This window comes from Nicotiana sylvestris, chromosome 3 (genome assembly GCF_000393655.2).
Source record: "Nicotiana sylvestris chromosome 3, ASM39365v2, whole genome shotgun sequence".
Taxonomy (NCBI): Eukaryota; Viridiplantae; Streptophyta; class Magnoliopsida; order Solanales; family Solanaceae; genus Nicotiana; species Nicotiana sylvestris.
Window position 1 is genome coordinate 17,247,699 of NC_091059.1, and position 72,089 is coordinate 17,319,787.

General features: G+C 39.1%; 1 long non-coding RNA gene across 2 annotated transcripts; it reads left to right on the forward strand.

Moving 5' to 3' along the window:
- The first annotated feature begins 31,585 nt into the window (after positions 1-31,585).
- On the forward strand, positions 31,586-38,824 carry LOC138886845 (uncharacterized). Of its 2 annotated transcripts, XR_011405766.1 has the most exons (4): positions 31,602-32,003; positions 33,741-33,811; positions 37,497-37,564; positions 38,531-38,824. It is a non-coding gene; the product is annotated as an uncharacterized lncRNA (long non-coding RNA). The 2 variants fall into 2 exon arrangements; XR_011405765.1 differs by lacking the exon at positions 37,497-37,564 and having other exon boundaries at positions 31,586-32,003.
- Positions 38,825-72,089: the final 33,265 nt, after the last annotated feature.

Sequence of the window (72,089 nt, forward strand, 5' to 3'; positions counted from 1 at the left end):
AGTGCATACCTCAATTTGGTCTATCGACGAACAGAGGAGGGTGACTACGTTTTCTTTTCCACTTACGTTCTTGGTGGCTGCTGCTAATTTGGCAAGGTCGTCTGCTTCGATGTTTTGTGCTCAAGGTATCTGCTCGAGTTGGCACTCGTCGAACTCGTGCAGTAGCTTATCAATTTCTGCCTGATATTTTTGGAGCCTTTGTTCTTTTATTTGGAAAGTCCTTGTGACTTGGTTCACGATGAGTTGTGAGTCACATCGTAGGATAACTCGTCGTGATCTATACTTGAGAGCTAGTTTTAGTCCTATAATTACAACCTCGTACTCGGCCTCATTGTTAGTCATGTCGGGACACCGTATGGACTGGCGAATGACTTCGCCGGTTGGGACCTCGAGCACGAGTCCCAGTCCGGACCCTGCCGCGTTGGAGGCACCATCGGTGTATAGGAACCATAGGTCGGGTAACTTGGGAAATGTACGGGCGGCTGCTCGGCCTTAGGTGACATTTTGGTTCTGAAGTCGGCGACGAAGTCGGCAAGTACTTGTGGCTTTATCGTTGTTCGCGACTGATATGTTATATCGTGCTCGCTTAATTCAATGGCCCACTTGGCCAATCTACCCGATAGATCGGGTTTATGTAAGATGCTTCTTGGGGTAAGGTCATGACCACCAAGATGGGGTGGCATTGGAAATCGGGTCTCAGCTTTTGTGAAGCTATGACTAATGCCAGGGCCAGTTTTTTGAGATGGGGGTACCTTGTTTCGGCATCGACCAAGGTTTTGCTAATGTAATAGATTGGAGATTGCGTAACTTTGTTTTTACAGATCAAGACTGCGCTTACTGCAACTTCAGACACGACCAGGTAGATTAAGAGACGTTCGTCTGGTTCTTCCTTGGCGAGTAATGGGGGTGAGGACATGTATGCATTTAGTTCTCTTAGGGCGTTGACGCATTCGTAATTCCACTGGAGTCCATTGTCCTTTTTGAGAATGTTGAAGAATTTGTGGCATATGTCAGAGGATCGTAAAATGAACCTCGACAAGGCGGCTATACGGCCGCTCAACTTCTGCACTTGTTTCTTGTTGGTCTAAATTTCAGGTATTCCCTCTATAGCCTTGATTTGGTCGGGATTGACCTCGATGCCTCTTTACGACACCAAAAAGCCGAGGAACTTTCCCGAGGTCACACTGAAAGCACACTTTTTGGGGTTCAACTTCATGTTGTATCGTCTAAGATTGTCAAAGGCTTCCCTCAGGTGGTCGATGTAGTCCTCTTTTCTTTTGGATTTGACTAACATGTCATCTATATAGACTTCCATCATTTTGCCGAGTTGCTCTTTGAAAATCTTAGTGACCAGTCTTTGATAGGTCGCCCCTGTATTTTTCAGCCCGAACGACATGACTCTGTAGCAGTACGTCCCATGGTGGGTGATGAAGGTGGTTTTTTCTTGGTCTTCCTCCTCCATGAGGATTTGGTTGTAGCCTGAATAGGCGTCCAAGAAGCTTAATAGCTTGTGTCTTGCTGTTGCGTCGATGAGTTGATTGATGTGAGGCAACGAGAAAGAGTCTTTTGGGTAGGCCTTGTTTAGGTCCGTAAAGTCTATGCACACGCGCCATTTCCCGTTTTTCTTTTTTACTTTGACCACGTTAGCAACCCATTGGGAGTATTTTGACTCTCGAATGGAACCGTTGGCAAGCAATTTTTCTACTTCTTCGTAGATGGCCTCGTTGATTGTAGCGCTGAACTTTCTTCTGATTTGTCATACTGGAGGGTAGAGTGGAACGACATTGAGCTTGTGTGTTGCAATATCTTTTGGGATACCTGGCATATCTGCATAGGAGAAGCAAACAGATCGGAGTTATCACTTAAAAATTTATGGAATTTACTTAGTTCTGTGAGTCTGTGGCCGATGTATGCTTTTTTGCTGTGGCCTCTTTCGTTTAGCTAGACAAGATCGAGATCTTCTAATGTTGACCATGTGGCTTCAATGACGTCGGGGTCTTTGACGATGTCTGTTTGTTCATCGAACTCGACCCCCGACTTCGGTAACTGCTATGCTCTTAAGCCCTCCTCTCTTAATTGTTGAGTGTATGTACAATCTTGGGCGATGCGGTAGCATTCTTCAGCTGTGCGCTATTCACCATGGATGCTAAATATTCCCCAAAGGTTGGGAACTTGATGAACTGATATAAACTGGATGGGATGACCCTCATAGCGTGTATCCAGGGTTGTCATATAATGGCGTTGTAGGCTGTGTCTTGGTTCATGACATGGAATGTTGTTTCTAGGGTAACGCCCCCGGCTAGAACGGGCAATATTATATCTCTGGATATTTGTTTAACTGCATTGTTAAAACTTGTTAGTGTTATGCAGCGTGGCACTACCTTATCCTCGAGTCTTAATTTTGTAAGAACTCGGGGGTGGATAATACACGCGCCGCTCCCGTCGTCTACCATGATTCTTTTTATGTCGATATCAGAAATTCGTAAAGTAATGATAAGAACATCGAAATGAGGATGTCAAACCGTTGGTATCTGACTTATCGAAGATGATACTGTCTTCGAGGTCATCATACCGTTCATGAGTGATCGACCGCTTTAATTTGTATGTGGTGGTGAACTTTATATGGTTGATTGTTGCTTCATCGCCTCCGTCAATGATCATTTGGATGGTGCGGGTGGGGGAGGGTGGCTTTGGGGGGCTTGATTTGGTTCTCGTCCACGGGCAAAATTGGCTCTCCCTCGGTCGCTCATCAACTCCTTTAAATGTCATTGGTGGAGCATGTTCACTACTTCTTATCGTAGGGATATTCAATCTTCAGTCATGTGGCCCTATTCCTAATGGAACTCGCAGAGGGCATTCGACTTTCTAGAATTTGGGTCCGACTTCATCTTTTGAGGCCATTTTACCTTGGGACCAAGCTTCTCCATGGCGTAAACTATTTTTGAATGAGACACACAAAAATTGTGAGTAGATAATAGTGGAGGCATACCTCTTTCGTTTCAGTGAGTTCCCGTTTGTGGCTGGCAAACCCCTTCGGCTTGGCGGGGAGAAAACAGGATGGCCGCTTTGTTATACGTTTGGTGCCTTTCACGATTGAGGCATGGGCTTATGCTTTCTTGGCCCCAGCATGGTCGGTGACGAACTTGTCATCCATTTCTTCGAACGTCATTATGGAACGTGCTAGTAATTATGAGTACCATGTTAAGGCTTTCCCTATTACGGTTTCGCCAAAATTCTTCAGCAGTATCTATGGCACCTGCTCTTTCGAGAGGTCGTTGCCTTTTACCGCCATGACGTAATGAATGATATGGTTTTCAGGGTCCGTTGTGCCGTCGTATATTTTCAGATATGGTGGCATTTTGAAAGTTTTGGGTATGGCATGTGGGCTGCCTCCTCGTTGTATGGTTGTTCCACGAACCGGCCAACATCTCGTTTTGGCAGGAGTTTCGGGGCATCTGGCATATTATCAACTCATTCTTGGTGCTCCCTCATCTGGTCGCGGAGCGCTTTATTCTTATTCTCCATTTTTTCTATTTTCTTTAGAATGGCTACGAAGGCGTCGTTACTTGCATCAACAACGGTGTGAAGGTTACCTGTTGGGGAGGAGCGTGTTGCTCGTTAATGGTTATTGGGGTGTCAACTCGCACTGTGTTACTTTTCGAGCGGTTTATCGAATATACTGCTTAGGGTACTTGTCATCCACACCTCCAATAACTTTCTCACTGCGGGCGACGCCTCTTCCATCGTAGACGTGGAGGCCCCCTTCTAATGTAAAGCGGTTACACTCCCATGAGGAGGGGGTGAATCACTTTGCCTGGGCGAGGTGCTCGGTGTCGCATTCTCTTCGCCTTCCCTGTCTATCTCGTTGATGGTGCCTAGGAGATTGGTAGTGACATCCATCATCGCTTTCAGTCTTTCCTCTCCTTTTCATGCCATTGTTAGTTTGTGCAAACAAGAAAAAAGAAAGGAGATTTTGTTTTTTTTTTATCTAGAAGAAACTAAACTTTTTAACTAGGACCTCCTCACAGACGGCGCCAAATTGTTTGACTAAAAAAAGTTTTGAACCTTCTTAGTTAAACCAATTTAATAAAGAAATAATGGTTGAATCCAAGTTAAAAGTAATAAATTCTAGATCCGAAATTAATTAACCTAGGCGGTATGAATCCGTGTTCAAGTTAACAAATGCTGAGTTAGGGCTCAGTAACTAGCAATCAATACAACGATGGAAACATGCAATAAATGTGATAAATGGCATTAAATGTATGAGGCTGAGTGTTGGCCAGTCAAAAACTCTTACGTGCAGAAGATGAAAGTAGTAGAGATGAGGATGTTGAGATGGATATGTGGGTATACCAGGAGAGATTGGATTAAGAATGAAGCTATCCGGGACAGAGTGGGAGTAGCCTCCGTGGAGGACAAGATGCGGGAGTCGAGGCTGAGATGGTTCGGACATGTTAAGAGAAGAAGCATTAATTTTGTAAGAACTCGGGGGTGGATAATACACGCGCCGCTCCCGTCGTCTACCATGATTCTTTTTATGTCGATATCAGAAATTCGTAAAGTAATGATAAGAACATCGAAATGAGGATGTCAAACCGTTGGTATCTGACTTATCGAAGATGATACTGTCTTCGAGGTCATCATACCGTTCATGAGTGATCGACCGCTTTAATTTGTATGTGGTGGTGAACTTTATATGGTTGATTGTTGCTTCATCGCCTCCGTCAATGATCATTTGGATGGTGCGGGTGGGGGAGGGTGGCTTTGGGGGGCTTGATTTGGTTCTCGTCCACGGGCAAAATTGGCTCTCCCTCGGTCGCTCATCAACTCCTTTAAATGTCATTGGTGGAGCATGTTCACTACTTCTTATCGTAGGGATATTCAATCTTCAGTCATGTGGCCCTATTCCTAATGGAACTCGCAGAGGGCATTCGACTTTCTAGAATTTGGGTCCGACTTCATCTTTTGAGGCCATTTTACCTTGGGACCAAGCTTCTCCATGGCGTAAACTATTTTTGAAGGAGACACACAAAAATTGTGAGTAGATAATAGTGGAGGCATACCTCTTTCGTTTCAGTGAGTTCTCGTTTGTGGCTGGCAAACCCCTTCGGCTTGGCAGGGAGAAAACAGGATGGCCGCTTTGTTATACGTTTGGTGCCTTTCACGATTGAGGCATGGGCTTATGCTTTCTTGGCCCCAGCATGGTCGGTGACGAACTTGTCATCCATTTCTTCGAACGTCATTATGGAACGTGCTAGTAATTATGAGTACCATGTTAAGGCTTTCCCTATTACGGTTTCGCCAAAATTCTTCAGCAGTATCTATGGCACCTGCTCTTTCGAGAGGTCGTTGCCTTTTACCGCCATGACGTAATGAATGATATGGTTTTCAGGGTCCGTTGTGCCGTCGTATATTTTCAGATATGGTGGCATTTTGAAAGTTTTGGGTATGGCATGTGGGCTGCCTCCTCGTTGTATGGTTGTTCCACGAACCGGCCAACATCTCGTTTTGGCAGGAGTTTCGGGGCATCTGGCATATTATCAACTCATTCTTGGTGCTCCCTCATCTGGTCGCGGAGCGCTTTATTCTTCTTCTCCATTTTTTCTATTTTCTTTAGAATGGCTACGAAGGCGTCGTTACTTGCATCAACAACGGTGTGAAGGTTACCTATTGGGGAGGAGCGTGTTGCTCGTTAATGGTTATTGGGGTGTCAACTCGCACTGTGTTACTTTTCGAGCGGTTTATCGAATATACTGCTTAGGGTACTTGTCATCCACACCTCCAATAACTTTCTCACTGCGGGCGACGCCTCTTCCATCGTAGACGTGGAGGCCCCCTTCTAATGTAAAGCGGTTACACTCCCATGAGGAGGGGGTGAATCACTTTGCCTGGGCGAGGTGCTCGGTGTCGCATTCTCTTCGCCTTCCCTGTCTATCTCGTTGATGGTGCCTAGGAGATTGGTAGTGACATCCATCATCGCTTTCAGTCTTTCCTCTCCTTTTCATGCCATTGTTAGTTTGTGCAAACAAGAAAAAAGAAAGGAGATTTTGTTTTTTTTTTATCTAGAAGAAACTAAACTTTTTAACTAGGACCTCCTCACAGACGACGCCAAATTGTTTGACTAAAAAAAGTTTTGAACCTTTTTAGTTAAACCAATTTAATAAAGAAATAATGGTTGAATCCAAGTTAAAAGTAATAAATTCTAGATCCGAAATTAATTAACCTAGGCGGTATGAATCCGTGTTCAAGTTAACAAATGCTGAGTTAGGGCTCAGTAACTAGCAATCAATACAACGATGGAAACATGCAATAAATGTGATAAATGGCATTAAATGTATGAGGCTGAGTGTTGGCCAGTCAAAAACTCTTACGTGCAGAAGATGAAAGTAGTAGAGATGAGGATGTTGAGATGGATATGTGGGTATACCAGGAGAGATTGGATTAAGAATGAAGCTATCCGGGACAGAGTGGGAGTAGCCTCCGTGGAGGACAAGATGCGGGAGTCGAGGCTGAGATGGTTCGGACATGTTAAGAGAAGAAGCATTAATGCTCTTGTCAGGAGGTGTGAGAGGTTGGCCATGGAAAGTTTGAGAAGAGGTCGAGGTAGGCCTAAGAAGTACTGGGGAGAGGTGATTAGACAGGACATGGCACTGCTTCAGCTCTCAGGACATGACCCTTGATAAGAGGGTGTGGAGGTCGAGGATTAAGGTAGAAGGTTAGTGGGTAGTTTTTAGTTGTTCACCGATAGTCTTAGTAGCATTCATGTCCCTTCATATTCTGAGATTTTTATTACGTTAAGTAGTTTTGTTCGCCTCAGGTATTGTATTCCGTGCTGCTATTATTTGGTACTACTTATCCTTTATCTCTTCATTTTTCTTTTCTCTTCCTTCTTTCTTCATTCCTTGCTTTCTTCTTCTTCTTCTTCTTGCCCTTCCTGAGCCGAGAGTCTATTAGAAACAGCCTCTCTACCTGCATTAGGTAGGGGTAAGGTCTACGTACAGACTACCCTCCCCAGACCCCACCTGTTGGGATCATACTGAGTTTTTTATTGTTGTTGTTGTTGTTATTGAAATGTAATAAGAAGAAATTTGTCACCCAAATGTTGGATGAGATGAATGATTCCTTCCTCTGACTACAACGTGTGACAATAGACAAATGAAGTGGACTAGGTGTTCTTGGATCTTCTGAGCTAAAGAGGAATGTTATGTTATGGAACCAAACAAGAGAGACAAAGAAAGCTTTTTGTATATTCCTGATAGTCAACTCTTTACAAGATATTTTTTTATAATGGTTCTGAATTCCCTTTTTCTTTCCTCTCTTCCTATTTATAAGGGATATCCCTAGAAAACCCTAAAAACGTACAATATGGGGAATATTCAACAGAATATTCGCAGTCACAGGAACATTCTAACAATTGCAATCGTTGCTCTCTACTCGACCTCGACACTAGTCTCCCCTTTTGAGTGACTCCTCGCCACTAGACCGTACTTGATTTCGATCTCGGCCTCAGCTCGTCCGTTTGCATTCGCTAAGCTAGAACTAATTTTGACTCATACAAGTGTTATGATAATGTAGTCTTATGACGCGGTTGCTTTCAGCTCGTACATTATGTTTGTGCTAAAATTCCGTTATAAGTACAAATAATAAATTTTGAACTCAATAAATGAAATGAACTATGGTAGAATTTTTAAGTCGAACCATAATGGTAAAATTCTGGATCCGCAATTTGAGACCATATGGTCAAGGTTAGACATTTGGAGCGCCATCAATTCAACTAAGGACTCAACATCTGATAAACCAAAATAAAATTCTGTTAAATAAATATAAACAAATTTTGAACTCAGCAAATCGAACGAACTTTGTAGACTCCCTCCCCGGTAAATACTTACCCACACCAGATATTTACACCAAACTATATTAATTCACTATGGTTAACTAATTTAATTAGATGAGAATACATATAATTTACCATGGTTAAATGGTTGAAGTCCATATGCAAGACACATGTCATGTATCTATTGATTTGGTGTAAACACATGATGTGGGTAAGTTTTTACCCTCCCTCCCGAAATCGAACAATAATGTAAAAATTCTGGATCCACAATTTGAGACGCTTAACAACACCCTTATATGTTCAACGCTAGATATTTGGAACATGATCATTTTAATTGAGGACTCAACATATAATAAACAAAAAATTTGGATGAATCTGGATTTGATACTATGTTGCGAAATGAAATTTATTATATATTAGTATATTACAAAACAAATGATATTTCTTTGACAGTTTTAATAGTCTGTAACTGCTAACGTTCAGGTTAAAGTGGTAGTAATACTGAAATAGGACAAGCATTTAACTATAACCAAGCTTGTTTAACCTAGATTTTTAATTTTTGCTAATTTTAACCTTTTCAGGAATTTACTCTGCAGCTTTGTGATTTGCATATTGGCAAAAAATTTCTTATTTGTTTGCTTTAAGTTGGTTTAATCGGTGGATAAGCTCCACAAGCTTCGGTTTAAGTGAAGACGACCACTTAAACGATATTAATCTTCTCGAACTTCAAATATTGATTATCATAATACTGTACTTAATAAGTATCTACATTTTAGAAAATTCAAGCCTTGCAGTATGTTTTGTAGTCTATTTTATTTATTTATGGATAACCTTTTAACATGATATTAGATTGTTTCCAAGTTAATGTGTGTAGTACTTTTTCTTTTTTATTGGGGAGAAGGTTCAAATATACACGATGACCTACGGGAAATGGTCATTTATGTCTTTCTTTAGAGTAACATCAGACGATTTTTGGTGCTAAATATTGTACGTTAACCAATTTTTGCTACTTGAAATGAAAATGGCAAATATAAGCCAGTTAGTCAATAGTGGCAGTTTCAACTCTAAGGGTAAAACTTAGAAGTAGATCATCTTGCTTAGTTCGCAAATCCGAACCCCTTCCATTAAAAAAGAGTTAAATACCCTAAAACCCGGTTAAATTATAAAATCTTTGATAGTTGCCTATCTAAACTATCATCTTTCCTCGAAAACTCCCTTAACTATATCCTCCTTAATAATCAAACCCCCTCGTCGCATTCTTACTTGTGTGTAGAATACACTCTCCAAATTATTTTTAAAATCTGTCATGTGGCAATCTATACGTAGATATTTGTTTAGCTTACTCTAAAAAACAGATTTAACTAAGATTTTAATACTCTGATATCATTGTAAAAAATTATACGGTAAACATAAAAAAGAAGACTAGGGTTAAAACTAATGGGTCAATTGTAAAAAAAACGCATTCTCTCTTTGTTCTCGTCGGAGACTTTACTCTCATCGGAGAATGACTACAGTAATCTCTCAGTAGTGATTTTATCCATTAATCTTTTGTTCTAACCTCAATTGCTTTGTCTATTCTTACTTATGTTCGAAAATCAAAATAAAAATCAGGGTTTCTGCTCTTGAATCGGTATAGAAGATAAGGGTTTTTATATACCCAAATTCTAAAAATTATTGAAAGGATAAACCTAATCTATTAAATAAGATAGCTACGCACAAGTCCTATATATTTCTTTATTCCCTAATTTCCTGAAAAGTATTAAACCTCATGCTCTACAAATACTTGAAAGGATATTTCTTCTTTCAAATAAATTTGGGTAAGAAATGAAGGATGGATAAAATGAGAAAGATAAAAAATAAACTCAGAAATAACAAGAGAGGGAGAGAGAATTTTAGATAGATTCAGATATGGCTGTCCAATGGAACGGGTCGGCCCGGCCCATCCCGATCCCGTCCTGGTCCCGACCTTGTCCCCTCCCGACCCTCTTAGCTCTAAACGGGATGAGCCCATATTCAATGGGACAAGGGATGGGACAGGCTGCCCATTTCGTCCTGTTTATCCCATCCCGTTTATCCTGTCCCGGCAGCCCGCTTTAAGCCTTGAATTTTTTTTTATTTATGAATTATCTTACACTCTTACTTAGTTATTTTATGGCTTGAAATTATATTAAATAAATTACAAGTCTGTTATAATTACTAAAATATTTCGTTATAAGTCTTTTGTTTTAATATTTATAATTCTTTACTCAGTTTTTTTATAATTTATTAAGTTTTAAGTTTATTAAATAAGTCAAAAAACTAGCCGTTGTAAACTTTAAAAGCTTAGTCATTGTCAACTTTAAAAAAAAATAATCGTTCCTATCTATAAAAAATTAGCTGTTGCCAAATTTAATGCTTAAATAATTAATTTTTTTAAAAAAAAAGGCTTAGTTAGGGCCTACGAACTGTCCCTTCCTGTCCCATCCCATCCCATTTGTTAGTGGGATGGGATGTGCCTACTATTTCTGTAACGACCCGACCGGTCGTTTTTAGCTCTAGCGCGTCGTTTGGCAGTTCGAGGCCAGGATCAGCTTCACTTCAGGTATTATGATTTGTACGCATGGTTGGAATTGAATTCCGGGAAGTTCGGAGTTGATTTGGGAAGATAATTCGCATTTGGAAGCTTTAAGTTGAAAGAATTGACTAAGATTGGATTTATGAGTAAACGACCTCGGAATCAGAATTCGAAGGTTCCAGCAGATTTGTATGATGATTTCGGACTTGGGCGTATGTCCGGATTGGGTTTTTGAAGACCCGGAAACGTTTCGGCACCTATTGTGAAAGTTAACATTTTTGGAAGAATTCAATAAGTTTGGGTTGAAGTGCATTTCAGTGTTATCAAAGTACTCTTGGGATTTCGAGTTTGGGAATAGCTCTATATGGTGATTCTGGTGTTGGGAGCGGATCGGAAGTGAATTCAGAGGTCCGTGGGTCATGTTGGAGTCATTTGGCTAAAGTTAGAAATTTGAAGGTTTTTGAGAAGTTGGACAGGAAGTGGACTTTTTATATCAGGGTCAGAATACGATTCTGGAAATTGGAGTAGGTCTGTAATGTCGAATATAACTTGTGTGCAAAATTTGAGGTCAATCGGATGTGATTTGACAGGTTTCGGCATCGAATAAAGAAGTTCGAAGTTCTAAAGTTCATCAAGTTTGAAATGGAGTGCGATTTATAGTTTTAGCGTTGTTTGATATGATTTGAGGCATCGAATAGGTCCGTGTGATGTTATGGGACTGGTTTGTGTGATTGGACGGGGTCCCGAGGGCCTCGGGTGTGGTTTTAGGTGGTTTCGAATCATTTCGGGTTGTGTTGTTACTGCAGATTTCTGTTTCTAGTTTCCTTCTTCGCGATCACGAAGGGAGTTCCACGTTCACGAAAAGGAAGGTGAGAGGCTACTGGATTTGGCCATCGCGAACGCGAAGTGAAGGTCGCGAATACGAAGGGGTGGGCTGAGTTGGCTACGCGAACGCAAATAGGCGATCGCAAACGTGTAGAAGAAAAGAGGGGAGCTGGGCCTGAGGTCATTGGCCTACGCGAACGCGAGGCCCGGACCGCGAATGCGTAGGGTCTGGGTGGCTAGCCTTCACGAATGCGATCACCGTTCCACGAACGCGATGAGGAGATTTTAGGGCTGAAGTAGGTTGTGCTTCGTGAACGCGAGAGCATTTCCGCGTTTGCGAAGAAGGGCAGTGTTGAGCAGTGAGTTGTTTTAAGACGGGACTTGGCCCATTTTCTTTCATTTTCTTTTGGCTTGGGCGATTCTTGGAGGGTCTCAAGAGGGGGTTTTCATCATCAATGGAAAGGTAAGTTATCCCCACTTATTATGAGTTAAATACAATTATTATGTATAGATTTTAACATAGAAATTTGGGGTTTTGAGGAAGACCTAGAAATTTGATATTCTTAAATTTTGACCACGATTTTGGGCATGAAATTGAGAGTAATTTATATATTTGAGTTCGTGAGGTTGTGGGTAAACTTTATATTCGAAAAATTTCTGAATCCGGGCATGTGGGCTCGAGAGAATTTTGTCAACTTTTCGACCGGGGTTAGAAATTGTTATAAATTGGATTATTATGAGTAATTGAGCATAAAATAATGGGTTTACATAATTATTGGCTAGTTTTGAAGCGTTGTGCATCGATTTGAGTCATCGGAAGAGCTTGGAAGCCGATTATGGAACTTTGGAGCAAGGTAAGTATCTTTTCTAACCTTGTAAGAGGGAATTAACCCCATATGTGAACTAAATTAATATGTACCTCTATTTGTGGGGGCTACGTACGCACAAGGTGACGAGAGTCCATACGTAGCTACTAGCTATGCCTATGTCCGGGTAGTTTTAGGTTTATACCATGCCTTGTTGATATTGTTGTTGATTTATGTTTATTGTTTGCCTTGAGAAGAAGCGAGATTGAGCTTGCTTAGTAAATGTCTTGAAAAGAGTTGAAATTGAGGAATTTGAGATCTTAAAAGTTTTCATTTGAACTTCGTATTTTTGAAAAGGATTGAAGGAATATTATAATAGCTTAAGAAATCTATGTGTAACCGCGTCGCATGTATGTTTTGCGAGCGGGGAAAATTTCCTTAAAAAGCCACAAGTTGAATTTTCCTTACTTTGAAAAAAATCAAGAAAGAGATATGATTTCAATGTTAAATTTATATTTGACTGCATCGCAAGTATGATCCGCAAGCGGGGTGATTCCTTAAAATTATATTTTACCGTGTCGCACGTATGATTGTGATCGGGGTATTCCCTTCTACTACTCTTGTGGGATCGGGCCGTTCGCCTCGGCAGGATTTATGTACCACACTCTTATGGGAGCGGGCTGTTCGCCTCGGCAAGTTAATAGATGCATCTATGGTTCGCGTCGTTCGACCCTCGGCAATGCACATTTTACTTTTATGTTGGATCGGGCCGTACACCTCGGCATTTTCCTATATATATATATATATATATATATATATATATATATATATATATATATCAGTCTTATGGAACTCATGTGTAACATTTGGCTAGAAGCCAGGGTATCTGAGGACCTTTCCCTAAATTGAATAATGACAACCATTTTATAATAGTCACTATACCTTTATATATATGCTCCGGTTACGGAGGGAACATGCTAGTTGAGAGCTTGAGTATAATTGTAAAGAAGAGAATTGTACCACGAATTTTATACATGTTTATTTCATATGCTTACTCTGCTTCATATTTATTCACTTCTTTCCTGTATTTGGAATCATTGGACCACTAGTAAGTGTCGAAGTCAACCTTTCGTCACTACTTTTTCGAGACTAGACGGGATACGTACTAGGTACACGTTATTTTTGTACTCATACTACACTTGTTGTACATTTTTGTTGCACAGGCACATGTATGACTATTGGCCTAGTCAGGCACAACGACATGTTTGATAAGGAGACTTAGGTGAGCTACACCTCTCGAGACGACCCGCAGCAGGCAGAGTCTCTTTCAGAGTACTGTATTGTATTTTCCTCTCTGTCCAATTTGTATTCTGGACAGTTATTGTATTATATTGTTTCCTAGATATTGCTCATGAACTTGTGACACTAGGTTCTGGGATGTCAACAGGATTATTCAGTGTCAAAATTTGTTGAAGACATCATTATTTATACAGTTGAATTCTTTATTAATTGTTTAATATTTTAAAAAGGGATGATTTCAAAAATATTAAAACGAGAAATTACTATCTATTTGGTGTTGGCTTGCCCGACAGTGGTGTCCGGCACCATCACGACCCTTAGTAGATTTTGGGTCATGACAACATAGTATTAGAGCACTAGGTTCCCTTAGGTCTCACGAGTCATGAGCGAGTCTAGTAGAATCTTGCAGATCGGTATGGAAACATCTGTACTTATCTTTGAGAGGCTACAAGGCTGTTAGGAGCACTTCCTTTCTTGATTCCTCATCGTGCTGTTTGATTCCCTTGAGGCTTATTCCTTCATTTCCTTCCCATTCAATCTTATACAACGTGAAGCGATGGTCCTAAATCAAGAATCGAGGAATTTAATGGTACTGTAGATGTGGTGCGTGATGTTTCCTCCCGCATATTTGACTGGGCAGCGAAGGATGAGGAAGGGCATGTGGGAAGTGTTTTGTGGTGATTAAACTCCTTGAAGGCCAAGTGTGGGAAACATGAGTCGAGTAGTTGCTTAAAGGAGTAAATTTGACCAAAGTGGGAGAGTGGTAGAGCATCACATAGGTTCTGTGGTAGGATGGCTGCACGCCTTGGGAGGAGTTTAGAGTGAATTAGGATTCATGATGGTCAGAGACTGGATCTATGGGACTCGATTTGAAGGCGGGAAATTGGGTGCAACAGAAAGGAGTTGCTTGATATGAAAAAGGGTACAAATGACTTTGGATTAGAATGTATTGTTGCGCCTTTAGTTGATGCTCATGAGGAGTGAATAGACTTGTGCAGCTAGTGACTGAGCATGGGCTCAGGGTGGGTTACTGATTCCGTAGTAGTTGAGCAGTGTAACATCATTAGGAGATGTCGGCATGTAATTTTCACAGGTGGGTTATCTCCTGTGAGCATGTTAGTGGTTGCATGGTTGGAAAAGTTTCTACGAAGGAGTTTACTGGCTATCCAGTAAGAGGTCAAATATGTGGATGTTGCTAGAGATTTAGAGTATTCATAAAATGATAACGGAAGGATTTGGAGGAATTTGGCGGTTTGATTACATAAGATCATGTCAATAAGATATAAAGGATCTTGGTGGGTTCCAGGGTGGTGTAAAAGTAGCTTCAAGCTAAGTGGGAAGTCCCACCGCCTACGATTGGATTGCATGGTCGTCTATTTATGATATTTCTTGTTATCAGTATATTTGCGGGATATTATGACTAAGGAAGAGGGTCATCAGTACTGATTGGAGCAAAGAATTTGAAGAATGCGTGCTATAATTGGCCTTATCGATTATGTTCAGACTTGAGGAAGGCTCAGGATTTATGCTTTGTATAGATGCGAGTTTTAAGGAAGTGATTCGATCGGGTGCTTCATCGAGAGGGTGTTCATGTTCTAGAAGAGTCTTGGAGTTGATTATAATCGGGACCCAGTCAGAGTGGGTGGCTCTCAATAATGGTCCTAGTGGAGTCAAGAGTTAAGGTGTGGTGCTTGAGGATTTCGAGTCCATAAGCATGGTTAAGAATCGAGCTTTTGCAGTGGATTGTGAAAGGAGGCTTGGCTTGTTCTATGATATCTTCGGCTTGCAGTGTAACATTTGGGGGAATGAGAGAAAATGACTTCGGATTCGTAGAGGAATTTTTAGAATGAGTGTATCAGTTGAAGATGCGAATGTGCGTACAAGCAGGGTATGAAACAGTTCATGGGTTTGGAGACAATGTGGTCTCGTAGAATGGGGTCACTCAAGATGAGTGTGGATTTGGGTTGGTGATGTGAGGAATGGAGCTATTATTATATCTAAGGCGAATTAAGGATAAATTAGAAGAAGTTAGATTGGTTAGCCATGGTTGAATTGGCATAATGGTGGTAGTGACCAGTTTCTTCAGCATGATTAAGTCACGTATGTGATTTGTGGCGGTACGTACGAGGCTCGACGGCCGTCATAGTTGATTTACTTGGAAGTAATCAAGTAATATATCTTGTTATGTGTAGGCGGATCTCGAAAGGGTTATGGTGGTTTAGACGACTACTTGAGGATTTGAATGTTCTACGGGTATGAAGATTTACTCGTGTGTTGCTATGGTTCTCTTGGAATGAGTTAAGTGAAAAGTTTCCATGTGATGAAGTGTTTACCATATTAGTGGTTCAGGAATTATGATGAAATTCTTGTACTATCGCATATTGGCTTGTTAGGTGCAGTGGGCGGTATGAAATTTGAAAGTGAGGATCAAGGTTGCGGTTTGGTGTGTGCCGAGGATGTCATGAGCTCGGATGAGCAGGAAAGGGATTTTAATGTTTAGGGCAAGCTGGTAATCTTCAATGTCACCTGAGGTCGGTGTTTTGTGAAAGAATCTTTGCAACCTGGTTATAGATTCTTGATTTGCTTTACAGCGTTAGCGCGACCGGTGGTATGGATGTGCAAACTTGTTATCTGGTGCGGAAGGTCATGAGAGCATGTCCCACGGGGAGATTGTATGAGTGTGGCATGAAGTCACTTGATTGATTGGAAATTTAAACCAAGTATGAAGATTTGTGGTAATATTGTTAATTTGAGGATTTATGCCTGGACGGCACTCGGTTTATTGGGTTGTAGACTGTGGAGGATTGCCCTGGTGATGATGGTTATTCTTGTGTGTTATGGGAAAAAGGGAGGGGTTATTATGAACCCAGGAGAGATTATTGGCCTAGTTCGATATGATCAGAATTGTCTTGAGGTCTGTGAATGGATTTAAATATGAATATGGGCTCTATATCAGGCCGAATGTGTTCATTTCAGCATAGCGCTCCTTACAAAGGAGTATTCGGACATTGGATGTTATTTGATCATCGGCTATTTCATGTAATGCTATATTGTGTCGTGTGAGCTGCGAAACGGCTTGATAAATTTCTTATGTGTTAAGGTTTCGCGTATATATGGTATTATATGAGTAGGATGGATCTTGAGATTCAGATCATACATCGCACCCTCTCGATTGTACTTGAGTTTTGTAGCTTATGGCGCTATCTATCTCCCCAGGTATGGTATTATGCACTTAGCGTGCTTGTGGCCGATATTCGGTAATTTTGTAGTAATGAGCAATTTAGCTCGGTGTGTATCTTCTTATGTTAATTTTATGTTTGGATCGGGCGGCACGCTGCCATGGGTATGTAGTTTGGATTGGGTTGCATGCCGCGACCGTGTGATGTTGAGTACAGTTCCCTATATTTGTTTTTGTGTGTTTTGTTTCCTATTTTCTTAGGAAAGTTCATATTAGTTGCATGAGTTGAGTAGTCCCTTCCAGAGTTCATTTCCCTTATGTATCACGTTCGAGCTTGAGGCCTATTGGCATGTTCTGGCATCATATGGGACTTTTGATCATGACTGAGGTGGCTTACTGCCTGAGCAGTTTGTATTGGGTGAGACGAGATTATTGGATCTAGGATCAGTGCAGTCTGATTATATGAAGTATATTAAAGAACAAAGATCATTATTTGGTTCAGAATGAGGTAATAGTTCTTGTCAGAAGTATAGACTCAATGATTTGTTGACTAGGTAGTTGGTTATAAATTTCTACACATCTCTTTCATCGTGGCGGTATTGTGAGAGTTGGAACAAGACTTATATATATCATGAGGTGCATTGTGAGCATCAGATTCGGGGAACGTTGGTTATTATGATCAGAGAATGTTATTATGGTCCTGTGAATAATGTGGTGCATAGTGAGAATTCAGCAAAGGTATACAGTCATGTTCCGGTACCTCATGTAGTGATTGATACAGTGTTCATATATTGGAATCGGGCCTAGCAGAAAATTTCGGATGTTGGAATTGGGATCTAAGCTTATTTGCTTGAATAAAAGTGAATTTCTTCAGAATTTATCGAGCTAATGTGCTCAACTGGGTTGTAGTAGCAAGGGTAGGAGCACAATGTGCTAAACAGTGATTTCGGACAACTCCAATGCATTTCATAGCATGTTCGAGGACGAACTATGTTTAAGTAGGAGAGAATGTAACGATCCGACCGGTCGTTTTGAGCTCTAGCGTGTCGTTCGGTAGTTCGAGACTAGGAGCAGCTTCACTTCAGGTATTATGATTTGTACGCATGTTCGGAATTGAATTTTGGGAAGTTCGGAGTTGATTTGGGAAGAGAATTCGCATTTCGAAAGCTTTAAGTAGAAAGAATTGACTAAGATTGGATTTATGAGTAAACGACCTCGAAATCGGGATTCAAAGGTTCCAGCATATTCGTATGATGATTTTGGACTTCGGCGTATGTCCGGATTAGGTTTTAAAAGACCCAAGAACGTTTCGGCACTTATTGTGGAAGTTAGCATTTTTGGAAGAATTTCATAAGTTTGGATTGAAGTGCATTTCAGTGTTATCAAAGTCTGTTTGGATTCCGAGTCTGGGAATAGCTCCGTATGGTGATTTTGGTGTTGGGAGCGCGATCGAAAGTGAATTCGGAGGTCCGTGGGTCATGTTGGAGTCATTTGGCTATAGTTAGAAATTTGAAGGTTTTTGAGAAGTTGGACCGAAAGTGGACTTTTTTATATCAGGGTCGGAATCCGATTCCGAAAGTTGGAGTAAGTCCGTAAGGGGTGGGCTGAGTTGGCTACGCAAACGCGAGTGGGCGATTGCGAATGCGTAGAAGGAAAGAGGGGAGCTAGGCCCGAGGTTGTTGGCCTACGCGAACGCGAGGCCTGGACCGCGAATGCGTAGGGTCTGGGTGGCTGGCCTTCGCGAACGCGATAAGGAGATTTTGGGGCTGAAGCAGGTTGTGCTTCGCGAACGCAAGGGCATTTCTGCGTTCGCGAAGAAGGGCAGTGAGTTGTTTTAAGACGGGATTTGGCCCATTTTCTTTTATTTTCTCTTGGCTTGGGCGATTCTTGGAGGGTTTCAAGAGGGTGTTTTCATCATCAATGGCAAGGTATGTTATCCCCACTTATTATGAGTTAAATACATTGATTATGTATAGATTTTAACATGGAAATTAGTAGAAATTTGGGGTTTTGAGGAAGACCTAGAAATTTGATATTCTTGGATTTTGACCATGATTTTGGGCATGAAATTGAGAGCAATTTATATATTTGAGTTCATGAGGTTGTGTGTAAACTTTATCTTCGAAAGATTTCGGAATCCGGGCACGTGGGCCCGAGGGTAATTTTATCAACTTTTTGTGAGCACCTAATTTTTGCCCTACATGAAAATAACTCCTAAAAATGGACCAAATATAATTTTAATTGATTTTTAGGAATTTTTTCTTTATTCAGTTGCATTTCATGCATTTTAAATATTTGAAAATTATAGAAAAAATCATAAAATTGTCACATTTTTATTTTTATGTCATCCTAGGTTCAATTTGCATTTAGGAATTAATTACATTGAGTTAATTGCATTATTAAGGAAAAAATTACAAAAATAGTCATTTTTACATATTTAGCTTTTAGTCTTTAGAAATTAGTGTTTTTCTTAGTTTTAAGTTAATTAGTTGTTTTAATAAATAAAGAATTTTATTCAAAACTGGGCAATCCTTAAATTGACCCCAATTAATTAACCCAAGTCCAATCGTTTAATCCAAGCCCATTACTCTAACCTTCCTAAACCCCTTACCCTTTAATAAAAGGCATAATACATACGGAGACACATAAAGTTGGCACATTTTTTCACTTAGACACTTAAACTAGGCCTCTTTCCAATTAGACACGTTTCTTAGGCAATTCTCATACCAATTAGACACGTTTTTTGTTGGCTGATTAATTAACCAAGCGCGTGTTTTGCAATCTCCGTCTACGTGGAAAAAGTAACCATTATAAATCGTGCCACATCATTTGTTTTGTCTACCTCACTATCCACCTCAGCTATATAGTGTTATTTCCACTAAAATACAAATACCCCCTTAGTCCCCAACCTCCAACGTTCCCTCACCCGTCGATGTCTCCAATCCCGTCGCCGACATCATCCGTGCTCCCTCTTTGTTGTCCAATTTTTGTCGTCTGATCTCGTCTGGCAAGAGGCGTCAAACAGATCTAAACCTCAAAGCCTAAAGTTCATAAAACTCATTTATCAAACTCCTTAATGAAGCCAAGAATTTCCGCAAAAATATCAAAATTACATAACAATGGCCAAGAAATTTTATTCTATTTATTAGGATGTTGGTCTCATTTGTTCACCACTTTTTAGTTGTCTTTGTTTGAGATTGATAGTTGTGCTTGATGATTTTTTTCATGCAGCTTTATTTACTTTTTGGTGTTATGGCAATGAAATATTATGGTGGTTGGAGGAGAAGTTTTGGTGGGATTTTGGAATTGGGGGTTGGTAATGATAAATGAAAAATGGTTGCTGCTAGGTAATTTATGAGGAGAAGATGCCTTATTGGAGTATTATTACGGAAAAAGAAGGTTTAAGATAGTGGAGGAGCTGATATGGTTGAAAAATGGAGAAGATGACGGAACAGAGTTTGTTTTTTGGGTAGGTGGGTGGGTGGGGTGGGGGGATTTAGTGAAAATAGGATTTTTTGTGGTCAAATGCATTTTAATATTTAATTAATTGAAAAATGTCATGTTTATTTCATTCACGCGCTCAAGAAGACTGAGAAACACTTTCTTTGCAATGTCATAGTTTTGTGTCTAATTGGTATGAGAATTGCCTAAGAAACCTATCTAATTGGAAAGAGGCCTAGTTTAAGTGTCTAAGTGAAAGATTGTGCCAACTTTAGGTGTCTCTGTATGTATTACACCTTAGTAAAACCTAGATATAGAAAGAAGACAACATCAGATAATTAAGGACCTCAACCTGAAGAAGCTAAAAACAAATGGCGCTCCATTTTCTCCTCTAAAAAGAGACGAAAGCTGACCCTTCTCCTGGACTCTATCAATGGCATACCACTCTCCATTGCTCAAAAAGAACGATCAGATATGCATACCCAAACTCACACACGCGAAAATACACAAACATATTAAGAAGCTCGAATCCGAAAAAGTAGTTTCAAACAAAAATCAAAAGGAAGCTGGAATTTGATGTTCGAATTGGTTGGCTTGCTATTGCTGAGTTTTCCGTTGAAGATGTGCTGTTGAGTTCCGTTTTCAATTCCAACCTTTATTTGGGCCCTAAGTTCTAGCTTGATAGCTTGTTGAGTAACTGAGCTCCATTCCATATCCTTGATTTTTTTAATTGGCCATTTACAACTGTTCTGGATTGTTTGTGTATGTCTTCCTATTCCTATGGTCCTCTTATTTGATTATGAATGAATATTTGGGGGCTCATTCTATGAATATGCTAAATTTTGTGGATTTAAAATTGATGGGTTTTGTATTTTTAAGGTATTATTGGACAACACTGAATCAGAAGAATGATTTTTGATTAATGTGCCTGAAATTTTTGTTCTCTGAGTTTTTTTTTTTCGATTTTTCTTGTGGAGGGGGACTCCGATTTCTTTGTAAAAAATGGTGGGTCTGCTATTTTTCCAGTTTTTTTTTTTTTGGAAATTGGATTCCTTCCTTCGATTCTGTTGATGTCTCCTTTTTAAAGGAAGAAGAGAATTATGATTTTAGAATTTTGTAATCCAATTTGTTTTTCTGCTTGTACTTTGCTTTGGTGGTAATGATTTTGAGCATGGGGTCTTATTGCGCCCTAGGGCTGCCTCAATTTTGCTGAAGTTGAATGAAGCATAATTCTTTTCTCTATGAAAGCAAAGCTAAAAAGCTCTATGATTTTGGTTATTCTCCTTTGCTTTTTTTACTTTTCCCAATGCTTTTATATAGCAAATCAATAACCGAGAAGATGAGTTGAGCTTAACACTATGTTATATTTGTAGACTTTCTGGTGAATTGCTATTTTATTTTGTATTATCGTCTAAGTAGCCAAATTCCAGGAGCACCGTTTGTTAGTAATATGTATCCTTAAGCTTAATCTTTGTGCATTTACCCACAATTCATGTCTATAAATTTTTGAGCTTGTCACATGATCTCAAATTAATTTTAGGAAGTAAATATGAACATACGTAGTTTGTTTTAGGCACGCAATTAAATTATTACAACTACGGGTACGATTCCCGTGACGTGATTGTGATACCTAATTTAAAATTAGATTAAAGTAGAAGTGTCTTTAGTTTGCCTCAGTGAAATACCAATCTTTTTTTTTTTTAAAAAAAAAATAATATTTGGGGTGTACCTGACACAAATAAAAATCCTATAATTTATGGCCCTCACATAAATATAAAATTAGTATAGAAAATGCCTTGAAATTTCGTAGTTTGCTTTATGTGCGTTAATTAAATAATTGTGATAGCTACGGGTACGATTCCCGTGACATAGTCGTGACGCTTAATTACTAAAATCCGGGGGTACATTTATGTGACCCGGCCACAATTTAATCTTTAATAATTTAAACATGTTGTAGATCGTGGGTACGGTTCTCGTGACATGATTCGCAGTGTGTATCAAACAAACAAGTGTACGACAATCGTAACTTGTTCCAGAATAATTCCATAAAATAATTAAAAGAGGTCATAAAGTTTAAAAGGCTCAATAGGTTTAAATATGTAATAAATCAGATAATTAGACAATTATTAATAGTTAAGAGACCGTGTTAGAATCACGGAACCCGGGAATGCCTAACACCTTCTCCAGGGTTAACAAAATTCATTATCTAGAATTCCTGGTTTCGCAGACTTTTAAATAAAGTCGATTTTCCTCGATTTGGTATTTAAAATAAACCGTTGACTTGGGACACCACAATAAATATCCCAAGTGGCGACTCTGAAATAAATAATTAATCCCATTTCGATTAATATCACTTTAATTGGAAAAACTCTCTTATATCCCCTCTCGGGTGGTAAAAAAGGAGGTGCGACAGCTCTGGCGACTCCGCTGGGGACTATAACCCAGAGTTTCGATTCAGGGTTCAAGAATTCGAGCTTAGAATAACTGTTATAATTGGCTTTTATTTATTATCTAATTTTTATTACATGTTTTGGCCTAATGTGCTAAATGTCGCTTTTTACCGCTTTGATATTATTTGAACTGTATATAAACTGTTACGAAACCCTTTTATTCTCATCTTTGAGGATGTGCACGATGGCGTGACTCCTCTTATGTTAGTGTCATACCTTAAATTAGAAAAAGGCTCGAACAAGTTACAAAACCGGATGGTCTTTTTGTTTCCGGTACGTAGCCCCCCCTCGGCTCGAGTTGTCCGCTCGGGTAAACCAAGTCTAGAACAATATAGCCAGGTTTTAAACCTAGAATAACTCAGCCTCATGTCGGATCCCTATTAGGAACGCTTGTTTGCATCATGTGCATTTGACTTTGGGGACTCAACACAGGGGTTGGGTCCGTCTAGGACAGGTGCACCCGAAATAAAAAGACCATCCTGATGTATCTTACGTACTACATGCGCATCTGTTTGGTTCGGCTTGCATGTTGACCGGCTTCTAGAATAGGGAGAAAATCAAAAAAGAAAAAAAAGAGTGAGAGGTAGATATTTAGCAAGTTCTGAAACTTTGCCGAAATTCTGAAGAAAAATGAAAAAGAAAAAGAAAAGTCATTTCAAATTGAGTCAAAATTTTCAAAGTCATGTTTCCCTTGTTTCGTCAAAACTGACCGAACTACGCGGGTATGATTCTTACCGGATGTGAGATACGTAGGCAAACCTCATCGGTTCCGGCCCCAATTTTTAAAAATCCAAAAATATTTTCATTTAGTTCCTTCTTTAGAAATTTTTCCTTAGAAAATTCAAAAAAAGATTTTTTTTAAAAACTCAAAAATAAAAAGTAGTTTCCTTCTTTCAGAAGTCTTTCATAGGTAAATAGAAATAAAAATTCAAAATACGGGTTTCCTTTATTTTGAAGTATTTTTCCCAGAAAAAAATCAATTAAAAAAAGAATCAAATATATATGTATATATATATATATATATATATATATTCTTTTCCTTCTTTAGAAGTCTTTCTTTCGTAAACGTCAAAAAAAAATTGAAAAATTGAAGTCCAAAAATTTTTTCACTCTTCTTTTGAAGTACTTTTGTAAATAAATAAAAACTTAGAAATCCAAAACATTTTCTTAAAAGTCTCTCTTTCGAAGATTAAGCGGCAACATCCAAAAGCCAAAAATATTTTCTTTCTTTTTTAGGAAAAGATAAAACAATTTAAAATTCAAACAAAAATATTTTATTTTTATTTTTAAAATTCCCAAAGTTCAAATCAAGAGCAAATGAATTTTTTTTAGACGTTTTTCTTTCATAAACAAAACAAAAATCCAAAAAATATATTTCCTTTCTTCATTTAAAGCATTTCTTTCAAAAAATCCAACAAAAATAAAGGTTAGCTTATTTACTCCATTTTCGATCTTCCCGAACTATGCAAGATCTGATTCGTGCGGCATCATGATACGTAGGCAATCCCCATCGTATTCGATCATAGCTATAAAATAAAATCGAGTGAAAAATAAGTTGAATAAAAAAGAGAGAAAGAAAAATTGAGTGGAAAAAAAAGGAAAAAAAGAGAGGGACAAGAAATAAAAGAGTGACAAACAAAAAGAGAAAAAGAGAGTGCCAAAAAATAAAAGAGCAACAGAAATGAAATGAAGAAAAAAAATCAAGAGTGATTAAAGAGAGGCAGAAATAAAAGGAAAGAGGTACATACTGAAAGAGTTAGGTAAGGCCGGGATGAAACATGCAACCGTTCAAACACATAGTAGAAGCGTTTAACTGTTAGGTACATTGCATCTTAACGTGCGATTTCCTATATGTTAAATGTCTCAAAACTAACAAGCTTGTTGGGTGTGCAAACTAGCCAGGTTGTGGTGGTTGGTGTTGTTGGCAGTCTAGCCTCCCCTCTTTCACAAGATCCAACGGCAGAGATGGCCTTCGCAAGCAACCTACCAATCATAGGTCCTGAGGATAGTCTGGCAAGGGCTATTCCACAACCAGAATCAGCATTTGCTAAAGAGAATAGGATGTTGCGTCTCCGCTTATTGGAAATGTGGGACGCCTGGTCTAATGGTAGGGAACCGTCAAGTGCAATCCCTGGGCTCCCTGAGTTGATCCCTAGGTCTGGTGAGGTTACCAACACCCCTGTGCCCAACCCGCTCATCCCATGCGGGCACCTTCCAATGCTATCCAATGTTCCTGGCATGCCTTCTGTGGTTCGCCCCCAGGTGCCAGTTTCCAGGGCACCTCCAATATTGTTCTCTGCAGCACCAGTCTACACCAGAGCACAACCAACTTTACCACGGCCGTATATTGAGCCTCCAATGTTCACCTTTCAGGGTCCACAGCTTCAATCAGAAATAACATATGTGACCACATACTCTTTCACTCAACCTTCGTAATATGATCTCTCGGTGGAGCAAGAAAAGGTTGTTAAGAATCCCGAGCAAGAGGAAATGGCTCGGAAGATGAAGAGCCTGGAACAAAGCCTGAAAAATATGCAAGGTCTGAGTGGCCAAAAGGGTGTCTCATACTCTGACCTCTGTATGTTTCCCCATGTCCACTTGCCAGTTGGCTTCAAGATGTCAAAATTTGAAAGTACAACGGGCATGGAGACCCGGTCGCTCATCTGAAACAATATTGTATCCAGTTGAGGGGTGCTGGTGGAAAAGAGGAGCTGTTAATGGCCTATTTTGGGGAAAGCCTTACAGGAATCATTTCTGAGTGGTATACGGATCAATAAATTACGCTTTGGCACGTGTGGGACGATATGGCCCGAGATTTTGTCCGCTAATTCTAGTATAATGTGGATATCACTCCTGACAGAAACACTTTGTCCAATTTAAAAAAGAAAAATGCGGAAAACTTCCGTGAATATGCTGTCAAATGGCGTGAGCAAGCTGCCAGGGTAAAGCCTCCAATTGATGAAATTAAAATGGTCATGGTCTTTCTACAGGCCCAAGAGGCGGACTACTTCCAGAACATGATGTCCGTTGTGGGAAAGCCATTTGTTGAGGCTATCAAAATTGGGGAGATGGTAGAAAGTGGGCTAAAAAGGGTCGAATCTTGAGTCATGCTGCTTTTAAAGACACATCACCAGGTGTTCAAAATGGTTCAGAGGGTTTGATAAATGGAAATGAGAGAGAATAAGGAGCCATGATGGCTTCCAGCTCGAGCGGGGCCCGCAGGTCATTCAGCTAATCATATATGCTTCCTGAGGTCCCTCAACATTATTATCCCATTCAAGATGTTGCTTATGTCATGGCATCACCTCCTTATGCGGTGATGAACGCGCAACCTTACCAGCGGCCACAACATTATCCATGAAACCGAGCTCCACCTCCCAGAAATACCCATCCTTACCAAGCTCCATATAATCCTCAACCAAATGATCCCCAATACAATCCTCGCCCAAGAGATCCTTTCAGAAAGAATTAGTTCACCCCTATTCGTATTCAAGCTTGTTCCAAAGGCTAATCAGGCTAAATCTATTGCAGCTAGTGGCCCCAAACCGGCCGAACACCGAGTCCCCATCGCACTGAGCTGATGCTAGATGTGAATACCACTCTGGAGCAGTGGGACATAGTACAGAGGACCATTGGACCCTTAAAAGGGCAGTAGAAGACTTGATTGAAGCTGAAAGAATCGCTTTTTGGGATGAAGAATTTGTTGCCTGCTCATAACACTGGGCCAATAGTCTGAATGATTTGTAAAGATGAGGAATTTTATCCGGCACTAAAGGCTATTGCAGCCATTGCCGAAACAGAAGAAAAGCCGAAAGACGGTCGCCAAGCCTGAAAGTTCCCCATCAGACGGGAGTCTTGGCAGCCAGTCTTGCTATCCTTTCTGCGTCTGAATTATCTCAGGGTGTGATCCGGATATTTTACTTTATTGTTTTACTTTATGATGTAAACCCTTCTATCTTCAAAAAAAAAAAATCAAATGAAATTCTTCCAGGGATGTCTCTTTTCTTAATTTTGTCATTTTTCTTATTCTCTTTTCAGTTCTATTAAATGCAGATTTCAATAGCATGACATGCTTGCGGACTTCATGCCCAGATCCTGAAACGCTATCAGACTTTGAAATAATGAATCAAGAATCAGATTGCAATGAAGATAAGTTTAAAGAAATAAAACAAAGAGTTGGAACAGTTGAAGGAAAATTGGTACCAGATTGGAAAGGTCCATACATGGTAACAAGAGTACTGCCAAAAGATAGCGTTGTACGTGGGACACATCGAAGAAATGTCCCTGAAACAACTATCCATGCAAATGCAGAAAAAGGTAATATGTTGGATCTTTTATACAATACTAATGATCTCCGGTTGGGATGAAGAAGACTTTCTTTCTTAGTATCCAAATATTCAACCCTTTGAGCCGGTGACTATTTTTTGATAACCCTCTTTGGAACCTGAAAGTGTTATGAAAAAAAATTGATTGAAAAAATGAAATGAAAAATGAAAATAAAAAAATGAGGATGAAAAGAAAATAGAAGAAAAGAAAGATACAAAGGAGGGGGGGGGGAGAAAAGACAAAGAAAATGAAATGAAAAAAAATGATGAAAAAAAGAGAGGAAAAAGAAAGAGAAAACAAAACAAAACAGAAAAACAAAAGAAAAAAGGTCCCTGAACTACGTTCGACTTGATTCCGAAAGGATACGTAGGCAGCCTCTCACTTGGGTTCAGTCACACCAAAATAAAAATTCAAATTCCCCCAAAAGTAAAATTGGGGCAGGAGTTACAATGGTTCGGCGATGGTTTTGCCTGAAAGGTTCCAAGTTGTAATTCAATCCAAATTCTTTTTACCCCAAATCCTGTCCAAGTCCTTCTGATCAATCGGTGAGAATGTTCAAGGATCGGAGAATGCAACTACTTGGATTTGATACAATCCAAATGAGAGAAATAAAATAAGAGAGTCTTATTGGTGAAAATCCACACGGGCACCGTGCGGCGATGGTAAGCAAAGAGAAATAAAAATGAGAGAGTCTTGTTAGTGAAAACTCGCAAAGAGAACTATAACGCGACGGTGAGAAGAGAAATGAGAGAGGTCAGCATGTGAAAACCCGCAAAGGGAGCCCCTGATCGAAAAGAGGATCCTCACAGTCATCGGCATCGACAGAGTCCTGGCAAGATTTCTCGAATTTGAGGCAAAAGTTGTGATGAATTTCTAAGACTCGGACAGCTTACACAGATTAGGCATCCAGTACAAATGACATGTCATGTTCATTGAAGTCTGCATGTACTCCAGATAAGTCTTTCTTTTCTTTCCCCAAAAGGGACACTTCTTGTTTTAAACTCATTCTCTATTCCATTTTTTGTTTTTTTTGAATCCCTTTCGGCCCAACTCTGTTATGAAACTAAGTCAAAGAAAGGATGGTAAGACTGATTTACAGGGTTCTCATTTGATACAAGCTAATATGCAAAAAGGTACCCAGCCTCGTCGGGGGCATCAAGTCGACCTTGACCGGCCATGGCGGCTGATGTTTTGAAATTGAAAAACTCCTGAAAAGAAAGGAAATCAAATTCAAATGCCTACAAAGGCAAAATGAAGTTAAAAAGCTTGAGTCCCATGTGGCTAACCGTCTTAGCAAAGGTTTGAAAAATCAAGGTACCCCAATGCTCAGAAAATGAAGTTGGAAGAAAGAATCTAAAAACGAAAGGCCTATGAATGCGAAATAAAGTTGGAAAAGGTTAAGTCCCATACGACTAGCCGTTGCGACAAAGTTTGAGGAGCAAAATAAAAGAAGAACAGGCAACAAGTCAGAAGGAAAAGGCCCACAAAGGCAAAATAAAGTTGAAAGCTGAAGTCCCACGTGACCAACCCTCATGGCAAAGTCTGGAAAAACCAAAGGTTCTCCAGGGCCTGAAATGAAATCGGTCCTCAGGGAACAAACAGTTGTAGTTGAAGCCTTCATCAAAGAAGCTAGGTCGAGATTAAGTGATTGAAACCGTCAAGGCCACAAAACCAACCACCGTTTCAAACTAACAATTGTTCTTTGTTAGAAAACAGGAAACAGGAAACAGGTGTAATACAAAGCAACTTTGCAAGAAGCAGGTGCAACCAAAAAGAAACTGCACAAGGGCTAGAAATAGCTTTGCAGCAATAATCAATCCGAAAGGGAAGTTTCTTCCAAATTCTTTCCAGCATTTTACTCATTTTTCTGAAATAAAAAATAAATATAAAAAAAAGAGAGAAGAAGAAAAATGATGAAAAAGGTCCCACACGGTAGCATAAGGTCCCACTCCCTAGCTGATGCCAGCATAACCTGGTAATCATTACATTAGGGTCCAGTCCCTACTCGATGCCAGCATAACCTGGTAATCTTTTTCAACATAGGGTCCCATTCCCTAATTATACCCGGCATAATCCGAGGACCTTTTTCTTTTCCGGCATAACCCGATGGCCTTTTCTGGCATAATCCGTGGACCTCCCCGGCATAACCCGAGGACATTTTTCTTTTTCCGGCATAACCTGATGACCTTTCCCGGCATAACCCGTGGACCTCCCCAGCATAACCCGAGGACCCTTTTCTTTTCCAGCATAACCTGATGACTTTTTCCGGCATAACCCGTGGACCTCTCCGGCAAAACCCGAGGACCTTTTTCTTTTTCCGGTATAACTCGATGACCTTTCCCGGCATAACCCGTGGATCTCCTCGGGTTATAACCCGATGACCTTTCCCGGCATAACCTGTGGACCTCCCGGCATAACCCGAGGACCTTTTTCTTTTCTGTCATAACCCGATGACCTTTCACAGCATAATCTGTGGACCTCCCCGGCATAACCCGAGGACATTTTTCTTTTTCCGGCATAACCCGATGACCATTCCCGGCATAACCCGTGGACCTCCCCGGCATAACCCGAGGACCCTCTTCTTTTCCGGCATAACCCGTGGACCACCCCAGCATAACCTGAGGACCTTTTTCTTTTTCGGCATAACCCGATGATTTTCCCAACATAACTCGTGGACCTCCTCGGCTTAACCCGAGGACCTTTTTCTTTTCCGGCATAACCCGATGACTTTCCCGGCATAACCCGTAGACCTCCCCAGCATAACCTGAGGACCTTTTTCTTTTCCGGCATAATGCGATGACTTTCCTGGCATAACCCATGGACCTCCTCGGCATAATCCGAGGACCTTTTCCTTTTTCCGGCATAACCCGATGACTTTTTCCGGCATAACCCGTGGACTTCCCTGGCATAACCCGAGAACGTTTTTCTTTTCCGGCATAACCCGATGACTTTTCTGGCATAACCCAATGGACCTCCCCGGCATAACCCGACGACCTTTTTGTTTTCCGGCATAACCTGATGACTTTTCCGGCATAACCCGTGGACCTCCCCGACATAACTCGAGGACCTTTTTATTTTCCGGCATAACCCGATGACTTTTCCGGCATAACTCGTGGACCTCTCCGGCATAATTCGAGGACTTTTTTCTTTTCCGGCATAACCCGATGATTTTTTCGGCATAACCCGTAGACCTCCCCGGCATAATCTGAGGAGCTTTTTCTTTTCTAGCATAACCCGTGGACCTTCCCGGCATAACCTGTAGACCTCCCCGGCATAACCCGAGGACCTTTTTCTTTTTCCGGCATAACCTGATAACTTTTCCGGCATAACCCGTGGACCTCTCTGCCATAACCCGAGGACCTTTTTGTTTTCCGGCATAACCCGATGACTTCCCCGGCATAACCCGATGACCTTTCCGGCATAACCCGGTCATTTTTCCAGCATAACCTGGTAATTTTCCCAACTTTGGGCGTCCGATCCCTATTTGATTGCCTTTTATATATAGGGTCTCCACTCCATAATCTCTTTTTCTCAGGAATACACAATCCTGATTTTAATTGCTTTCAATAAAGAAATAGTTTAGATTTTTGTTACAATAACTCACGAAATTTTCCTAGTAAAAACTGTGACAGAATATTTCATTCATTTGTTCGCTTTGGTGCCTGAACAGGTTTCTACCATGAGGTACAAGGTTTGAGATGACCAAAAGAAGAAGTCTCAACCCAAATAAAAGAAAATAAGAACAAGAAAAGAAGTTGAACTCTAAGTATAGAAGCGGAGAAAAGAGGCGGACTGCTCAAGATATGATTGAAGTCACAAGCTTTGCATGTTCCGCCTTGATCCAAAAAGCTGAAGAAGAATGAATCAGCAGTTGCAGCTAACGAGCATCAAGATTCAGATCAGAGTCTGCAAGAAGAACTAGCCAAGACTCAAGATCAAGCTTCAGAAGATTTATAGATAGGAATCTTGTAACTCGTAGTTGATAGGCTTAGCTAGTTTAGCTTTTTATTTTTCATTTTGGTGTAATAAGGAGTTCAACAAGCAGAAACATCAACAACAACAGTGAAATCACAGTTTCTCGGAAGTCCCAGCTACCAAAACTTCCAGAACTATACCGACCTGATTCTTTTATAGTCAAGGATATGTAGGCACCTCCGAAGCAAGGTTCGGTCAAACTTTTACAAAATGCTTCCAAATGGAGTTTCAAACGGGCAAAAATTGCTCGTAATTGCTCACTTTATCTTTGCCCGAAAACTCTTCATATTTTTAAGCAAAGAGGGGCAGCCGTGAGCACCTAATTTTTGCCCTACATGAAAATAACTCCTAAAAATGGACCAAAAATAATTTTAATTGATTTTTAGGAATGTTTTCTTTAATCAGTTACATTTCATGCATTTTTAATATTTGAAAATTATAGAAAAAATCATAAAATTGTCATATTTTTATTTTTATGCCATCCTAGGTTCAATTTGCATTTAGGAATAAATTACATTGAGTTAATTGCATTATTAAGGAAAAAATTACAAAAATAGTCATTTTTACATATTTAACTTTTAGTCTTTAGAAATTAGTATTTTTACTTAGTTTTAAGTTAATTAGTTGTTTTAATAAATAAAGAATTTTATTTTCTACAAAAAAATAGCTTAATTTAGGGTTTTAATTAATTAAAGAAAAGAAAAAGGTAAAAATAAATAGAAGAAAATAGGAAAAAATGTTTGGTCTTATTTATTCAAAATTGGGTCAATCCTTAAATTGATCCGAATTAATTAACCCAAGTCTGATCCTTTAGCCCAAGCTCATTACTCTAACCTACCCAAACCCCTTACCCTTTAATAAAACTTATATATAGAAAGAAGACAACATCAGATGATTAAGGACCACACCCTGAAGAAGCTAAAAAAATGGCGCTCCATTTTCTCCTCTAAAAAGAGACGAAAGCTGACTCTTCTCCTGGACTCTATCAACGACATACCCCTCTCCATTTCTCAACAAGAACGATCAGATTTCCACATCCAATCTCATACACACGAAAATACACAAACATATTAAAAGTTCGAATCCGAAAAATGGTTTCAAACAAAAATCAAAAGGAAGCTAGAATTTGAGGTTCGAATTGGTTGGCTTGTTGTTGCTGAGTTTTCCGTTGAAGATGTGCTGCTGAGTTCCGTTTTCAATTCCATCCTTTATCTGGGCCCTAAGTTCTAGTTTGATAGCTTGTTGAGTAGCTGAGCTCCATTCCGCATCCTAGATTTTTTTAATTGGCCATTTACAACTATTCTGGATTGTTTAGGTACGTCTTCCTATTCCTATGGTCCTCTTATTTGATTATGAATGAATATTTGAGGGCTCATTCTATGAATATGCTAAATTTTGTGGAATCTAAAAATTGATGGGTTGTGTAATTGTAAGGTATTATTGGACAACACTGAATCAGAAGAATGATTTTTGATTAATGTGCCTGAAATTTTTGTTCTCTGTATTTGAATGCTGAGTTTTTTCGATTTCTCTTGTGGAAGGACACGCCGATTTCTTTGTAAAAAATGGTGGGTTTGCTATTTTTCCAGTTTTTTTTGGAAATCGGATTCCTTCCTTCGATTCTGTTGATGTTTCCTTTTTAAAGGAAGAAGAGAATATTGATTTTAGAATTTTATAATCCAATTTGTTTTTCTGCTTGTACTTTGCTTTGGTGGTAAATTTTGAGCAGGGGGTCTTATTGCGCAAGACCCCAGGGCTGCCTCAATTTTGCTGAAGTTGAATGAAGCATAATTCTTTTCTCTATGAAAGCAAAGCTAAAAAGCTCTATGATTTTGGTTATTCTCCTTTGCTTTTTTTACTTTTCCCAATGCTTTTATATAGCAAATCAATAACCGAGAAGATGAGTTGAGCTTAACACTATGTTATATATGTAGACTTTCTGGTTAATTGCTATTTTATTTTGTATTATCTTCTAAGTAATCAATTCCAGGAGCACCGTTTGTTAGTAATATGTATCCTTAATCTTTGAGCATTTACCCACAAGTCATGTCTATAAATTTTTGAGCTTGTCACATGACCTCAAATTAATTTTAGAAAGTAAATATGAACATCTGTAGTTTGCTTTAGGCACGCAATTAAATTATTACAACTATGGGTACGGTTCCCGTAACGTGGTTGTGATACCTAATTTAAAATTAGATTAAAGTAGAAGTGCCTTTAGTTTGCCTTAGTGAAATACCAATCTTTTCTTCGAAAAAAATAAAATAATTTGGGGTGTGCCATACACAAATAAAAATCCTATAATCTATGGCGCTCACATAAATACAAAATTAGTATAGAAAATGCCTTGAACTTTCATAGTTTGCTTTAGGCGCATTAATTAAATAATTATCATAGCTACGGATACGGTTCCCGTGACGTAGTCGTGACGTTTAATTACTGAAATCCGAGAGTACATTTATGTGACCCAGCAATAATTTAATCTTTAATAATTTAAACATGTTGTAGATCGTGGGTACGGTTCTCGTGGCATGATTCGCAGTGTGTATCAAACAAACAAATGTACGACAATCGTAACTTGTTCCAGAATAATTCTAAAAAATAATTAAAATCGTTTATAAAGTTTAAAAGGCACAAGAGGTTTAAATATGTAATAAGTCAGATAATTAGACTAATTATTAATAGTTAAGCGACCGTGCTAGAACCACGGAACCCGAGAATGCCTAACACCTTCTCCCAGGTTAACAAAATTCCTTATCTAGAATTTCTGGTTCCGTAGACTTTTAAATAAAGTCAATTTTCCTTGATTTGGGATTTAAAATAAACCGGTGACTTGGGACACCACTATAAATATCCCAAGTGGCGATTCTAAAATAAATAAATAATCTCATTTCGATTATTGTCACTTTAATTGGAAAAACTCTCTTATATCCCCTCTCGGGTGGTAAAAAAGGAGGTGTGACACTTTTCGACCGGGGTTAGGAATTGTTATAAATTGTATTATTATGAGTAATTGAGCATAAATTAATGGGTTTGCATAATTATTGGCTAGTTTCGTAGTGTTGTGCATCAGTTTGAGTCGTCGGAAGAGCTTGGAAGTCGGTTATGGAACTTCAGAGCAAGGTAAGTCTCTTTTCTAACCTTGTAAGAGATAATTAACCCCATAGGTAAACTAAATTAATATGCACCTCTATTTGTGGGGGCTACGTACGCATGAGGTGACGAGAGTCCGTACGTAGCTACTAGCTATGCCTATGTCCGAGTAGTTTTAGGTTTATACCATGCCTTATTGATATTATTGTTGATTTATGTTTATTGTTTGCCTTGAGAAGAAGCGAGATTGAGCTTTCTTAGTAAATATCTTGAAAAGAGTTGAAATTGAGGAATTTGAGATCTTAAAAGTTTTCATTTAAACTTCGTATTTTTGAAAAGGATTGTAGGAATATTATAATAGCTTAAGAAATCTATTTGTAACCGCGTCGCATGTATTTTTCGCGAGCGGGGAAAATTTCTTTAAAAACCTACAAGTTGAATTTTCCTTACTTTGAAAAGAATCAAGAAAGAGATATGATTTCAATGGCAAATTTATATTTTACCACGTCGCAAGTATGATCCGCGAGCGGGGTGATTCCTTAAATTTATATTTTACCGCGTCGCACGTATGATTCGCGAGAGGGGTATTCCCTTTTACTACTCTTATGGGATCGGGCCATTCGCCTCGGCAGGATTTATGTACCACACTCTCATGGGAACGGGTCGTTCGCCTCAGCAGGTTAATAGATGCATCTATGGTTCACGCCGTTCAACCCTCGGCAGTGCACATTTTATTCTTATGTTGGATCGGGCTGTACGCCTCGACATTTTCATATATATATATATATATATATATATATATATATATATATATATATATATATATATATATATAGATCACTCTTATGGAACTCGTGCGTAACATTTGGCTAGAAGCCATGGTATCTGAGGATCTTTCCCTGAATTGAATTGTTACAACCATTTTATGATAGTCACTATACCTTTATATATATGCTCCGGTTACGGAGGGAACATGCTAGTTGGGAGATTGAGTATAATTGTAAAGAAGACAATTGTACCATGTATTTTATACATCTTTATTTCATATGCTTACTCTGCTTCATATTTATTCATTTCTTTTCTGTATTTGAAATCATTGGACCACTAGTAAGTGTTGAAGTCGACCTATCGTCACTACTTCTTCGAGATTAGACGGGATACTTACTGGGTACACGTTATTTTTGTACTCATACTACACTTGTTATTCATTTTTGTTGCACAGACACATGTATGATTATTGGCCTAGTCAGGCGCAACGGCATGTTTGATACGGAGACTTAGGTGAGCTACACCTCTCGAGGCGACCCGTAGTCGGTAGAGTCTCCTTCAGAGTACTGTATTGTATTTTTTTCTCTGTCCAATTTATATTCCGGACAGTTATGGTATTACATTGTTTCCTAGAAATTGCTCATCCACTTGTGACACCGGGGTTTGGGATGTCAACGGGATTATTTAGTGTCAAAATTTGTTAAAGACATCATTATTTATTCAGTGAAATTCTTTATTAATTGTTTAATATTTTAAAAAGGGATGATTTCAAAAATTAAAACGAGAAATTACTAGCTATTTGGTGTTGGCTTGCCCGGCAGTGGTGTCCGGCGCCATTACGATCCTTAGTGGATTTTGGGTCGTGACAATTTTGTCCCGTTTATCCCGTCCCGTTTAGGCCCGCCCCGCCACTAGGGGCAAAGCTTTGTTGGCCCAAGGGTGGTCAACTAACCACTATTTGCCGAAAAATTATACTATGTATAAGGTAAAAGATTACTTGTTATTGATTAAAAATAAACTTTGAACACCTTTACATAGCCCACTAGAAATGGGTGTTCAAAATTTAAATACCTTTATTCAATTTTCTGGCTTCGCCATTGCCCCTCACCATCCCGGTTAAATGCCATCCCGATCCGCCTCGTTGGACTGCCTTAAATTCAGAGGAAGAAATGGAGAAGAAAGGTGAAAATGTATAAAAGAGGTAAAAAAATTAAAAGAGAAAGGAAGGTGAAATATAAAGAAAAACTAGAGAAAAAAAATATAAATTTTAAAAAAGAAGGGCTAATTAGCCATTAGAAACTGTCAGGTGGGCCATTTTAATTGTTGTTTTTAGCTTTCGCATGTTCTTGGGAGAAATGTTACACACATTATGCCATATAAGAGACGAGGGAGTTTTATTATGAAGGGGTATATAGTTCAGGGGTTTTCGGACATGTGATAGTTTAGGTAGTGTGACGACCCGGTCAGTCGTCTCCTAAGTTGCTGCTCCATTTTTCCCTATTTCTGCTTCTTATTGCTTTGTATAATGGTTCTACATGTGATCGGGTTGATTGGTTAAGGTTCGGAAAGAATTTGGTAAGGTTTGAGACACTTAGTCTCTTTTGAGGAAGGTTAAGTTGGAAAAGTCAACCGGATTTTGACTTATGTGTTAGAGGTATCGGATGTGAGTTCTGACTGTTCGGATAGCTTCGGTAGGTGATTTGGGACTTAAGAGCGTGATCAAAATGCGTTTTGGAGGTTTGAAGTAGATTTAGGCTTGAATTGGCGCAGTGGTTATTTTGGCGATTTTCGGTTGGCAGGCGAGATTTTGATATATGGGTCGGAATGGAATTCCGAGAGTTGCAGTAGTTCCATTGTGTCATTTGGGATGAGTGTGAAAATTTCAAGTCATTCGAACGTGGTTTTGTTGGATTTTTTATCAAAAGCGTAATTTGGAAGATTTTCGAATTCTTAGGCTTGAATCTGATGCGAATTTGGTGTTTCGATGTTGTTTTCAGTGTTCTGAAGGTTGGAACAAGTTTGAATGAGGTTATGGTATATGTTGGCATGTTTGGATGAAGTCTCAGGGGCCTCGGCTGAGTTCCCATTTCATGAAGTTTGGAATTGCAGAAATCTGTTGCTCAGTGTTGCAGACAAACGACCTTCGCGTTCGCGAGAGGGGAACTGTGATCGCGAAGGGTTAGCTGGAGAAGGCTGAAATTTTAGCCTTCGAGTTTGCGAGGAAGGTTCCGCATTCGCGAAGGGACTGTGAAGTGATTCATTGCATTCGCGAGGAAAGCTCCGCGTTTGCATAGAGGAAATTGGCCAGCTGGGTTTGAGGTGTTTTGTTTATCGCGTTTGCGGGTGAGGGAGCGCGTTCACGAAGAGTCAGGTTGTGGAACCATCGCGTTCACGAGTGGCATGATGCGATCGCGAAAGAGGAATTTTGGTCAAAGGTGATTTATGCTTCGCGAACGCGAGACTTAGACTGTGTTCGCGAAGAAGGATTTCAGGCCTGGGCAGAATGTTTAAATACTCATCTTGTCCGCGATTTTAGGATTTATTTCTTCCATTGTTAATCGTTTTTGGAGCTTTTTGAAGAGGATTGAAGAGGGATTCAAGAGGAATCACTTCGAGGTAATATTCTTGGACTTAAAACTCGATTCTAATGTGAATTCCACCTAAATAATCATGGAAATTAAGCAAAAAATTGAAGAACTACGGCTTGGAAACTTAGACCTTTGATTGAGGATTTGAAGGACCATTTGAGGTCGGATTTCAGAACTTTTGATATGTATGGACTCGTGGGGAGATAAGGAATATATTGATATAAAAATTATTGAATTCCAAGATGTGGGCCCGGGGGTCAGGTTTTTGTAATTTTGGGATTTGTGTCGTATATTGATTATTTTCGCTTGGGCTTTGTTCCCTTAGCATATTTTGATATTGTGATTCTGATTTTGGATAGATTCGACGTAAGTGGAGGCCGATTCGAGGGGCAAAGGTGTCGCGAGCTAGAGATTTGACCGGTTTGAGGTGAGTAATAATTGAAAATGATGTTCTGAGGGTATGAAACCCCTGATTTGCACATCGTTGTGCTATATTGAGGTGACACACACACTTAATGACGAGTGTGGGATCCTGCACTATTGGGGATTGTGACTTAGTCCGTCCCGAATGACTATTTTACTGTGTATTTGACTGAAATCTATTTGCTATCATCATTATTTGGGCTGAATGCCATATTTGGGCTTTTGCCAACTATTTGAACCCTTCGAGGACTTTTATTGATATTTTCTTATTGTTTTGACTTTATACTTGAATTCAGTCCTGATATATTTCACTATTTTCGTACTCAGCCATGTTTACTCTGTTTTAACACTTAAATGATCTTTTAAATGATATTTTGGGCCGAGAATCATGTTTTACTATTGCCCGAGTGGCTTGTGAGGATTTTGACTGAGTAAGGCCGAGGGACTATGTTGTGAGGAAGCATTTGATATTGATTATGAGGCTGAGGGCCAGAGATATGTACGCCACTAGGTGTCGTGATTGATATGAGGCCGAGATCCTAGTGATGTATGCCACGAGATGGCTTGATATTGCGCTTGGGCTGTAAGGGGCCTCTCCATGAGTCTGCACACCCCCAGTGAGCGCGGGTACCTATCTGACGTGAGATGTAGCCCGAGAGGCTGGTATTGTTCTGAGATATTGCCAGAGGGGCGGATTTGTTGACACTGTGCCTGAGAGGCGAACCTTTATGTGTTTATCTTTTTGAATTACCTGTCATTATCTGTTTAATTGTTGAAAAGGTATTTCCCAAAGTTTAAAACTGAACCTAAATGATTATTTGTATTTCTATTGATTCACTATTTTTAATGGTTTTACTGCTTCATTATAGCTTGCTTTGTGCATTGCGTGATTTCCTGCTTTCAGTCTTTATTTATGATTATTACTCACTGAGTTGGAGTACTCACTTTACTCCCTGCACCCTGTGTGCAGATTCAGGCGCATCTGGTCCCGCTCCCGAGTGCTGATCTTTCCAGCTCAGGCAGATCCGAGGAGTCTCTAGGTAGCTGTCTGCATTCGCAGCCCGGAGATTCTTCCCCATCTTATTCTCCATGTTCTTAGTTACTGTATTAAACTCTGTAGATTTCTCTGAGTATTCCGGATTGTTTAGATGTTCATGGCTAGTGACACCCCGGTATCGGGCTGTGTGGGGTTGTATTCCGCAAATTATGTTGTTATCTGCTTAAACTTTGGATTATTTTATCATGCTTAGACTGTTTCTTACTGTTTAGCTGTTAAATACCGAAATGGGAAGTGTCGGCTGGCCTTGTCTTCACGAGAGGCGCCATCACGACCGAGTCTGGGTTTAGGGTCGTGACAGGTTGGCAACTGACAAATATTGTATAATTTAGGCGAGGTTTAAGGTATTATCTCTAGAAAAAAGGATAAACTAAGAAAACGAATATTGTTTACAGTCTCAAACTTAATACTTAGAAAGGCTAGTACATTTAAATTTGGCAGTGACTAAAGTAACAAGATTTACAATATCTCAATGTCGAATGACAATGCATATTCAGTAAGTAAGATAACCAACTAGCAATATTCTGCCAAAGAAAGTCACCCAAATAATGAACAATGAATTGCTATTTTTCTTTTTCAAAACATTAAAAGGGACATCATAAAATCACTGCATGAAGAAAGCAACCAGGGAGAAGAGCAATGAGGTTCCAATCAAAGCACCGGAAACGGGTAATGAGAAACCAGCACCCGCATCAGGGGATGGCGCCGAAGCCATTCCAACTTCCTGTGCTGAGGCAGTAACGGCGACGACAATGACAGCGAGCACGAACACCTTGAAGATGTTAAGTTGCACCATTTCTATACAAGTGAAGATGGTTGGCCTATCCATGTTATGGTCAGTAATGTCACAAAACGCATATCTTAACTTGATTAGATTTATGTATGCGGTTGAAACCGAGTCCCTTGTATGTGATTATCGATGAAGTAAACGGAGCAGAGATGTGAGTGTAAGTAACCGGAATCGAGACAAGGAGCCCCTCGAATCGAGGTCCGGGCAAAACACCCACCTTCGGAGTAATCAGGGTCGTATTCCCTAGGTCCGATTCGAATCCCTAAACTTCAGAGAATGTTATCAGATAATCGAGAATGACTAATAACGGACCATGATATCCGTGCGTAGCCGGATTTCACAGCGCACATACTGGCAGAAGATCAATGATTAGTAAAACGGAAAATTTTACCTTTTATAGAGTTATACTTAGGGCAAAATTCTCCTATTATATAAAGGGGAGTCTGACTATTCATTAGGATCATTTTATACACACCAAAGCAATTTTATTCTTATTTATCTAATATTCAAAGTTCTTACTGCTTTTCATTAGTTCTTCATTATTATGAGCCCGGGATCGAAGGCGCGCATTACATTAAAGTTGTTACCGAGTTCGGGTTCACTCCCCACAATTGGTTTGACAATTTAGCATGTCCTTTATCTTTTTAATCTAACGCAATTTATCATTTATATTGAATTAATCCGCATATCCTTAAAATCACTTATAAATTTAATTGTTATCCGTTTTTTAGGGTAAACAGTTTGGCGCCCACCATGGGGCTAAAGATAATAGTGGTAATTTGATACAAATTTTCACAACACACTCTGCTTTACTCTTGTTCTTTGAGATCTTAATTTTAGGAAAACTTAAGGATGTTAAACTCTCAATTTGCTCATTTAAACGTTGATGCTAAATCTGGCCACCACGGCGAGAACACCAATATAGTGCCTAACAACGAAGTTCACCCTGCTGATCCCAACGGGGCCTCCGGTTGTAGACCCAATCGACGCCAACTCCCATGTGGCCATCGATGCTAACTTGCCCACTAATACGAAAAATAGCGTTCGCGGGGGGGCCAGACCGGTAGCCAAGATACGCATGGCGGTGAAGGTGATGGGATCAACATGCGGGTGATCTTCAAAATGTTACAGGCTCAACAGGTAGTGATAGCCTAGTTGCAAAACCAAAGTTGCGCCCCCAATAGAGTTGAGCCTAAACCATCCCGGGAAAACGCTCGCAGAAATGAACCAGTCACAGAAAGTCCGAGTGAAGTTGAACCAGGGACCAATCCAGAGATAATAAAGATGCTCGAGGAATTAACGAAACGGGTAGAATCGGGAGAAAAGAGAATCAAAGCTAACGATAAAAAAGTGGCGACCAATAACTCCAAGGTTGATCAAATCCCAGGAGCACCACTGATACTGAAAGGCCTAGATTCCAGGAAGTTTGCCCAAAAGCCTTTCCCTCTGAGCACAGCTCCGAAGCCGATCCCTAAGAAGTTTTGTATGCCAGAAATCCCGAAGTATAATGGAACGACTGATTCAAATGAACATGTGACCTCCTACACGTGCACCATCAAGGGGAACGACTTGGAGGATGATGAGATCGAATCCGTTCTGCTGACTAAGTTTGGAGAAACCTTGTCAAAAGGAACTATGATATGGTATCACAACTTACCCCCTAATTTTATTGACTCGTTTTATATGCTTGCAAATGCCTTTATAAAAGCGCACGCCGGGGCCATCAAAGTCGAGACTAGAAAGTCAGACCTTTTCAAGGTAAAGAAAAGAGATAATGAGATGTTCATGGAATTTGTGTCAATATTTCAAATGGAACAGATGGATCTGCCTCCGGTCGTAGACGATTGGGTCGTTCAGGCATTCACCCAAGGACTCAATCCCCAAAGCTTATTGGCTTCACAGCAGTTGAAGCAAAATTTAATAGAATATCCGGCAGTAACTTGGGCCGACATCCATAACAGGTACCAATCAAAAATCAGGGTCAAAGATGATCAGCTTGGGGCCCCTTCTGAATTTGTTTACACCGCCAGGACTAGTGATATATCCAAAAGAGTCGTCGATCATGAGCCAAGATCGAACAAAGACCGGTATCAACTATACAATAGAGATCGAAGGAGCAGTGGGTCCGGATGCAACCTTGCAAGGAGTGAAAGAAGGAGCGATCAAGGTCATAATAATTGAGTACTCATGAGCAAAAATGGTTTTGACAGACCCATCGGGTCAAAGGAAGCACCAAGGTTATCGGAGTACAATTTGGACGTCGATGATGTCGGCATCGTATCAGCCATCGGACACATCAAAGATACTAAGTTGCCTCGACCATTGTAGTCTGATCCTCCCCAAAGGGACCCCAACCTAACATGCAAATATCATGGCACTCACGGACACAAAATCGAAGACAGTCGACAATTAAGAGAAGAAGTAGCTTGGTTATTCAACAACGGGCACCTACGAGAATTTTTGAGTGATCGAGCCATAAATCACTTTAGGAATAGGGACGCCAACAAGTAGATCGGGCAAGAGGAACCTCAGCATGTCATTAACATGATCATTGGTGGAGCTGACGTCCCTCTAGGGCCGATGTTAGAATTCACTAAAGTATCCATTGCAAGGGAAAAATGGACTCGAGATTATGTACAGGAGGGAACCATATCTTTCAACGGCGAGGACACTGAAGGTATTTTGCAACCACACAATGATGCACTAGTAATATCTGTACTCATAAATAAATCTTGAGTTAAATGTGTGTTAATTGATCCAGGTAGCTCGACCAATATCATCAGATCGAAGGTCGTGGAACAGCTGGGTCTGCAAAACCAAATAGTGCCTCTGCTCCGAGTCTTAAACGGATTCAACATGGCATGCGAGACCCCTAAAGGGGAGATAACCCTACCAGTAAACACCATCAGAACCATTCAGTAAACAAAGTTCTACATGATCAAAGGAGACATGAGATACAATGCTTTATTCAGGAGCCCATGGATTCCGAACATGAGAGCAGTACCCTCAACGCTACATCAAGCGTTAAAATTTCCTACACCGGGAGGGATCAAAATAGTTTACGGAGAGCAACCAGCAGCAAAAGAAATATTCACAATCGATGAGGTGGTCCCGATATCCGCACTCTCAACATCAAAGAACCTGATTTATGTCACCGAGGGAGAAACCAAATAGCAATCACCGATGCATCCCGGACTGAACCAGAAAAGCAAGAGACAAGCAAGGATGATGACTACGGAGTCCCTAGGTCTTTCACAACCCCTGACGATTCTGATGCCACCAAGTCAATGGTTCAGAAGCTGGAGCAAGTTAGGTTAATCGAGCACCTTCCCGATCGGAAGGTATACCTGGGCATAGGGCTAAGTCCCGAGATCAGGGAAAAACTCATTGAATTCATTATAGATAACATAGATTATTTCGCTTGGTCCCATCGTAACATGACAGAGATCCCGCTGGAGATAACTACTTACAGGCTAAGATTGGATCTAAAGTTTCATCCGGTCAAACAGAAGAGGAGGCCTCAATCTGAAGTCAGGTATGCATTACAAAGACGAGGTATCCAAAATCCTTAAAATAGGCTCCATTCGAGAAGTTAAGTACCCAGATTGGTTAGCGAACGTACTGGTAGTGCCTAAAAAGGGAGACAAATTGAAAATGTTTGTAGACTATAAGGACTTGAACAAAGTATGCCCTAAAGTCTCTTTTCCTTTGCCTAACATCGATCGCATAATTGATGTGATGGCCAGCCACGAGATACTCAGCTTTCTCGATGCCTATTCCGGGTACAACCAGATTTGGATGGACCCGGGCGACTAAGAAAAGACTTCCTTCATCACTAAATACGGCACCTGTTGTTATAACGTAAAGCCATTCGGATTAAAAATGCTTGTGCCACTTACCAACGCTTAGTAAATTGGATGTTCGAAGATAAAATAGGAAAATCAATGGAGGTTTACATTGATGACATGTTAGTTACATCCCTACGAGCATAGGACCATTTGGAACATTTGCAGGAAACCTTCAACATACTGAAGAAATACAAGATGAAGCTAAACCCAGAGAAATATGCATTCGGTGTTGCGTCCAAAAAGTTCCTTGGATCCATAGTGTCCAATCGGGGAATCGAGATCAATCCCGACAAGATCAAGGCCATAGAAGATATCACCATGGTGGACAATGTCAAGAACGTTCAAAGGCTAACCGGGCGCATAGCCGTCTTGGGTCGGTTCATTTCAAGGTCCTCCAATAAGAGCCATCGATTCTTCTTGTTATTGAAAAAGAAGAAGAATGAAGAATAACTTCTCATGGACCACGGAGTGCCCCCAAGCTTTGGAAGAACTAAAACGGTACCTTTCGAGTCTACCTTTAATTCATACTCCGAAGGCAAACGAGCACCTATACTTTTACTTGCCGGTATCCGAGATAGAGGTAAGTGGAGTCTTAGTCCGGGAATAAGAAGGTATGCAATTTTCTATATATTATGTTAGTAGGAAACTAGGTGAGGCTGAAACAAGATATCCACACCTAGAAAAATTGGTGCTCGCTTTGCTAAGCCCCTCTAGGAAGTTAAGGCCATATTTTCAGTGCCATTCTATATGTGTCGTAATTACTTACCCATTGAGTAATATAATGCACAAACCCGATCTCTCTGGACGATTGGCCAAATATGCCATGGAAATTAGCGGGTACGATATTGAATATCGACCCCAAACCGCCATTAAGTCTCAAATTTTGGTAGACTTCGTAGCCGACTTCATGCCAGCCTTAATACCCGAGGTCGCAAAATAATTGTTATTAACCTTGAGGACCTCCTCGGGGATCTGGACCCTATTTATGGATGGTGCATCGAACGCAAAGGGGTCCAGACTCGGCATCGTGTAGAAGCCGCCCTTAGGTAACGTAGTTAGGCAGTCCATTAGAACGGTTAAATTGACTAACAATAACAACGAGTATGAGGCCATGGTTGCAGGTATCGAACTGGCTAAAAGCCTGGGGGCCAATGTGATCGAAACTAAATGCCTCCTTGTTGTAAGTCAAGTCAATGGGAGGTTCGAAGTGAAAGAGGAACGAATGCGAAGATACCTGGATAATCTACAAGTAATACTACATCGATTCAAGGAGTGGCCCTTGCAACATGTACCCCATGATACATATAGCGAAGCCGATGCTTTAGCTAGGGTCGTCGGTTGATGACAATGAATTCAATCGGGAATGGTCGTACAACTCATGAAATAGGTAGTGGAAGAAGGCCACATTGAGATCAACTCGACAAGCTTAACCTGGGACTGGAGAAACAAGTATATAGATTACCTGAAGACCGGGAAGTTGTCCTCGAATCCTAAAGAATCGAGAGCTCTACACACAAAGGTGACGAGGTTCAACCTCTCCGAGGATAACATCCTATTTAGAAGAACGTTCGACGGCCCACTCGCCATATGTCTAGGACCGTGAAACACCGAATATGTTTTGAGGGAAGTTCACGAAGGCACATGCAAGAACCATCGGGGGCCGAATCGTTGGATCGTAAGATAATCAGAGCTGGCTATTACTGGATCGACATGGAGAAAGTTGTGAAGGAATTCGCACGGAAATGCGACGGCTGTCAGAGGCACACATCGATGATCCATCATCCCGTGGAGATTCTGCATTCGGTCTTGTTGCCTTGGCCATTCATGAAATGGGGAATGGCCATTGTCAGTCCCCAGCCATGGCCACCTGGTAAGGCTCAATTTATATTATTTTTGATTGACTATATTTCTAAATGGGTTGAGGCTCAAGCATTTGAGAAAGTCAGAGAAAAAGAAGTTATTGATTTTATTTGGGACCACACAATATGTCGGTTCGGGATGCTAGCCGAGATCGTATGTGACAAAGGGAAGCAGTTCATCTGCAGTAAAGTAAGCAAATGTTTCGAGGACCATAAGATAAAAAGGATCCTGTCAACACCTTATCAGCCTAGTGGGAACGGGCAAGCGAAGTCTACAAACAACACCATGCTCCAAAACCTTAATAAAAGGTTGACCAAAGCCAAAGGAAAATGGAAGCAAATTTTTCCCTGAGTCCTATGGGCATACCGTATGGCCTCAAAGTCTAGTACCGGGGCCACCCCATTTTTGTTGGTCTACATGCCGAAGCACTAATACCGGTCGAGGTAGGAGAATCGAGTTTCAGGTTCTGATATGCTATCGAAGAGTCAAACAGTGAGGCCATGAGCACGAGCCTAGAACTAATGGATTAAAGACACGAGGCCATCCTCGTACGGTTGGACACCCAGAAGAAACCGATTGAAAGATATTACAATCGAAGAGCCAACCTCCGACACTTCAATATCGGGGACTTGATGTTAAGAAAGGTGACACAAACACCCAGAATTTGAATGAAGGGAAGCTAGGACCAAATTGGGAAAGTCCATATCGAATTATCGAGATTACCGATAAAGGTTCGTATAAACTCGAAGCGGGGAATGGTGAGCGACTACCGAACAACTAGAACGTGACCCACTTAAAACGATACTACTGCTAAGGTACAACCCCCCTCATATCTTTTTTTATATATTACGAATTGGACTAACTTGCAGGCAACAACCAAAGGACGATGTAGTTGTGAGGCCTAAAAGCACACGTTGCACTCTTTTTCCCTTAAACCGATTTTGTCCCAAATGGGTTTTCCGACAAGGTTTTTAATGAGGAAACAATGGATCGTGCTAACTTAGAATCAAAAACTGGTTATGAACCAAAGTCGATGGTCACATCATCAGTATCCAAGCCCTATCGACGATCGACCTAGAATATTGGGGGCCATCACCTTCGGGTAATGATTTATAGTAAGGAAGGAAATTTTGTGCTTGAACAGTCTAGGCTCAGTGGATAGGATTTATTGTAGGGGCCAAGCGGTCAAATGAATCGTTCCTGCATAGACCACCTAAGCCATAACACGAAGTTTGTACACACTTACAATCTTGTATATTACGCACAAAAATGAAAGAAAGTTTCTACCTTGTAGATACATATTTTGTCCCTAAAGACTAATACATTTTGTTCCTTAAGGATATCGAACCCAAGGGTTGCCTCTATCCGGATCCACTAGATCACCCCCATTCGAGGACTGTCGTCCAATAAAAACTCAAACAGCTCGAGCTATCGAAGCTCGGAGGAACAAAAGTCTATTAGGCAGTTCCTAAACTTAAAAGGCTACGGCCACCCCCACTCGAGGACAGTCGTCCAAGATAGCTTGGACGGCTCGTGCTATCGAAGCCCAGAGGTACAAAGCCTGTTAGGCAATGCCTGAACTTAAAAGGCTACGACCACCCTAAAATGGCTCGGAGAGGTCCGAAGCCCGTAATCAAAACATAAGGCCTTCAAAATTCTAAACTTGTTAGAAGATTACCCTCGGCAAAATTTTAATCAAAAAATATTTAAACAAGTATCTCGGGGAAACTTCCAGTAATTCCAAGCCCCTATAAGTTTTAAGCAAAACTTGCATCGGGGACAAGTCTTATTTGAGCCTCTGAAAATCGGCTTATTGCAACATCTAATTCCATACCAGGGCATTTTAAATCTTTGCAATGAAAAGATGGTAAACTCGAAAATCACCGAAAGGGAAAAAACTTTATAAACATTTCAAAATGTCTTTACAAAGGCCAATAAAAACGGCCTCAACAAATGTATAAAATGCAAAAACAAAGAAAAATTCCTAAGGCACCTACGTCTGATATTCACCAGAAGCCGCCTCGTCACTAGAGTCGTCGGGGTCTTCTCCATCTTCGGATTCGTTGAGACCTCAGAGCCTTCATCATCCTCAAGTTCAGCCAACTTCTTGGCCTCAATATCGAGCCTTTACACCTCTTCAATCTAACCTGAGAGGTCAAAACATTGGGCATGGATTTCCTCGAGGGTCTCTGTATATGACAACCACTCCATGTATTCAACGGTGACTTTTAGGCGGGCCTCGACTTCCTCGACATCGGCCCTGTACTGGGACACCATCTCTTCAGCATCAACCCTGATTGTTTCCGACTCGAACCTCGTTATTTCGAGCTCTTTGCCAAGGGTATCTCGTTGACCTTTGAGCTTGGAGGTCCTCGATTTATCTAGCACGTGCTTCGACTTTCTCTTTCGCCACTCGGAGTTGGATCTCTTCCAATACCAGCTGCTCCTTGGCGATCTCCTTTTCCGAAGCCAGCTAGTCCATTTTTCCCTTCAAGACATCGGCTATGGCCTAGACCTCATTCATTTCAGCCCGGAGTTGGTCGATCCGGTCAATCTTCTGCTGGACCTGTGATATTTGGTCATTAGTCACCATGTCTAAGTCATCATCGCTAACCTTGAAAATCTTTACCTGTTTCGATTAGTTGGCATGCTCCTTCTGAGCTGCATCCAACTCGTCCCGGAGATTCTTGACGGCCCCTTCGTGTTGCTTGCTGAGAAGCTTATACATATCTCTTTTCTTAGCAAGCTCCCCGGTCTCGGCTTGAGCTAGTTAACCTTAGCCCAGTATTGAAGAAATCTTTCATGATAGGGTACCGAGTCTTGTAAAAATATAAAGGGGGAAGACGTGAGAAATATCAAGAACTAAGGTAGAGGATGAAAGAGCGTACTGGTGCCTTACCCGATTCAACACTTGTTGTGCTTCCTTGAACAGGCACGGTACGCCCACCTTATTCATTTTCACCTAGTCTTTTTCCATTACCAGGCACCGACAGTAACTCGCTACTCCTACGGGAGAGGAAAGAACTTGGGCATCCTCCAGGACGATGATGATTATTGACCTCTTACGGCCGGGATCTGTACTCGGGGTAGGAAACTAGTTGATCAACTTTGGGCTTGAATTCAGCCCATCGGTCTTTGAAGACGACTGCTTCCTCGGCACCTCCAAGTTGTCCAACCCGGTAAAGTCTTCCAAAACAGCCGAGTCCACACCCTTGAAAAAGGACTTCCATTGGGATCGACGAGGGGCACCTCGTTACCGGGTGCTATGTTATTGTTCTTGCCATGGTGGCCGAATTCAGCATCCACGTTCAGAGGGGCAGACTAGGAGTTCGGCATTTCAGACTTTAACCTGAAATCAAAAGTACTCCAAAGAACAAGTGTAAATAGGGTGTGTTATAGAAGTTTGTATCAAACAGCCACTATTATCCTTAGCCCGCGGTGGGCGCCAAACTGTTTACACTCAAAATCGGATAATAATTAAATTTGTAAATGATTTTAAGGATACGTGGTTTAATTCAACACAAAGCAACTGACGAAGTAAATAATGAATAAACAAAGATAGAATAAATTCAGACCACGCGATTGAGATAGTTCAAGTCTCAGTGAAATGATCGACCTTGACCCGGACTCACCAAGATCAACCCTAATGAATAAGAAAGATAGCTAATAGCAGAGAAACTAATGCTGTATTGCCTTGAAATGCGAGTTACAATGTGTTTTACAAGTAATCATACCCCCTTTATATAGTAGGAAAATCCAACATTAGGTACAACTCTATAAAAGGTAAAAATCTCCTTATTAACTGATTGCCAATTTCTTATCGGTACGTGCTGAGAGTTGAACTCGAAAGTGAGAATTCTAGATTCGTAGATAGTATTCAATTGTTGATCAAGCAATTAACTAATTAAGCGTAAGATTGAATAAATAAACTAATATGATAAATCAAGAAGGCAAAATTAATATCCGAATAACAATAGTCATGAAAGAACCACAACCCTAGAACGTGAAGTTTAGCTCCACATAGACATGGTAGCAAAACAAAAAATCATACAAAGAAATATAAAAATTACTAAGGTTGGTGGAACAAAAGATGAAACCTGGCCTCCATGGCGGCTCTGTGCTCTCTCTTGGTCAAAAGTTACTCTCAAAATCGTCCTCCCGTCTAAAATAGATTTAGAACCCCTTTTATACAAGTTGGGACTGTGTAGGGCCGAAATAACTAAGTCCCTGACGAAATAGGACAAGTCCCAATTCGAGCGTCCATGGCAGCGCCTGGTGCTGGCCCTGGCGCTAAAGTTAGTACGCTTTTGCCTTCAATTTGCTCTAAGCGCCTGATGCCTTCTTTCATTGTTGCTTATTTCCATTTTTCTTGTCCTTCACTTGGGGGGGGGGGGGCAAACACCAAAAGGTGTCCCCCCATTGTCTCCTTTTTTATTTTTCTATTTTTTTCTTCCGTGTTTTATTTAATTTTGCTCTAAAATGTTTTAGTTAAAATATAATATTAAGCACAACATAATGTAATTAATACTCAAAAGATGATTAAAAGTTCTATAATATGAGGCAATAATGGTTAAATATATGTATTTATGGCCGAACATCAACACCCCACACTTAAACTCTTTCTCGTCCTCGAGTAAGCCAACAATTCACACTATTCTTGAACGCTTTATATTTACACATTTTAAACACACTACACCAATGATCATGGTTGATAACAATAATTAAATTGTAGCATATGCAATCGCTTATACTTTCCTTTACTTATGCCATTCTTCAAAAATATTCACAACAAAGACAACGTGCTCATAACAATCCTAGCCTTAAAAACCGACTCAATGTCACAATGCACTCATGGCTTTTATACCCAACATCATAGAGAAGCCTAATAATGTTACCCATCCCTCGTGAAACTGTGTACCCTTACAACAAGAACAATAGAGTAATTTAAATCCACATATTCGTATCTCATGATCAAATATAGTTTAAAGAGTCACATATATCAAAGAAAATCTCCCACTCTAACAAAAGAAGTCACATGCATGCAGTTAATACCATAGGCTTGCCCATAATGTAAATCTCTACTAATGTAGGCTCGCTCGATCTAAAATCAATTAGGACTTTTTCGTGGTTGTAATGTGGGCTAAGGGATGGGTAAGATATATTTAGGAATAATGGTTTACCCTCTTAAGCACTTTAACACATTACAAAACTAACTTTAAGCACAAATTCTCTCAATCCAACTTCAACTTCATAAACAATATCACCTCCACAAATATTCCCTTTTCTTTAAGAACTATCGTCATTTACACTCCAACAAAAACAAGATATTTATTCATCTACATTTTTTCTCTTCTTTTCAGATTATTCTTTTTTCCTTTTTCACTTTCTGGTAGTGGTGTATTATTTTACAAAACAAGTGCACCCTTATTTCTTTCATTGGTTTCACTCAAAAACCACCCCGCACTTAGTCCCTTCTTACTTCTTTTAGCGCTCATTTCACAATTAAAGTGCTTTAAGAGGTAAAAGGATCAAAACAATATCAATTAAGAACAAAGAGTATAGGCTTATAATGTGGGTGCCAAATAAAAGTCTGTAGGCTCAAAAGGGTTAACTAAGGATAAATTTTATTCATGATAAGCGATAAAGCTCAAAAAAAGATCAAATAAAGCCTAAAATCATTTTTTAAACCGAGCATCACGTAAAATTTCGTTTCAACTCACATACAGGGAAAGTTCCAGACACAAGTATAATACATGGACTACACAAAAACCTCACTACACATGACACGTGACTCACTAAGGATAGTCACATTCCGACTCTCAAACTAATACAAGCATTCATGGAGCACGAGATATTGAGCATTAAACACAAAGTGAACATAAGTCAAGTGAATGAGACATAGGCGTCACAAGACATGCTATCCAACTAAACAAGGCATCATCAATAATTTCAAATTATCGGGAAGATACTACATATGCTAAAGCCTAAATATGCTATTATCAAACAAGTCAAGGTCACCTAGGAATCTCATCTTTCTTCCATTTATTCTCTGAAGTCTAACCTACTCTAAAAATAAAAAAAATTACTACTCGGTTCAAACTACATCCCATGGAAAAGAACCGAGGCACAAAGAAAAATCACGTGGGATTATTACTACCTAAAGTAAGCTAAAAGATATGTTTTTGTGTTTTTTTATTTTTCATTTTTAAGACTTTAATCCCTCAAGAAAACTGCCTAGGAGATCCATCGTCGGGAAAAGTTCAATTTTTTTTTTCTATTACTATTACTACTACACCGTTAATTCTACTAACTGTACAATTTAAAATAAGAAGTTAGCTAACAATAAAAAGATAATATACTAATATAATACTATACAAACCATATCGAATCTTCCGCCCACACTTAAAAGAGTGTAGTATCCTCAATGCACAAATAAATCAAAAATAACAAGGGTGAACAAGAAAATCCTTGAAAGGCCAAAGGCCGAAGCAATAGCAGCTCACGAGGTACTCAGACTTCTCTCAAGGATGGTCCTTTGTGCGGGTACCTCTCAATAGTTCCAGCCATTTGGCTCACTTTTGCATACTTCCTATGGCTTTGCTTCATCTTCTCATAATTTTACAAAATAAAACAACACGATAAAAATAATAAAAAATATTAAACAAAAATAAAATAAAGCAGTAAAGATGGGTTGCCTCCTAAGAAGCGCCTAATTTAACGTCGTGGTACGACGTTAACTACTTTTTTCTCCATCTCGAACTTATGAATTGTATCCTTAATATGACATCCAGTCTGTGGCTATGCTCCAGTGGTGGGTCTACAAAGATAACCAAGCAAAATAATAAAATTTTCATTCTACACTTATCGGCCTTTAGATGAGGAGTATAATTTTTTCTTTTCGGCACAACAATTTCAAGAATATAGGCACTTTCATCCTCACCTTTTGACTCCCTCATAGGCTCAGATAACTCGATTACTATCTTACTATCTAAACACAATGTGGAAAAATGATTGGAATGAGGTCTAATGCGCCTTAAATTATGAATTTGACTACTATTTACATTCTCATTTATACACATACTCAATTCTCCCAAAGTAATATTATCTACTCACTCATATGACTTTAAAGTACTATTCTCAACATTGGCATCCTCAAGAAAAACATGGTCTAATGATTGGTATTCTCGCTTTAGCTCCTCAATTTGATCTAGAAGATTTTTTTCAGTTTCACACAACTCATCGTTAAATTGTTGGGCATTACACGCATCAACCTTTGCACTAAATTCTGCATCCAAGTTATGCACACCCAAGCTAAAAGTGTCAATTTCATATGCAAGCTCAACTCTCTCCTTAGACTAATTATTCATCAATGTTGTTAGAAGACAACATTGTTACGCATATTCCCTAAAGCGATAATATTCGTCACAATACCAACCCTTACTCCCAAAATCAAATTCAGACTTCCAAGAAGCCAGGTCATGACAAGCCCAAAAATACGGGCTATAAAAGTCTTCCATCAACCAAACATCTTCATCAATAACATTTCCTCCGTACATTTCATCCCCAGATATCATGCTGAGAGAACTAGAAACACACTAAGAAAAAAAATCAAATAATTATCAAAATAAAAATATTTACCCAAAAAACCACACTTGTAAAGATAAAAGAAAAAGTCTAATATAGGAGAACAGCTAATTTCTAAGTCCCCGACAATGGCGCCAAAAACTTGTTGCGGCCAAACGTACACGCAAGTATACACGGTCGTCAAGTAATAAAGTGACTAAAAGTCGGATGTCGAACCCACGAGGACTTGTGATTAACTATTAACTAAATTAGACTATCCGAATTATCTAAACAAGGAATAAACCCAAAAGAAGTGATGTTAAAGTAATTAAACTAAAAGAAAATACCGAATGAATTCTAAATAGTGGAAGAGCATATTTTTATATTATCAATGTGATGAAAATGATCTAAGGTTATGTGCTATCTAACATTCCTATTGTATTCTTCAATTGAATTGACTAACTAATTTATCTAATTTATTGGTTAACAGGGTTAATATTGCTCATAAGAATCTGTCGAGTTCTTACTCGCCTATTCAAGCTAACCAAATGCCTATATGTCTATGGAACTAGAACTAACAAGAACACATTTATAATTTATGTAAATCAACCAAGCAAGACAATTAGGTATATGTCTATCCTAACTGCGAATTTGTTCGCCGATGCCCAGATTCAAGAATTTGCTCTACTCAATCTTATATGCAATATAGAATTCCTACTTTCGAGTTCAACTCTAGATTCGTAGATAGTATTCAATTGGTGATCAAGCAATTAACTAATTAGGCGCAAGATTGAATAAATAAACTAATATGATAAATCATGAAAGGCAAAATCAATATCCGAATAACAATAGTCATGACAGAATCACAACCCTAGAACGTGAAGTTTAGCTCTACATAGATATGGTAACAAAACAATAAATCATACAAAGAATCATAAAAATTACTAAGGTTGGTGGAAGAAAAGATAAACCCGGCCTCCAAAGCGGCTCTGTGCTCTTCCTTGGTCAAAAGTTACTCTCAAAACGTCCTCCCCCCTCCAAAAAGGGTTAGGACCCCTTTTATACGAGTTGGGACTGTGTAGGGATGAAATAACTAAGTCCCGGGCGAATAACGACAAGTCCCGATTCGAGCGTCCAGGGCAGCGCCTAGCACTGGCCCTGCACTAAAGTCAGTACGCTTTTTCCTACAATTTGCTCTAAGCGCCAGATGCCTTCTTTCATTGTTGCTTATTTCCATTTTTCTTATCCTTCACTTGGGGGGAGGGGGGCAAACACCAAAGGGTGTCCCCCCATTTCTCTATTTTTTTTTCTTTTTTCTTCCGCATTTTATTTAGTTTTGCTCCAAATTTTTTCATCTTCACACTTCTTTATTCCAAATTGGGTCTTGGCCTCCCGTTACCATGGCTTATCATGTCGGGGACCGGGACGTACTACGAGATCGCTTTTACCCGTATACAATAGTTATTCTAAAATATCAAATATTTGAAAATAAATTAAATTATATTTATTAAAAGAGTAATATCCAGGACCAAGGTCTACAATTCAATAGGCAGTGATTGAACTCTACTTAAGTGACATCAGGTCAATTGCGGTCCAGTTAAGCTTCTTTACTTTCTAATAATGTTGAAAGTACAAAAGGATTAGAGGAATGTAGGTATTTGGTTTTGGAATACTTCACATTGAAAAGGTCCAACTCTGAATCAAGTAAATTGACCTGTAAGACGAGCCAGGGGCATTGGCACAGTGGGTATTTCAAATATTGGAGGAAACCTTGGCAGCGGCTGATACGATTATGCCACATGGGGGTGTTATACTAGAGCAGTGGTAATGTCTTGGCATTTAGTAAAGCTTTAAAGAAGACACAAATCACCACTAATTTATATACCAAAAAAAAAATTGATTCGCCGTCACGAAATTATGAGTTGTTTGATGAAAAAAATAAAGAGAAAAAGGCCAAAAAAGCCTTTTAATTATAGGAAATAAAATAATTTTATCCTTATTTTGAATTTAGTCTCAAATAATACCCTTGTCATCAGTGGATTAGCTCAAATTTACCCCTTAATTATGGGAAATCAAATTTACCCCTTAATTATGGGAAATAGAATAAATTTGTCTTCCAATGAATTTTGTCCCAAATATGCTCTTATTGTAAGTGAAATTGCTCAGATTTTGCTCTCAAAACTAACATACTGTTGAGTTGTGTCTCACATCGGTGGGTTATGGGTATTTTGGTCTCCTTATATGGTCTTGGACAATCCTCACATCACAAACTAGCTTTTGGGATTGGGTTAGGCCCAAGCTCCATTCTTATCATGGTATTAGAGCCAGGCCCATCCCAATTTATTATTACCGATGTTAGGCCCCTATTTATATTGTCCAAGCTCCAATTGCAAGCCTGGGCGTGGAGGGGGGGTGTTGAGTTGTGTCCCACATCGGTGGGTTATGGGTATCTTGGCCTCCTTATATGGTTTTGGGAAATCCTCACCTCACAAGCTAGCTTTTGGGGTTGAGTTAAGCCCAAGGTCCAATCTTATCATGGTATTAGAGCCAGACCCATCCCAATTTAGTGTTACCAATATTGGGCCCCCATTTATATTGTCCACGCTCCAGTTGCAAGCCTGGGCGTGAGGGGGGTGTTGAGTTGTTTCCCACATCAGTGGGTTATGAGTATCTTGGTCTCCTTATATGGTCTTGGGCATTCCTCACCTCACAAGCTAGCTTTTGGGGTTGAGTTAGGCCCAAGGTCCATTCTTATCACAAACCTCCTTTATCTTATTGTTACCCATTTAAATTACATATTTTATCATTGAGATGGTGTTCCTGTTGGGGTTTTAGTTTTAAGTATATTAAATGCTTAAAAGACGGTGAATGGAAAATGGAGGAAAACAAAATTTTTAAGTGAAATTTTAAGTCTCCCCTCCCCGGCAAAGGGATATTGTCCCATATTGGAAGAGGGGGAGGTTTTTTATGGGTATATAAGCAATTGCTCTTCTTCTAACTCTTAAAGAATTGAGAAGAAGGCAAGCTTCGCGCCATCGTCGTCGTCGCTCGCTCGGCTTCGGCTTCGGATTCGGATTTGGTCAAATGATTCATTGATTGATTAATTTTTTGGACCAAATTTATTTGTTAATAATAAAATATTAACAGAAATGTTATTAAATATCTGTCTTAATAACAAAAATATTAATACTAAAATCCAATTTTCCGTTTTCTGTTTTGGTAACAAAAAATTAATTACCCTCTTCAATTTTCCCTCTTTATTGTTGAGTAAATAGCCATTTATGTTATGATATTTATGCTATGGCCATTTTGCATAAACAGTCATTTTGAAGAGTTGCACCTCTTTAGATTTCAGCCCAACATTGGCTATAAATACAAGTCCATTCTACTCAGAATTTCTATACAATTTTCTGAGTTTCTCCTCTTTCTTTTGCATACTTTTAACATCAAACAAAGCAACAGTAAGTGTGATTTGCTACCGAACTTTGTGTTCGCTGAAACACTAAGGTTTGAAGTACCACTACACCAGTGTGTAATTTGTTCTATCCTGGGAGGAAATAATCCACAACCTTGGGTACTAGGAAGGGATTAAATTCTTTAAGGAAACACTGTGAATTCAGTGGGCTCGGATTAAATTCTATTTCTGTTTTTCATTTCTGTTTATGTTAATTTATATTTCTAGAATTATTTTACAAATACAGTTTATTAACAAGCTTAAGGAATTTAATTCTGTATTTGTGTTATACTCACTATTTCTGGAGAGTAAAACCTTTGTGGTTTTGTACTCTATTGGACATTAAAATCTACGTGATTTTAACGTTTGTGTCACTCTTTTACAAAAATGATGAATAATAATGGAAACCAAGTTGTTTCGATGGCAACTTCCAATGCCTTAACGAGCCGAACAACACCGGCAGCATTGGCACCGACGGAGAAACCCAGAAAATTTTCAGGGATTGATTTCAAGCACTGGCAAAAGATGTTCTTCTACTTGACTACTCTATGTCTCCAGAAGTTCATCAAGAAAGATGTTCATATGCTGTCCGATGAAACTCCAGAAACTGAACGCTTTCTCGTGATTGAGGCGTGAAAGCATTCAGATTTTTTGTGCAAGAATAATATTCTAAGCGGGTTGGAGGATGCTTTGTATAACGTCTACAGTGGCGTGGAAACGTCAAAAGAACTGTGGATTGCTCTTGAAAAGAAATACAAAACTGAAGATGTCGGGTTGAAGAAGTTCGTTGCTACAAAGTTTTTGACTACAAAATGGTAGATAACAAGTCTGTTATTACCCAAATCCAGGAATTGCAAGTGATTATTCACGATCTCCTTGCTAAAGGTATAAGTAGAATTAATACTAATGTTGGTAATATTAATTTTATTATGTTTACTAACAAAATTTTCATTGAAGGTCTTGTCATCAATGAAGCATTCCAAGTAGCAGCGATGATTGAGAAGTTGCCTCCGTTGTGGAAGTACTTCAAAAATTATTTGAAACACAAACGCAAGGAGATGTCCCTTGAAGATCTCATTGTTCGGTTGAGAATCGAAGAGGACAATAAAGCTGCTGACAAGAGAGGCCGTGGAAACTCAACAATAATGAAAGCTAATATTGTTGAAGAGAACAAACAGAGGAAGAAGGCTTCTGGACCGAAATACAACCCAAGCAAGAAGCGGTTCAGTGGAAATTGCTACAATTGTGGAAAAGCCGGACAAAAATCTACGGAGTGTCGTACTCCGAAGAAAGACAAGAAGGTGGTCAAGGAAACATGGTTGAAAAGCATGATGACGTTGATGACTTGTGTGCCATGCTTCCCGAGTGCAACTTGGTGGGCAATCCTAAAGAGTAATGGATTGATTCTAGAGCCACTCGCCATGTTTGTGCTGTTAGAGAAACTTTTGCTACTTATGCTCATGTTGGACCCGATGAGACGCTTTCTATAGGAAATGCTGCAAAGGCCAAGATTGAAGGACGTGGAAGATATTTCTCAAAATAACTTCTGACAAAGTGGTGACTTTGAACAATATCCTTCATGTTCCCGAGATTAGGAAGAATTTAGTCTCTGCTGGACTTCTTGTTAAGAATGGTTTTAAATGTGTTTTTGTTTCCGATAAGGTTGTAATAAGTAAGAAAGAAATGTTTGTGGGAAAAGGTTATCTCACTGAGGGCCTTTTCAAGCTGAATGTAATGGTTGTTGAAAATAATAATAAAATTTCAGCTTCGTCTTACTTACTTGAGTCAAATGAACTATGGCATATACGTTTGGGTCATGTTAATTATAAAACCTTGTGAAAAATGATTAATTTGGAAGTATTGCCTAAATTTGAATGCGACAAATCGAAGTGTCAAATATGTGTGGAATCTAAGTATGTTAAACATCCTTATAAGTCAGTTGAAAGGAATTCAGACCCTTTAGACTTAATTCACATAGATATTTGTGATATGAAGTCAATACCATCTCGTAGTAGAAAAAAGTATTTCATAACTTTTATTGACGATAGTACTCGATATCTCTATGTTTACTTACTTAATAGTAAAGATAAAACAATAAAAAAATGAAGTTGAAACGCAATTTAACAAGAAAATCAAAATGATAAGAAGTGATAGGGGTGGTGAATATGAATCTCCTTTTGAACAAATATATTTAGAATATGAAATTATTCATCAAACAACGGCCCCTTACACGCCCCAATCCAATGGGATTGCAGAAAGAAAGAATCGTTTATTAAAGGAGATGATGAACGCATTATTGATAAGTTCTGGCTTGCCACAAAACTTGTGAGGGGAATTCGTTCTTATGGCTAGCCGAATACTAAATCGAGTACCCCATATCAAAACACAATCCATTCCATATGAAAAATGCAAAGGAAGGAAGCCCAACTTGAATTATTTTAAAGTGTGGGGGTGTTTGGAAAAAGTGCAAGTTCCTAAACCTAAAAGGGTAAAAATAGGACCGAAAACTGTTGATTGTATGTTTCATAGGATATGCGGCTAATAGTAAAGCATATCGGTTTCTGGTTCATAAATCAGAAAATCCCGACATTCATAATAATACGATTATAGAATCAGATAATGCTGAGTTCTTTGAAAATATATATCCGTATAAAAAGGAATGTGAGTCGATTGGTGAAGGATCTAAACAACCTCGGGAAAAAACGAAAGAAAGTACATTTAATCAAAAGGATCCAAGATGTAGTAAACGTCAAAGAGCGTCTACTTCATTTGGACTAGATTTTGTGACTTTCTTATTGGAGAATGAGCCTCAAACATTTAAAGAAGCTATGTCTTCTTCGGAATCATTATTTTGGAAAGAGGTAGTCAATAGTGAAATAGAATCAATATTGAACAACTATACGTGGGAATTGGTTGATCTTCCTCTAGGAAATAAACCTTTGGGTTCTAAATGGATCTTTAAGAGGAAAATAAAAGATGATGGCACTATTGATAAGTTTAAGGCAAGACTTGTAATCAAAGGGTATAGACAACGAGAATGTCTTGACTACTTTGATACATACTCTCCAGTTATGAGAATTACGTCCATACGGATGTTAGTAGCAATAACTGCAGTGTATGGTCTTGAAATTCATCAAATGGACTTAAGACGGCCTTCTTGAATGGAGATTTGGAGAAAGAAATCTACATGGAGCAACCTGAAGGGTTTGTGGTTCCAGGTAAAGAAAAGAAGGTCTGTAGACTTGTTAAGTCCCTTTACGGACTAAAACAAGCACCCAAACAATGGCATGCAAAATTTGACCAAACAATATTGTCAAATGGGTTTAAGATAAATGAATGTGATAAATGTGTGTACATTAAAAATGTTCAATATCACATAGTCATTATTTGCTTATATGTGGATGATATGCTGATAATGAGTAATGACATTGCCAACATAAATGCTACTAAGCGTATGCTAACTAGCAAGTTTGATATGAAAGACTTGGGAGTTGCTGATTTAATTCTGGGGATTAAGATTCATAAAAGTCCTCAAGGTATGGCATTGTCATAATCTCATTATATTAAGACAGCACTTGAAAAGTTCAAGCACTTAGGGTTTAAAGTTGCAAAGACTCCAATTGATGTGAATCTTGCATTAGCAAATAACAAAAGCCAAATCATATCACAATTGGATTATGCTCGTGTGTTGGAATGCTTAATGTACATCATGAATTGTACACGACCAGATATAGCTTGTGCTATAAGTAAATTGAGTCGATACACGAGCAATCCATGTCAATCTCATTGGATGGCAATGAAACAAGTTTTGGGATATGTAGAACATACCCAGGGCTTTGTTTGCACTACAGTAAATATCCTGAAGTGATTGAGGGATACTGTGATTCAAATTAGATCACCGGTTCAACTGATTCTAAGTCCACAAGTGGATATGTGTCACACCTCCTTTTTCCGCCCCCGCGAGGGGTGAAGGAGTTTTTTCCAATTAAAGGACAATCGAAACGGGATTTATTTATTTATTTCAGAGTCGCCACTTGGGAGATTTAGGGTGTCCCAAGTCACCAATTTTAATCCCGAATCGAGAAAAAGAATGACTCCATATTATAGTCTGCGTACCAGAAATCCGGATAAGGAATTCTGTTAACCCGGGAGAAGGTGTTAGGCATTCCCGAATTTCGTGGTTCTAGCACGGTCGCTCAACTGTCATATTCGGCTTATTTATCTGATTTTAATACAAATATGAACTTATGTGCCAATTTTAACTTTTTACCGCTTTGTTATTATTATTTTAAAAGAATGTGAACATTGTTTAAACATGTCTTTGGATTACGTCACATGAAATGCACCCACAATCCGAAGCACATTTTTATTCAATGTTTTGGGATTTAGATTTGGGTCGCATGAAATGCACACCCGAGTTTAAGAAGGTAAGCTTATTAAAATGCGCGCCTAAAGCAATTAACGTATTATTAATTTTAATTAAACATTTATCAAGGGCCCCACAATTTTGTATTTTTATTCGGCGAGGCCCGTCTCATTTATTTTTAAAAGACAATCCTAAAATGCCTACATTATTTTCTATTAAATTTGTCTCTACAAAATAAAATAAAAAAATGTCTTAATTTATTTACATGCTGAAATTAACCAATAATATTTAACTAAACAACATTCCTCCAGGTTCCAAAATGGTCTATTTTGATAAACTAACGTGCTTTTTGAGACATGGTAATCATCCAACAATAGCGAATTAACTAGACGAAGTTACTACACCATTTGTTAATTTTACTTTATATAGACAGTTCGTCCGTTAAGCTATCATCCGATGTTTCACTATATATATTAAACGGCTACATGATTTTGATTAGAGTAAGCTAAACAATTTATATATACAAATAAAATTTAGAATATAATTAAAATAAATCTGGAACTTCAACTCTTCATTTTCGTATTCATGCTACATGTTTCAGTTTACAATAACCAGCGTGTCAGTTGTGTACCTGATATTGGAAGCAAAAGAAAAATGAAGATGAGAATCAGCAGCAGTAATAACAATACAACACAGCAACAACAGTCCAGCAACAGTAACAACCCAGGAACAGAGTTTGCAAACCAGTGGAGCAGTAATCCCAAAAATAAAAGCTTCAAGCTTTGATGAAACAACAACAATTAATGCTGATTTCAAACAATGAAAGAAAGCAGAATATTTTTTTCTTTAGTTTTTTTTATTTGAAAGTTTAAATATTTTTCGGAATTTTCTCTCTCTTAAATATTCAGCTCTTTTTTTTTCTCTCTCTTATTCTCCCTGTCCGTTTTTTTCTGTTTTCTCTTATTCTCTGTGTTCTTTTTTCTCGTTCTCTCTCTCTTCTTATTCTCTATTCCTCTTATCCCTTGTGTTCAAGACTTCCTATATATAATCCTAACCCTCTAATCAATTAAAATCAATCCCTTTCCCCTACCAAACCCATTATCTTCCCACCCATCCTCATTACATTAAATAAATATATCATCCCCACCCCATTATATTTTATTCCCCATGCTTCACTAAACAAATACAAGATTCCTCCCCACTAAATTTTGTGTTGTCCCCCCTTTATATTAAACAATTATATCACAACCCACCCCATTACATTTTGTCCCCCATGCTTCACATAAAAAATTACAAAAATGTACAATTCCTAAACTACCCCTCCGACCTTACTGAAATTACCAAACTACCCCTGAACGTACTGCAAATTACCAAATTACCCCATCAGCTATAACAAATCAATTAATCACACTCAACCAAAATATAGCCAATATGACCAATTTCTACACAAATTTAAACAACAAATCACATGAACATGATTTCTTCAACATTTCAACAACAAATCACATGAACACAAATTGAACAACAAAGAACAACTAAAATTTGATTGAACAATATTTTTTTTAGCAACAAACAATCCTATTTTCAGATTCAACAACAACAATAACAAACAAGTATATTCAGATTTCTAAATTCAATAATATTGAACTTAAAATCAACTCTAACAACATTACAACAAACAATTCCTATATTAAACTTTAAATAAGATTATGAGACAAATTCAAGAAATAATCATAAGTGATAAACAAGAAATCAAACTATACAAATTTCGGATTCAAGATCAACCAAACAAAGTATGAACATGAATGAATCTATTTTTTAAAACAACAAACATGACGGATTAAATGACTCAAACAACATTAATAATTTCTGGAAAATATACAACAACATGAAACAAATTGAAGAAATAATCAATTAAATTTCAATTTGAATCTAACAAACATCAAACTAACAAATTTTTACCTAAACAATAAAACAAACATGAAATAAACATGAAAAACAAATTAATTAATTCGATTTGAAATCTGAAAATTAATTCAACAAAACATATGAACAAACTAAAAAAAAATATTTCAACGACGGACAAACAAAACAAGAATTGAATCATTTATCGATTTTGGATCCGAAAAACAATGAACAAAAATATGGACGAAATTTGAAACATAAACCAACTAACCGATTCAAAACAACGACGAAGACGAAGATGATGCAACAGCAAAAGCAAAAACATGAAGCTAACGCAGCTGGCCATGGTGAAGAGGCAGCAGCGGCGCAGCAGCTGGAAGGAGGAAGACGACGAAGCAGCGACGATGGGTGGCTTCGAGCCCACTGCTTCGACGGGCAGCAGCGCATGATGCAGCATCGTGAAACAAAAGCAATAGCAGCTGTGGTGAAGAGCGAACAATGGAGGAGCAGGTAGCGGCGACATGGCAGCGGCAACAGCAGCGGCGACCCAGCAACGATAGCACCAGCAACGACACGGAGCAGCGGTTGGTGGTGGTTTGGGTGTTCGAGCTGGACGTAGCGGGCAGCAGAAGAAGCAGCAAACATGGCGTTATGGCCATGGCGACGGGTCGACGACGAAGACGCAGCCATGGACGAGCCTTTTGAGCTCGACATGGAGAAGATGGGCTTATTAGTGGTGTGTGCGCTTGTGTCGAAGGAGACGAAGCTGCTGGAGCTTAACCATGGCAGCCATGGATGTGTGTTTTAGAGTTTGGAGAAGAAAGAAGAAAAGGTGGGGGGGGGGGTGGGCGGATAGTTTTGGTTTTTGGGTTTTCTTGGTTTTTTATTTTTATTTTTTTGTTTTGTTTTTATGAAAAATGAAAGAAAAGGGGGTTTGGGTCTCTTTGGGTTATGGACTGGGTCGACCCAGTTCGAAATGGACTGGGTCGTTTGGGAAGATTGGGTATTTTTTGGGCTTGTGGCTTGAAATCGAAGAAGAGGCCCAATTCCGACTTTCTTTAAATTTTTGCTCTCTTTTCTTCTTTTATTTTTCTAAAACTAAATTATAAAAATACTTAACTTATTATTAAGAACTAAATTAAGTTATAAAAGCGCAAATTAACTCCCAATAACAATTAACGCACAATTAAGTAATAATTAAGCATAAAATTGTATATTTGGACATTAAATGCTAAAAATGCAAACGATGCCTATTTTTGTAATTTTTATTTTTTGTAAAACAAACTTAATTACTAACAATTGTAGAATTAAATCCTACATGCAAAAATCGACATATTTTTGTATGTTTTATTAATTTAGCAAATAAACATGCACAGACAAATACAAATAATTATTCAAAAACATCACAAAATATCACAAAACTGCACATCAAGAAAAATTACTTTATTTTTGAATTTTTTGGGAGTAATTCTCATATAGGGCAAAAATCACGTGCTTATATCTGCCCCTCTTTGCCCGAAGACACGAAGGGTTTTCGTGCAAAGATAAAGCGAGCGATTTTTGCCCATCCGAGTACTCCGTGTGAAGCATTTCTTTTTAAAAAAGATTTGACCGAACCTTTGCTTCAAAGGTTTCCTACATATCCTGGGCTAAACAGGAATCAGGTCAATGTAGTTCAGGAAATTTTGATAGCTGGGACTACCGTAGGACTGCAATGTTACTGTTGTTGCATGTTATTACCACTGCTTACCGATCTCCTTGTTACAACGTGCTTAATAAGAAAACAAGAAGCTAGGCTAGACTGCAATTTTTCTTGTTGCCTTGCTTTCTTGTCTGCTTGCGTTTCTTCCGGTGCTTTTCTTCCGATGCTTTTCTTCCTTTTGACACATGCACTTGAGTTTGTGCTGGGACCTCTTGTTGCAACCTTCTGCTTCCCGGTGCTGGGGATTTTTATTGTTTCCTGCTGGGGATTCCTGTTGTAACCCTCTATTTTATTGTCCTCTGACTTGATCTTGAAATGTATTCCTCTGTTGTATGGGCGGGCTCCCAACTTCAATACTTGAAATGAAAAACTGAAATGTATGCCTTTGTTATCTGGGCGGGCTCCCAACTTTAACGCTTGAAATGTAAAGACTGAAATGTATGCTTCTGTTCTATGGGCGGGCTCCCAACTTCAACGCTTGAAATGTAATACTAAAATGTATGCCTCTGTTCTATGGGCGGGATCCCAACTTCAACACTTGAAATGAAAATACTGAAATGTATGCCTCTGTTCTATGGGCGGGCTCCCAACTTCAACACTTGAAATAAAAAGACTGAAATGTATGCCTCTGTTCTATGGGCGGGCTCCCAACTTCAACGCTTGAAATGAAAAGACTGAAATGTATGCCTCTGTTCTATGGGCGGGCTCCCAACTTCAACACTACTTAGGAGGAAATGCATCTCCTATGGGTTAAAACAAACTTAGGAGGAAATGCCTCTCCTATGGGTAAAAACAAACTTAGGAGGAAATGCCTCTCCTATGTGTAAAAACAAACTTAGGAGGAAATGCATCTCCTATGGGTAAAAAAAACAAACTTAGGAGGAAATGCCTCTCCTATCGGTGAAACTAAACTTAGAAGGAAATGCCTCTCCTATGGGTGAAACTAAACTTAGGAGGAAATGCCTCTCCTGTGGGTAAAAGTAAACTTAGGAGGAAATGCATCTCCTATGGGTGAAACTAAACTTAGGAGGAAATGCCTCTCCTATGCGTGAAAATTAAACTTAGAAGGAAATGCCTCTCCTATGGGTAAAAACTAAACTTAGAAGGAAATGTCTCTCCTATGGGTGAAACTAAACTTAGGAGGAAATGCCTCTCCTATGGGTAAAAACAAACTTAGGAGGACATGCATCTCCTATGGGTGAAACTAAAACAAACTTAAGAGGAAATGTCTCTCCTATGGGTGAAAACAAACTTAGGAGGAAATACATCTCCTATGGGTAAAAACAAACTTAGGAGGAAATGCCTCTCCTATGTGTAAAAACAAACTTAGGAGGAAATGCATCTCCTATGGGTAAAAAAACAAACTTAGGAGGAAATGCCTCTCTTATGGGTGAAACTAAACTTAGAAGGAAATGCCTCTCCTATGGGTGAAACTAAACTTAGGTGGAAATGCCTCTCCTATGGGTAAAAGTAAACTTAGGAGAAAATGCATCTCCTATGGGTGAAACTAAACTTAGGAGGAAATGCCTCTCCTATGCGTGAAACTAAACTTAGGAGGAAATGCCTCTCCTATGGGTAAAAACTAAACTTAGGAGGAAATGCCTCTCCTATGGGTGAAACTAAACTTAGGAGGAAATGCCTCTCCTATGGGTGAAAACAAACTTAGGAGGAAATGCATCTCCTATGGGTGAAACTAAAACAAACTTAAGAGGAAATGCCTCTCCTATGCGTGAACCATTTCCTTCTTCCTGAATTATTTACTTACATGTGTTGTCTTCCCTCGAAACTGCTGGGGATTATTTTGATGGGGATGACTTTTCCTTTTCTTCCTTACCCACTCTGGGTTGCCCGAAACTCTGTCGAGGATGCTTCTACATCTCGATGATCCACTGGGGATAACACTGCTGTGGATAACTCTGCTGAGTAAATATGTTATCTTACTCCTTCCAAAATTACTTCCTTTTGAGTAGGATGTTTCATTCCTCTGCAAACTACTTCCCCCTTTTTCTTTTTTCTTTTTTTCTCTTTCTTTTTCCTTTTTTTTCTTTTTTTTTCTTTTTTACATAGCTTCTTCCTTCGAAGACTACCTCCCTTACGACTCGTTTTACCTTTCCCCGAAAGGAAACGCTGAGGATACCGATTTTCACTAAACTTGTGTTGGACTCCTCGAGACTGTTGGGGAATTATTTACTTACCTGTTGGGGATAAAATGTTATCAGCTGTGGATAACGCTGTCGAGGATAACACTGCTGGGGAATTCTGATTCTTTCAGAACTAGTGCTTCACTCTTCGAAAGGCTGTTGGGAATGATACTGGCCTTTTGCTTTTCTGAGCACAAGCTTCATCCCTTTGTTCTGTCTGCTGGGGAACAACTTCCTCCATTGAAACTTATTATGTTGGGGGCAACATTGGTTCAGAGACCACTTCCCTTGTTATCTTTATTTTTCCCCAAATGGGTACCTGACTTCCAGAAAATTTTCTAAATGGAAGGAAAATTTTCTGCCCCAGTTTGATGATATCCCTTGTGGCATGCATTTCTGGCATCAATGCCATTTCCTTTACCTGTTTCAAATCAAACAAAATTTGTTAGTTTTAAAACGTGGTGGTTGGTTGTGATACTCCTACTGGGATGGTTTTCCCTTTCTCCTTCCTTGCTCTGTGTTCCACAACTTGTTGGGGATGATATTATTTGCTGAGGATAATCCCTTTCTGCTGGGGATATCCCTCTTCTTTTGTGGCATAGCTCGGAAACTAGCATTTCCCCGACCCTTTAGTCTAGTATGAATTTCCCACACCATGTTCATTGCTCTTCTTGCTTTGTCCACGGGCCTCGGCCTTGAGGTTTTAATAACCTTTGATTTTGGCAAGGGTATCCCTCTTGACATTCGTCAATCCTTTTGTCAATTCCCTTTTGCTGGGGAATATCTTTTTTGACACTGTCCTCGCGCTTGTTCCTTGCTGACCATACCATTTGGATGTACTAGTTAGATCTCATCTTGCATGATTGGAAAGTTGATGGCCTATTTTGAAGTCATTTCCCACTGGTTCTGACCAAACAGACTCTACTGGGGAATTTTCTATGAAAGGAGAAAGATAAAAAAAAGGACAGAATAAAAGACAAAGGAAAAAGATGACTCTTTAACAAAAGAAACTATAAATAAAAACCTATCAAATGCAGATACCGACTCTAATGGTCATGATATGCACATGTGGCCTATCCTTCGCCGTCAATCGTCTTTCAAGACCTTCAATTGGAAATTCCTCATCTGGTTCTCAATCTTATTCGACTTGTAGTGCCCGAAGGGTTTTCACTATCAAGCCTCTCTCATTTTGGTTTTTCTCTCAGCTTTCATCGCCTTATGGTGCCTGTGAAGGTTTTCACCGATAAGACTCTCTCATTTGTATCACTTTCCAGCTGGGGATTTGGAGTGTTGCCGGTATGACTTTCTCTGCTGGAGATTAGAGTCCTTTCTATTGTGGAACAGAGTGTTATGTTCACCGGTAAGACTCTCATTTGTCTGACTTGGCATCCTTTGAAAACTGATCAGAAGGTCTTTCTTTGGACCGTAATGTGGTTTTTTGGATAGGCTTAGAAAGAAAGGGTATTAAAGGCTCAAAAACAAATCAATTTGGGGTTCAAAATTACAACCTTCGAAATCATATTTGTTTACAACAAGCGCAACCCTTGCCCCAGTTTCTTGCTTGAGGATTATTTATTATTATTTTTTCTTTTTATTTTTTTGTTACACTATGCACACCATGCACACTATGCACCGTATGACCGAGCCGTGAAGCGCCTAAGTATCCTCTTTGATGAATCAGGTCAAACGTAGTTCCCAATTCCTCTGTTTTCTTCTGACTTTCTATTGTTTTTTTTGTTATCATTTTTCTCTTCTTTTCTATTTTTTCTTCTTTTGTCGTTTTGTTGATTATTTTTTTTTCTTCTTTTTTTTCTTCTTTTCTTTACCTGTCATGCTTGTGTTTTCTAGTCGTTGCTAATGATTCCGAACGAGGGGTATGAAAGAAAATAAATAAGGCTCAAAGGGCTAACGAAGGATAAAGTGTTTGGATAGTAGAACAAAATGCCTTCGTCATTCCAGTCTTCAAAACATGCCAAGTGCAAACAACACAATTGATCATAGATTTATAGTCTCTTCCGATGGTGCTGGACTTGACAACTGTGTTAAACACTTGCTTTTTCATTTGTCATTTCTAAAGCACTGCTGGGCGACACTCTCATTCTCATGAACGACCCTCATGCCAATTTGGCGAATCTTGCATTTAACGGTTATCTTTATATTTTACTTGCCCCAGTTCCACATGACTCGGGCTTCAAATAATCTCAAACCGTTCTTATTTCCTTTAAATGTTTTGATCACTTTCCCAGGGTTTTATGATTAACTTTTAAGATTAGGTCCGAACTGTGTGCGCATGTCATGTCACGAGAATCGGCGCTGAATAAAAATGATAAAAGGACTAAACAAAAAGAAAACTGGAAATAATAAAGGACCGGATTTGCTTTAGACTACCGGCGAGATGGTTTGAATAATAAAACAAACAAAACAACCAGAATAAAATCCTAACACAGCCTCGACCAAACTTAAACAAACTGATATGACAAACTGGAAAGATAAGAAGGTTTGACACAAGACAGCATTCGAATTACAACCCTAAGAATAATCCGGACAACAGAAATGACAACAAAATAAGCCACCAAAAACTTCTCTCCTGCTAACCAAGGAACGGAGCGTCCTCCCATTTTATCAAAACTGGCATCTCAGCCACTGAGCTTCGCATCAGTATTGCCTAGACCCTTGCCAACTTCAATATCATCCACTTTAGTCAACAAGTCCCAATAGGATTCGAGTGCTTCTGTTATCAGGCCTGATCCCCGAAAAGTGTGCTTCTGGGTCTTGTATTTCCGGCTTACCACAAACCAACCACCTTAACTTTCTTTGTGATTCAGAGCAAAACAGGTTAGAATGGACTCAGTCGGTCCGCATCATTAACAACGTCTTTTCCTCTCTTTTTTTTTCATTTTCTTTTTTTCATTTTTTTTTCTTTTCCTTTTTTCGATTTTTTTTTATTTTTTTTCTTGTGGTCGAATCTTATGGAGATTGCCTACGTATCATGACCCCGCATGAATCAGACCTTGTGTAGTTCGGACCAATAAAAGATAAACAATAATAAACATTTTTTTTTCAATTTTCATATTAAACAAACTGGGTTTCAAAGGTTTGAAGATGACCTACAAACTCGTAAATCAAACAACCCACATATTCTAATCAAAAGATTTACAAACGTCCAGTTTCTTTCCCCGTTTGACAAATGCAACCAAACGACTATTTTTGCAAATGTGGCCCCTTACAAACTTGTCCATTCTTTTACGAAAATAACCTTTCGACAACTGAAAGATACTCTAAGGCTATTTCGGCAAGAACAGTTTAAGACGCTGCCGAAGCTGGCTCGACTTATTTTGACCAAAAGCCCAAACGGTATTCACCTGACCGTTGACTCTTTTTTTCAAATTACGATGAAAACGTGGTGTTGCAAACACGTCCCTTCAGCGCCTCGGGGACGAAGATTTATAAGGCTGTGTGGGTCAACTGGACCAAAATCCAAAAAAAAAGACCCAAAAGGTGGTTGTTTATGCAAAGTCAGCCTTCCGGCGTCCCTTTCGGGAACATTCGGCTATGTTTTGTCAAAATAGCATCACCCGACTTCTTTATGACAGAATTAAAATTTTGACATGTTTTTTTTTCTTTTTATTATTATTTATTTGTTTTTGGCTATTTTAGCAAAAGGTGGGGTTGGACCCGATGAGGGTTGCCTACGTATCTCACATCCGGTGAGAATCAAACTCGCGTAGTTCGGGCAGATTGGATACGGGTGAGAATATAAAAAAAAATAACTAATTCAGAGAAAACATATTTTTTTTTTCTTTTGCTTTTTCTTAAAAGGTGATGAAACATGTAAAATCTTTTGGATTTTCTTTTTCCCTTTTTTTTATTTTTGATTTTTCAAAAATGATAAAAAGTGCAAAGATTTTTTTTTTTTGAATTTTTCATTTTTTTTAAAATTTGTTTTTTTTAAATAAAAATGTAACAAAACATAACCGGGCCCTATTTGCTTTATCTTCGCACTTCACCCTCTCTTTTTCCTTTTTTCCTTTTCATTCACTCTCAATTATCATTGGTCCGCCAAATGACCCTTTTACCCTTGAAGGAATGCAACATGTAGCACATAGGATGCATCAAGATGGTCTTTTTCATTTCAGGTTGCTAGCCCTAGACAGACCCAACCCCTGTTTTGAGTCCCCTAAGTCAAATGCAACATGATGCAAATAATCGTTCCTACTAGGGATCCGGCATGAAGTCATGTTATTTTATGTTTAAAACCTGAGTCGGTGTTCTAGACTGTGTACCCGAGCGGACAACTCAAGTCGAGGAGGGGCAACTTACCGGGAACCAAAAGGCCATCCGGCTTCGTAACTTGTCTGAGCCTCTTTTTTATTTCAAGGTATAACACTAACAGAATAGGGAGTCTCAACCAGTAAGCACATCCCCGGAGGTGAAGAGAGAAGGGTTCAGCACAGTTTATATATACAGTCAAATAATATCAAAGCGGTAAAAGCAGCATTTAGCACATTAGGCTCAAACGTGTAAAAATCAGATAAAACCAAATATAACAATTTATCTAAGCTCGAATTTCTAACCCCGAACCAGTAGTTCTAAAGGAATAGATTTCCCCAGCAGAGTCGCCAGAGCTGTCACACCTCTTTTTTCCGCCCCCGCGAGGGGTGAAGGAGTTTTTTCCAATTAAAGGAAAATCGAAACGGGATTTATTTATTTATTTCAGAGTTGCCACTTGGGAGATTTAGGGTGTCCCAAGTCACCAATTTTCATCCCGAATCGAGAAAAAGAATGACTCCATATTATAGTCTGCGTACCAGAAATCCGGATAAGGAATTCTGTTAACCCGGGAGAAGGTGTTAGGCATTCCCGAATTCAGTGGTTCTAGAACGGTCACTCAACTGTCATATTCGGCTTATTTATATGATTTTAATACAAATATGAACTTATGTGCCAATTTTAACTTTTTACCGCTTTATTATTATTATTTTAAAAGAATGTGAACATTGTTTAAACATGTCTTTGGATTACGTCACATGAAATGCACCCACAATCCGAAGCACATTTTTATTCAATGTTTTGGGATTTGGATTTGGGTCGCATGAAATGCACACCCGAGTTTAAGAAGGTAAGCTTATTAAAATGCGCGCCTAAAGCAATTAACGTATTATTATTTCTGGGTAAGGCCGTGGAATTTTGCTAAACGGCTCATCCCAAAGTCTAATTAATTTTAATTAAACATTTATCGAGGGCCCCACAATTTTGTATTTTTATTCGGCGAGGCCCGTCTCATTTATTTTTAAAAGACAATCCTAAAATGCCTACATTATTTTCTATTAAATTTGTCTCTACAAAATAAAATAAAAAAATGTCTTAATTTATTTACATGCTGAAATTAACCAATAATATTTAACTAAACAACATTCCTCCAGGTTCCAAAATGGTCTATTTTGATAAACTAACGTGCTTTTTGAGACATGGTAATCATCCAACAATAGCGAATTAACTAGACGAAGTTACTACACCATTTGTTTATTTTACTTTATATAGATAGTTCGTCCGTTAAGCTATCATCCTATGTTTCATCGGATTAGAATGTTATTTATATATACAAATAAAATTTAGAATATAATTAAAATAAATCTGGAACTTCAACTCTTCATTTTCGTATTCATGCTACATGTTTCAGTTTATAATAACCAGCGTGTCAGTTGTGTACCTGATATTGGAAGCAAAAGAAAAATGAAGATGAGAATCAACAGCAGTAATAACAATACAGCACAGCAACAACAGTCCAGCAACAGTAACAACCCAGGAACAAAGTTTGCAAACCAGTGGAGCAGTAATCCCAA